Here is a 59,120-nt window from a genome sequence, read left to right as displayed (position 1 = left end):
AAAATCATTTATATCCTTGCAGATTACAAGTTGGGTTGTATTAAATGTAGAAAACAACCAAGATTCAAGTTAGTTACTTTCCATATTAATTACTGAACTTCCCCTCCCGCAGTAGTTTGGTCTTCTTGAAAGTGTGATCACCTGTTTATCTGCCTCAGAGGGGTTTACCACACATTAGAAGCAGATGTGGCAAAATGATCAATTATTTGGACTCATGGTAACCTTAAAACATACCCACACTCTTCTTGGGTGGGGGGGCGGGCGGGAGATGTTTCTATATTTTAAGGAAAAGAACAGCTGGGAAATGGTCTGACATGGCTGCCAGCTGTATTTCTGACTGGAACCGCCTATATGGAGTGCAAAAGGTCTTCATTTAATTTTGTTTTCTAGTTTTTGGTCACAATTAGGCCACATAATGTAGCCTAACATGGGGTCACACACACAAAACCTATTTGGTTTGTATCCAATGCTGCTGTTATGTTTGCAAAACAAGACTTCTTCTTGGACAATGGTACTGAGCCTTCTCTTTCCCGCAGCCCCCAACCCCTTCCAGGGTGTTGGAAGACCCTTTGGGCACACACAGGGAGAAAAGAGGAAGGGGAAGTATCCTGCTCCATGAGTTTAACTCTGCTCATGCAGTGTTAGATGCAACCCTTTCTGATGTTTTTATTTTTTTTTATTTCTTTCTTGCCCTTCCTTCCAAAGGAGCCAGGATTGCAGGAGGACTGTGCTAAACACTGCATTTGTCCCTGGTTTATTAAAGCTCTGTACATTTGCATAACATTTAGTTCACATTACTGTGAATCTACACCTTGCAGAACTGTGGTTTATAATTTGCGGCAAGCCAGTATTCTTCATAATGACTAAGGGTGATATTCAACTACATTTTTGCACAACTTGAGGGGGATTCTGATCTCTCCTTCCACACCCCCCCCCATGCCCAGTGCTATACCCAAAACTGCTCTGGAAGGTTGGGGGAGCCCAGGACAGATTTATAGAGTGCATTGGGGCAGGGAGGAAAGGGGGAAGTGATTGCATTGAAGCCACATGCCTAGCACTTCGCTGAATACCATCTATAAATGAGGTTTGCACATTGAAGTTAAAGCAACAATGTAATGGGATTATCACCTCCCAGTTTGACTCCACTTGTTAGGTAATTGCCTACTGTTAAGTAGTAGCCCAAGAAAACCAATCTGGAATAGCAGTTTAACACATTGAAATATCAAATGCTAATTAGAATGACCTATAACCAGCAAAACCCAAGAGGGAGGCAGCAGTAGCATAAGACTTTTATTAGAACCAGCTAGAAGTCACAAGGCAGTGAACTAGCTTTGAGTTTCACAAAATTCTTTCTCAGGCTGCATGTTGAACAAAAAATGGAAGTGGGGGAATGTTGTCTCAAAAGGGCAGAGCAAAGGCCCATCTGTAAAATGGGACCATCTTAAGATGGTGTCCCAGACATGCAACCTGATCCTTTGCAAGTTTACTCAGCAATAAACCCCACTAAGTTCAGTTACTCACAAAGTAGGTCAAAGAGCAGCGCCAGTCTCCAGACAAATAAACATGTCAGAAACCATCCTAAAAGCCCATTTCATTTTCAGCTTTCTAAAAGCTATTGGTGAATATATGTGGCTTCTTGGATGTGTGAAAAGGGCCCATACACAAACCAGACAAAAATATATACGAACAAATGCTGCAAATCTGGGTTCCACAAAGAAGGAAGAGACTACTTTGCAGTATGCATTAGTGTTGTGTGTTAAGCAACTGAGGCACAGGTTTAGGTCCCACAAGGTTTATTTAGAAAACCAGAACTTGTTTTAACACCCCCAACAATAACAACAACAAATCCTGGATAGATCTAGAACTCTATGGCCTGGGCAGTTCTCTTTCATAAGTTCTGCTCATCCACACTACATCTTCCACACTAAAAACAAGATGAATTTTAACAGGGAGAAGTGTAAAGTATTGCACTAGGGCAAAAAAAATGAGAGGCACAAATACAAGATGGGTGACACCTGGCTTGAGAGCAGTACATGTGAAAAGGATCTAGGAGTCTTGGTTGATCACTAACTTGACATGAGCCAACAGTGTGACGCGGCAGCTAAAAAAGCCAATGCAATTCTGGGCTGCATCCATAGGAGTATAGCATCTAGATCAAGGGAAGTAATAGTGCCACTGTATTCTGCTCTGGTCAGACCTCAGCTGGAGTACTGTGTCCCGTTCTGGGCACCACAGTTCAAGAAGGACACTGACAAACTGGAACGTGTCCAGAAGAGGGCAACCAAAATGGTCAAAGGCCTGGAAATGATGCCTTATGAGGAACGGCTAAGGGAGCTGGGCATGTTTAGCCTGGAGAAGAGGAGGTTAAGGGGTGATATGATAGCCATGTTCAAATATATAAAAGGATGTCACATAGAGGAGGGAGAAAGGTTGTTTTCTGCTGCTCCAGAGAAGCGGACACGGAGCAATGGTTCCAAACTACAAGAAAGAAGATTCCGCCTAAACATTAGGAAGAACTTCCTGACAGTAAGAGCTGTTCGACAGTGGAATTTGCTGCCAAGGAGTGTGGTGGAGTCTCCTTCTTTGGAGGTCTTAAAGCAGAGGCTTGACAACCATATGTCAGGAATGCTCTGATGGTGTTTCCTGCTTGGCAGGGAGTTGGACTAGATGGCCCTCGTGGTCTCTTCCAACTCTATGATTCTATGATTCCATTCTATGATTCTATTCCAGCAAGCAGTGCTCACAGTTGCATTGCTTTTCAGGCAAACCTGTATCTTAAGAACACCAGAAACAATTAATAGAGACTAAACTCAGGTGATGCTTTTGAATTGATACTTTTGAATTATGGTGCTGGAGGAGACTCTTGAGAGTCCCATGGACTGCAAGAAGATTAAACCTCTCCATTCTGAAGGAAATCAGCCCTGAGTGCTCACTGGAAGGACAGACTGTGAAGCTGAGGCTCCAATACTTTGGCCACCTCATGAGAAGAGAAGACTCCCTGGAAAAGACCCTGATGTTGGGAAAGATGGAGGGCACAAGGAGAAGGGGACGGCAGAGGACAAGTTGGTTGGACAGTGTTCTTGAAGCTACCAGCATGAGTTTGACCAAACTGCGGGAGGCAGTGGAAGACAGGAGTGCCTGGCGTGCTCTTGTCCATGGGGTCACAAAGAGTTGGACATGACTAAATGACTAAACAACAACAAAATCAGGTGAAATGGAGGCACTGTCGGTGGGTGGTTTCCCAAGTCTGGGAAGTATGGAGACTGTTCTAGATGGGGTTGCATTTCCATGAAACAGCAGGTTTTATGTGAGGCTGCCATTGAAGATGTTCCAGGAGTTGCAGTTGGTAATGTATAGCGCCTCCAGAATGCTGCACAACTCACCCAATTCAATTCATATTGAATCTGTTTTCTGTGATCTGCATAGGCTGCTTATATACTTCCAGTTCAAAATGTAAATGTTGACTTATAAATCGCTAAGTCATTTGGTGGCCAAATACTCTCGCTACAGCTGCTGTCCTAGGCCCTAAAGTTCTGCAGGGAAGGTCATTATCATGGTTCCAGTGGGCATGGTCTTTGTGGTGGTGCCCTATCTTTGAACTTATTCCTTGAGCTATGTCAAACTTCTTTGATATAGGGTTTTCAGTGTCTATTAGAAGCACATTTTTACTTCTACTTATGAGGTTGTGCTAATGGGTGCTATATTTTGATGTACCGTATTGGGGTTTTATTGGTGTCAAGTATATTATTCAGTTTTTAATATACTGCAAACCACTCTGGTTTTTCATGAAGGCATGTCTATAAATGGAACAACAACACCCAGTTTATCTGAGAAAGAGTGACTTGTGGTGCCTCACTCAATGTATATGGCCATCTCTGACCCTGAAGTTTCCATTAATAGTCTAAATCCTACAAAGGTAAGTTTGCTTAAGCCCCTTTAAATCAATTGGCTTAAACATGCCTACACTGTGTTGCATTTAAGCCAATGATCCCATATAACCTAAACCTCTCTCTTAGAAAGCTTTATACACCCAACCATGTATCATAAATTGGGCAACATGTGCCCCAGAGTGAATGATAGCTAAAAGGCCAGTGCACATGGATGTGAGAGCCACTTATCAAGCGAGACAGTCTGGTAGAAGTTCAACAGGTAGAGAGATACGTGCAAGCCTCAGTATTATGTATAGTTCAATAACTTATGGCTCACTTAGTGAGGTGTTTCGAAGCAATCTTGGAAATGATGCAGAGGTGAAAGGAAGCAGGAGAAGAAGAAGAGTGGGAAACATAGTGACAAACATTTTTTTTTTTAAAACAGAGTCAGATGGCGAGGCAAGCCTTAAAGTGAGGAAAGACTTCATAACACAACCAGTGTGTCATTATTATTCATATTATAAAGAAATAGAAAGCAGAAAAACACACGTTTGCCCAACCCAACCCAACTCCAATCACTGTTTTTCTTATTTTACAATTGAGAACTTGGGATAAGAAAATATTTGGATGTTTTTATAAAGGATGTCCCAAGTTTGTACATCACAAGGGATGCCTCCACACACGCTGCAGATGTTATTCTTGGCATTGCAACTGAGGGGGGCAGGAAGAGCAGCACAACTCCAGGGCAGGGCTAAATGCCGAGCTTTGCAGCCTATTTCACCACGCTTGCCATCTGTATGTGAGTAACATGTGAAGGTGGCATAAGGATTGGATTAGAATGATGTTAGTTGCTGCCAGACTTGTCATAACACAGCTGTGGAAATCACTGTTGTGGAGAAGCTTATGCATCAACTCTGTGCCGTCAAGGGACAAGCAAAACAGAATACTGTACTTTTTTGCTGAATGCAGTAGTTTGGGCCCCCCACCCCCAATACTAAGATTGACAGTTCAAGGATACTCCCAGCCCAATATGCAACAATTTGGAAAAAATAATTAATGATTCAAGTGTCCAGGGAATTATAATCAACTGATGTTGTTTATGGTGCCTTAAGTTTCTGCGACTTTCATAGAATCATAGAATCATAGAGTTGGAAGAGACCACAAGGGCCATCGAGTCCAACCACCTGCCAAGCAGGAAACACCATCAGAGCACTCCTGACATATGGTTGTCAAGCCTCTGCTTAAAGACCTCCAAACTTTAAATATGTGCGCTCCACTTAACATAGCCATGTGGACTGTGCTGAGGAGTAACAGTGGGATGTGAGGCACACAGGCATAATATACATGTAGATCTCAGTAAAATAAGAGAACATGGTGGTGTCTGTGTAAGAGACTGAGCAATGAGGCTGGGGAGGGGCAAACATTGGAGGTGCAATCCATTGATTGGGTCAGTGGGCTGTGTGGAGGGGGGGGGGAGAAAGCAGGAGCTGGAAAAGTTAACTTAAAAACAAGCAAATTACGTACAGCCTGTTTCTTTTTGCTGCTGCTCTGAGGCCAATTCATCTTCGGGAAGAGAAGGGCTGTGAACTAGCCCAGTTCTGCCAGGTAACAGAGGGTTAGAAATCAGCATAAAGCTTTTCTTGCCTAGCTTTCACACCTAGTAATAGGCACATATCAATTTGCTGCTGAAGTTTCAAGCCCTGGCATGGGAGGCAGAGACAAGCTGTGGACTGCTAGCTGCCTAGTTCAATCAACATACCAAGTTCAATCGTCATAATCAGCAACAGCCAGCAAACACTACTGGACAATAAGACGTACCTTCCTTTTCCAACTAACCATTGCCCTAGACTTCATGTAGGAGAGTCAATTTTCTGTGACTAACTTCTTGGGTGCCTAGGACAAAGTTTAAGTACTTTAACCATGCGGAGAGGAGCTGACTCTGGGAGGGGTGGCTAACACCCCAGAGGACAGGATCACACTTCAAAACGATCTTGACAGATTAGAGAACTGGGCCAAAACAAACAAGATGAATTTTAACAGGGAGAAATGTAAAGTATTGCACTTGGGCAAAAAAAATGAGATGCACAAATACAAGATGGGGGAGAGCAGTACATGTGAAAAGGATCTAGGAGTCTTGGTTGACCGCAAACTTGACATGAGCCAACAGTGTGACGCGGCAGCTAAAAAAGCCAATGCAATTCTGGGCTGGAGTATAGCATCTAGATCAAGGGAAGTAATAGTGCCACTGTATTCTGCTCTGGTCAGACCTCACCTGGAGTAGTGTGTCCAGTTCTGGGCACCACAGTTCAAGAAGGACACTGACAAACTGGAACGTGTCCAGAGGAGGGCAACCAAAATGGTCAAAGGCCTGGAAATGATGCCTTATGAGGAACGGCTAAGGGAGCTGGGCATGTTTAGCCTGGAGAAGAGGAGGTTAAGGGGTGATATGATAGCCATGTTCAAATATATAAAAGGATGTCACATAGAGGAGGGAGAAAGGTTGTTTTCTGCTGCTCCAGAGAAGCGGACACGGAGCAATGGTTCCAAACTACAAGAAAGAAGATTCCACCTAAACATTAGGAAGAACTTCCTGACAGTAAGAGCTGTTCGACAGTGGAATTTGCTGCCAAGGAGTGTGGTGGAGTCTCCTTCTTTGGAGGTCTTTAAGCAGAGGCTTGACAACCATATGTCAGGAGTGCTCTGATGGTGTTTCCTGCTTGGCAGGGGGGTTGGACTCGATGGCCCTTGTGGTCTCTTCCAACTCTATGATTCTATGATTCTATGACCACAGAACTGGAGAGCTCCACCAAGATCTACTTTAAGAAGCCCTGGCTTAGAGGTGCTTTGTACTTTTCAAAGCCCCTGAAAGAAATTGGAACACACTGAGGAATTCACACCAATTGTTTAGTATGTAAAGCTTAAGATGAACAGCTGTGGATTTAGATGCTTTCCCTTATGATGGCATGAAACAGAAGCATTGAGTGGCATTTGGGAAGCTGGCTAGCACTCCACTTTGCACTGGGAAAAGACATGGGAAACTGCTTAACACTGACAGTCCAATGTGAACAGTGACAGAGGCTTATCTGTTTCCAGGTGCTACAGAAACAAAGTTTCTCTTCTGCTTTTAACATAGCAAATAACTAAATATGATCTCTGTTTCACTCTGTCATCCCTGGCAGTGTGACTTGACAAACTTCACTTGTAATGGAAAGCAAAGGCAACAGCTGAGGATTCGGGTGTTCCATAGCAGCTGGCTTTTTATATGTTCTGCTCCTAGACAATAGACTCCTTCACTTCATCATAGGGCTTGCTGCTAAACTCTCTGAACTGGGGCAAAGGAACTTTGCTTATTAGAAGCATTGCATACTTGCTTTGGAGTTAAAATTGTTATAGTATTTCCACAGAAGGTAGAAAGCTGAAAATTGTCCAAAACACTATTACTGTACTAGAAGAGTCTGGAAACTGAACATCTGTACTTGTCCTCAAAAATGGAGAATATGAAGTGCTCCCAAGAACAGACAAGGCACTTCCACATCACCTAGAAGCCTGACTTGAACATCTTTCCTTCAAAACAGGGCATGTTCAGAACTGTTTAAGGACTTTTACACTGGCTAGAACGCTACTTTCAATACATATATTTATAAATAATAATTAGTTGCTTTGAATAAGGGTTTTAAGCTACAACAGTAAGAGCTGTTCGACAGTGGAATTTGCTGCCAAGGAGTGTGGTGGAGTCTCCTTCTTTGGAGGTCTTTAAGCAGAGGCTTGACAACCATATGTCAGGAGTGCTCTGATGGTGTTTCCTGCTTGGCAGGGGGTTGGACTCGATGGCCCTTGTGGTCTCTTCCAACTCTATGATTCTAACCCCATACACACTTATCTGGGAGAACCGGTAAGTCACACTGAGGTCACTTGAGCGTACTCTGAGTGGAAATGAAGAGGATTTTGCTATGAGTCATTGATGGAGAATTTTGAAAATATTTGCATCTGACATCCTCAAAAGCTGTTTATGTGAGGCTGCAATTCTGTACACATCCAACTGGGAATAAGCCCCATTGATGACAATGATGAAGCTTCCTTCTGAGAAAACATGACATAGGCTTAGATTATGAAGGTGCTTCCACACAAGCAGTTGATCATTGTTGGGGTTATGCTGTACTGTTACCAGAATGGAATTCTAATTTCCCCATGAGGAGAGACAGCCCTCCAGACAGAGAACTGTCCTCTGTAAAGTAGAACATTACATGGAAAAGTAATTATGAAACATTCTAATGAGCTCTTGCTCCTGCATCTTTTAATTGCAACCTGTTCTGCAAATAACTGCAGGTGCTAATGTTTACTTCCATGCTGCAGAAAGTTTTTTTCTGCTGGTTTCTGTTAAAAGCACATTATTTTGAAGATAGAACTTGGATTTTCAGAACTATGTTTTCCATTGCAGCAGTTGTGTTATTCCACGCGAGAACCTAGCTGAATTACAATTCCATCATGGGTTGGCTTTCTTATCATAAAATCATAGAACTGTAGAGTTGGAAAGCAACGTGAGGGTCATCTAGTCCAGTCCCCTGCAATGCAGGAATTTCTTGCCCTGAGACTGAGCTATCCTGCAGCATCACAGACAACGAGAAAAACACCCATTCATGATAAACTGGATGAATCTGAGACATGGAACAGAAGCGTGGCTATTGAAGTCTGACCGTGATTTACAGATATAAACTGAATTGTTAATTATTGGCACTGATGTATCGTTAAAAGAATAAGAGAAGTAGCCCCAAAGAAAGTGATTTTATACTTAAAAGCAGAGAGGGTGAGACAAAAAAGAAGGAAAAGATTTAGTTAGAAGTGTATAAAAAGCAAATAGAAAAGCAAACCGTGAGAAGAAAGCACCTCTTTTCTCTCTTATAGTTTGGGATATGTGTTTTTCCTTTGTGTGACGTGGGGCTGGTGCGGCTGTGTCCAATCGCTAAGAGGAGGAACGCCAACTGCTGTGCTGCATATAGCGGATGGCTGACTTTGCAGTTGTGCCTCATTGCCCTCTCACTCAAGGTTTTCTAATTCTGTCTCAAAGCAATATCAGTGTCTCTAAGCGATCAGCCCTGAGGAATGCAAATTATTCCTTCTAGAACTCTCCAGCACCTCAGCCTCTCTCAAGGGGACATAGCATGCCCAAAGAGAAATGCCTTCCTACCATCACAGTTGTTTACTAGACACCAGAGCACCACCCAGAAGCCCAGATTCAGATGCAAAGAAACTAGTATTTGACGTTCTTTTCTTTAATTAAGGTTTTCTACTCGGGGGTGGGGGGAATTACAGAAAATTTGAAAGAATTGATTAGTATGCATTGCGCTGAAGTTAATATCTGAGGTACTTTAAAGACTAGGGTTTGTGTTCTAGGATTACTTCCCAACAATACAAATTAGAAATTTGTTTTAAATTAAAAATGGGGAGTGCTGGGAATCTTAAGTGCTTTGCTCAGATACCAGCTTCCATGAAGAATTTCAAAAGAAGCATATCCATGTATACACAGCTTTTTCTCTGAAGAAATGTGCATGCTTGTGGATGGCCAGGGATATGTTTTTCCTTCATTTTCAACAATCCTGAAAACTTCCTCCCTTTCCTCTGTTTTCTTTAAAAAACTGACCTCCTCAAAACATCCTCGGTTTATTGGTAATCCTGGTACCACTGGGGCTATCAAATGTAAGCAAGCACTATAATGTAACAGGAAAATTTGCGGCAGCCACTTTGCCAGCACCTGTTCACAGCTTCTTTTGAGATATCCGCAGTCAACACAAAACACATATAATAATGATTCACATTATGCAGAACCCTTCACAGGGGAAAGAGTTTAGCTGACAGGCCCAGTGGGGTAGTTCTCACTGGATAGTTTAAAATGTGAAGATTAAGCTCTGCACAAGATGCTAATTCCAGCATTCATGCTTGCGCTGCGTGTGTTAAAAATAAAATCTCTCTGGTAATTCTTTGGACAATTTGAATTCTTGCAGCTTCAAGGCCCCTACAGTCCATGCATTTACTGTAAAAAGTTTCCACTTCAGACTATTCCCTGGAATGCTGAACAAACAATTCTACTGTATTAATTCTCATTTAAATGAATGTGTCTTCCTTGAGTCTCATTCAATATTTGCCTTCAGTGACTTCAGGGTTAGAATGAGCATTATAGGATGGAGAAGTAAATAGTGCATGGACCCTCAGAAGTTCTGTATTTCCATATAAATGTTCCATATTTTCTTTCTGATATGTCACGTCCAAGCTACACTCCCCATCTCTCTCTCCTGACATAGAGAACATACAGGGCATAGGGCAGGGGTAGGCAACCTAAGGCCCGTGGGCTGGATCTGGCCCAATCGCCTTCTCAATCTGGCCCGCGGACAGTCCGGGAATCAGCGTGTTTTTACATGTGCAGAATGTGTTCTTTTATTTAAAATGCATCTCTGGGTTATTTATGAGGCATAGGAATTTGTTCATTCCCCCCCCCCCCAATATAGTCTGCCCCCCCACATGGTCTGAGGGACAGTGGACCGGCCCATGGCTGAAAAAGGTTGCTGACCCCTGGCATAGGATGACCAAGACAGTCTCCATGCTTAAACTGGAGTGAAATCCTAATTAAAATTGTTCTATAAAATTATTTTGCTCCAGGAGTGCCTGAATTTGATCAGCCACCACCCACCTTGTTCAGGAAAATATTCTGTGTCGAAGGCAGGATTTCCTATCGCAACTGTAATTCTGCGGCCTCTGTTCTTTAAGAATTCAAGTCTTCAGTGGCCTCCTATCTCTGCAGCCTAGATAAGTAGGGATTTTAAATTTAAAATAAATCTAAAACTAATTTTAAAATATATATATTTTTAGAGTTTTCCCAGTACTTGTCCATTTATCACTCAGCAAGACCATGGTTTATCATCATGTTTATAGGTAGTGGTGATGTCTCCAACCGCATCACAAAGAGCTTGGGTGCCTGTTGGTTTAGTATTTTAACCTCTGCTGTTTTGAAATTTATATACATTATGCCACTGTTTTCTTCTCATTTTGTTTTCTTTCTGAGTAAAGGCAGGATGAAAGTGTATCATTATGCAAATTTATGTTCCACTTTTATTCCCTGATGGGACTCAAAGCAACTTACAGGTAAAAACAAGAATTGCTAAAATATAGAATAAGCAATCATTAAAAACCAATTAAACATGGATAGGATTAAATCTATCTCTCTATCAACCATCTGTTTAAACCAGGCATAGGCAAACTCCAGCCCTCCAGATGTTTTGAGACTACAGTTCCCATCATCCCTGACCACTGGTCCTGTTAGCTAGGGATGATGGGAATTGAAGTTCCAAAACATCTGGAGGGCTGGAGTTTGCCTATGCCTGGTTTAAACCATACATCTATCATCTGCTTATAGAGGTGGGCTGGCCATCCGTCATGGATGCTTTCATTGAGATTCCTGCATTACAGGGGGCTGGACTAGATGACCTCAGGATCCCTTCCAACTCTAGAATTCTTTGATTCTGTGAAATAATTACAATAAAAACAGCACAACACCAGCCCTTTAATTAAAAGCAGTCAGTTCCCAAAGGCCTGTTGGAACAAAAAGGAGGGAGCCAGTCTAACTCCTCCAGGGAGGGAATTCCTGAGTCTGGGAGCAGAAATCTTCACCAGATCATAGAGAAGCAGGTGTTTGGCTCCTGTCTTCTTTGAGAAAGAGCAGAATGGAAAGTAGTGGTGTTTCACCTCCTGCCCCAAAAGTGTTACAGAAGAATAGGAGCTTGCCTCTCCCACATTATTTTATCTGCTTGTTGATTATCTACAATTCTTTTAAAAATGCATTGATTACGTTGGAAAGATGTAGGATGAAATGCAGCTACTGTTTTTATCAAAAATAATCCGAGAAGCCCCCTTCATTTCTTAAGGCAGCCCTATTCCAAGGCAGATCTTTTAACCTTCCTTAAACACCCATTGCCACCCCCTCAATGCCCTATTTAGCAATAGAGGCAAGCGGCATGTAGCTAAAGAATGTTGTTCTACTTCTCATATATCTTACGTGATCAGAGATTGTTAAGAAGGAAACTAACAACAGCTTAGACTGAAATATAGATCTATAAATCTTAAAGAATAAGACAGCAATTCAGAACAGGGTGAAGTCAGACTCCAGAGACTGGATCCAAAGAACACACAGTGTGTGTGGGTGTGTGGGTGTGTGGGTGTGTGGGTGTGAGAGAGAGAGAGAGAGAGAAGCAAAGGCAAGAAGTTCAGATTATCCCAAAAAAGTTTTGTTGTTTAAAAGTATAAACTGATAAGAACAAATTAATTCAAGAGGATTTTTTTTGTTATCATAGCCAATAGAAGCTCGACTGGACTGTTTACTAAAGATCAGGAAGCGTACCATGAGAGCCAAGAGGATTCTGGTGTTCTTAAAGAGCAGAGTCAAAGAAGCTATTACAGGTGAGAAGGCTTAATTCAAAACATAGAAGTCTTGTCCAAATGCAGAAAACGAAAAGCGTAGTGGCCAGATACAAAACTGGACAGGGCTAGTTGTGCAGAAGAGGAAATTCCAACAGGTGCTGCTGCTACACTTGCAGAGATTCCCTCTTCTGTTAAAGGTACGGGAGTCCACTCCCCTCTAAACTAGGCTTAACTTTAATATATTGGTCTCTGGTTGGAAAGCAGACTGAAAGTATCTAATGGTCCATCAGGCTATTTTGGGACTATGCAGACTTTTGAATAGACGTAGCAGAAATAAATGAAATCTGTATAGGCTGAAGAATAAAGAGGTATCTAGACATCTAAACATCATAGCTTATTTTAGCAGGTGAACTTGATTCCTAAAGTCAGAAAGGAATTTTGCATTTTAAAATGGCTGTGAACATATGGTGCTGCCTTATACAGAGTCACATCATGGATCCATCTATCTGGAAACTGCCTACTCTGATTGCCACCAGCTACTAGTTTCTCAGGCGGAGGAGGGTCTTTCCCCAGGACCTACAACCTGGGATTCTTTTAGCCTGCCTAGGATTGAACATGAGACCCTCTGCATCAAAGCATGTACTTTGCCACTGGCCCTCTACACCGTTGTTAGCATAATACATGTAAAATATAATAAATAACTTATCTATGTACTTTTTTACATAAAGCTTTATTGGTATACATATAAATATGATCTATGGGTTTGTCAATGCATTTCTTATGCAACTAAATGCTCCAAGGAATGAGAGGTTGACTGCAGCTGTCACACAGAGCAACAAACATATGTTAATTGCTTCTTAATTTATTTCAGTCCAAACTACACCTTCTTGTGGAAACTAATCTATGTTCTGGCTTCAGCATCTCCCAGAAACTTAGTTTTTCTTCTATTGCTAGATAGATTTCTGTTGCTTGATCTGTGCTGGTTTTGTTGAAGGAAAAAAGCTTGTCTTAAAGTTAAACCCATTAGGATTTTAAAAACATAATTTATATTTAAAAATATTGATTACAGTGGTACACTTCAGGTTACAGACTCCACTCACCCAGAAATAGTACCTCAAGTTAAGAACTTTGCTTCAGGATGAGAACAGAAACCGCGCGGCAGCGGCGCGGTGGCAGCGGGAGGCCCCATTAGGTAAAGTGGTGCTTCAGATTAAGAACAGTTTCAGGTTAAGAATGGACCTCCGGAACGAACTAAGTTCTTAACCCGAGGTACCACTGTATTATTATTATTTTTTAAACTCCACTCTCAGCTTTTGTAAAGGGTGGAATTAAGATCAAAAAGAAATTCTACAGTGTACATATGACTAAAAAATAAATATTGTTGCATTCAATGGGGCATACTCGCAGGAACGTGTGTGCAGCCTTACTGACTAATTTTCTGATATAGACATTTGCTGCTAAGACTTGATCACTGAGAGTATAAAGATGTGTGTGGAAGATCATATAAAACTCAGCCACTTTATGTGTGTGGAAGCTTTTGAGAGCTGTGCAATTCAAAAGCTGTGTAATGTGTACCTGTACCATTTATTTTAGGGACGCGGGTGGCGCTGTGGTCTAAACCACAGAGCCTAGGACTTGCCGATCAGAAGGTCGGCGGTTCAAATCCCCGCGACGGGGTGAACTCCCGTTGTTCGGTCCCAGCTCCTGCCAACCTAGCAGTTCGAAAGCACTTCAAAAGTGCAAGTACTGCTCTGGCAGGAAGGTAAATGGCGTTTCTATGCGCTACTCTGGTTCGCCAGAAGCAGCTTAGTCCTGCTGGCCACATGACCCGGAAGCTGTACGCTGGCTCCCTCAGCCAGTAAAGCAAGAAGAGCTCCACAACCCCAGAGTCGGCCATGACTGGACCTAATGGTCAGGGGTCCCTTTACCTTTACCATTTGTTTATTTGCTTAATTTAGAGCATTTGTACCTTGTACAGTCAAAAAGGCTCCCAGAGCAGCTAACAGGCTAACATGAAATAAAAACAAGTCACTCCCTACACGCACGCCTATATTCAAACAAACAAACAACACACAAAGGAAAGGGGACATGGAGGGAAGAGGAAAATACAACTCAAAACTCAGGCATCAGTTTCTAGACCATTGTTCCTATACTGATCGGATGGCATAGTTCAGTGGCAGGAGGTGCCCAGTGGCTAAGTATATGTATATATTACTGGTAATTTCAAGTGGGAGCAACTGAGGTCATGTTGGCACTTCTCAACTCATAAAACATCTCTTCTTTCTAAGAGCATGGTAGTACTTAATTTCTAAAATGAGACGAATGTGCTCAAGCATGCCAGGAAGACCTACTTTTGATATGTGAGCGCTAGCATCCTAATCCTAGAAGTGGGGATTGGTGTGGTGATGGAAATGCACTCTGCACATGCTCATAGGAACCTGTTGTTGGTTCGGAAGGCTAAGCTTATACCGAGCGCTCAGAATACAAGAAGGCATATTAATGAAGGATACAGTGGATTGTGAGGAGGGTAAATAGGTTGCAGCCAATGCAGGAAGAGAAGCAAATAGTAAAGTAATCACACTGCCCTGTCTGGGATGAACCCTAATAAAATAAAAACACCTGAGGGGAATTGGTGCAGAAAGCCATGTGCAGATACGATTGTTCTCCTCCTCCCATGATTACTTGAGGGAAGGGGTTTGGCACTTATAATAGAATCATAGAATCATAGAATCATAGAATCATAGAGTTGGGAGAGACCACAAGGGCCATCGAGTCCAACCCCCTGCCAAGCAGGAAACACCATCAGAGCACTCCTGACATATGGTTGTCAAGCCTCTGCTTAAAGACCTCCAAAGAAGGAGACTCCACCACACTCCTTGGCAGCAAATTCCACTGTCGAACAACTCTTACTGTCAGGAAGTTCTTCCTAATGTTTAGGTGGAATCCTCTTTCTTGTAGTTTGGAACCATTGCTCTGTATCCGCTTCTCTGGAGCAGCAGAAAACAACCTTTCTCCCTCCTCTATGTGACATCCTTTTATCATATCACCCCTTAACCTCCTCTTCTCCAGGCTAAACATGCCCAGCTCCCTTAGCCGTTCCTCATAAGGCATCGTTTCCAGGCCTTTGACCATTTTGGTTGCCCTCCTCTGGACACGTTCCAGTTTGACAGTGTCCTTCTTGAACTGTGGTGCCCAGAACTGGACACACTACTCCAGGTGAGGTCTGACCAGAGCAGAATACAGTGGCACTATTACTTCCCTTGATCTAGATGCTATACTCCTATGGATGCAGCCCAGAATTGCATTGGCTTTTTTAGCTGCCGCGTCACACTGTTGGCTCATGTCAAATTTGTGGTCAACCAAGACTCCTAGATCCTTTTCACATGTACTGCTCTCAAGCCAGGTGTCACCCATCTTGTATTTGTGCCTCTCATTTTTTTTGCCCTTTTAAAATTCATCTTGTTTGTTTTGGCCCAGTTCTCTAATCTGTCAAGGTCATTTTGAAGTGTGATCTTATCCTCTGGGGTGTTAGCCACCCCTCCCAGTTTGGTGTCATCTGCAAATTTGATCAGGATGCCCTTGAGTGCATCATCCAAGTCGTTGATAAAGTAGTTGAATAAGACCGGCCCCAAGACAGAACCCTGTGGCACCCCACTAGTCACACTTCTCCAGGATGAAGAGGAACCATTGATGAGCACCCTTTGGGTTCGGTCAGTCAGCCAGTTACAAATCCACTGAGTGGTAGCATAGTCAAGTCCGCATTTTACCAGCTTCTTTACAAGAATACCATGGGGCACCTTGTCAAATGCCTTGCTGAAATCAAGGTAGGCTACATCCACTGCGTTCCCTTCATCTACCAGGCTTGTAATTCTGTCAAAAAACGAGATCAGGTTAGTCTGACATGACTTATTTTTCAGAAATCCATGCTGACTATTGGTGATCAGAGTATTCCTTTCTAGGTGCTCACAGACTGTTTGCTTAATGATCTGCTCCAGAATCTTCCCTGGTATTGATATCAGACTGACTGGGCGGTAATTATTTGGGTCCTCTCTTTCCCCCTTTTTGAAAATAGGGACAACATTTGCCCTCCTCCAGTCTGCCGGGACTTCGCCTGTTCTCCAGGAATTCTCAAAGATGACTGCCAGTGGTTCTGAGATCACATCTGCCAGTTCTTTTAATACTCTTGGATGCAGTTCATCTGGCCCTGGAGACTTGAATACCTCTAAACTAGCCAAGTATTCTTGTACTATCTCCTTAGTTATTCTGGGCTGTGTTTCCTCTGCTGAATCATTTGCTCCAAATTCTTCAGTTCGGGCATTGTTTTCTTTATCGGAGAAGACTGACGGCAGATACAGTGGATGCTCGGGTTGCAAACATGATCCATGCAGGAGGCACGTTCACAACCCACAGAGTTCACAACCCGCAGTGCCATGCCTGTGCATGCGCGGGTCACGATTTGGCGCTTCTGCACATGCGTGAGCGCCGAAACACGGAAGTAACCCGTCCTGGTACTTCCAGGTTCGGCGCGGTGCGCAACCCGAAAACACACATTCTGAAGCGTCTGTAACCCGAGATATGACTTTACTGGAAATTTGATCAACTCAAATAATCCTATTAGAGCAACAGTCGTGAAACATTTGTTCCAGTTCTGTACACTGTTGCATGCTGAAGGGTAACTATTTATGCGTCTGTCTCCAAATGGATTTACAGATGATGAGGAATCGCCCGTGGTTTCAGTTACAGTCACCGCAAAAATTGCAACAAATTGTGGCTGCTGTGAACACCTCTAGCACAAACACTTGTACCTGTTTCCGGAAATTTCTGAGCCATGTGGAAATGCTTTGGGAGAAGAGCTAGTTCATATTTCTTTGCCAGCCTCAAATACCACCCTTGTTTTCTCTAGCAGCAGTCTCCTAGACACCATGTCACCATTTTTACAGACTCTTTACAGACTCTTAAGATGAATCAAGGTCTGAGCAGCCACCTCTTGCTGTGGAGCTACTTCATAATTCGTTTCCTCCCAACTCAGTGGTTGTCTTCTATGTAAGCAGCTGGAGCAGGAGACTGTAAATCAGCCTAGCAACAGTTGGGTAAATGAATGCACAGTGCACAATCTTTTCCAGCTAACCTAAATATTTAAAAAGCTCCCAGTTCATGTGCATATAAAGAAGAACCTTAGCACTGAATTTGATGTACACTTACTTTAGAGGAAAACACAATAAAGCCAGTAGAACATGCATAGAAATGGACTGGATTCCGCTGCACAAATTGAAGAGAGTGTTGCTGCTTGCTTGAGATTAGATGTGTGGGTCTTCTGAGAGAGAGGATCCCACCCCCCACAACAGCATTTCATGTATCCTATAATAGTTGACACACATATAATGGTCAGCGGTTCAAATCCACACAACGGAGTGAGCTCCCGTTGCTCAGTCCCTGCTCCTGCCAACCGAGCAGTTCGAAAGCAAACCCAAAAGTGCAAGTAGATAGATAGGTACCGCTCTGGCGGGAAAGTAAATGTCGTTTCTGTGCACTGCTCTGGTTTCACCAGAAGCAGCTCAGTCATGCTGGCCACATAGAATCATAGAATCCTAGAGTTGGAAGAGACCACAAGGGCCATCGAGTCCAACCCCCTGCCAAGCAGGAAACGCCATCAGAACACTCCTGACATATGGTTGTCAAGCCTCTGCTTAAAGACCTCCAAAGAAGGAGACTCCACCACACTCCTTGGCAGCAAATTCCACTGTCGAACAGCTCTTACTGTCAGGAAGTTCCTCCTAATGTTTAGGTGGAATCTTTTTTCTTGTAGTTTGGAACCATTGCTCCGTGTCCGCTTCTCGGGAGCAGCAGAAAACAACCTTTCTCCCTCTTCTATGTGACATCCTTTTATATATTTGAACATGGCTATCATATCACCCCTTAACCTCCTCTTCTCCAGGCTAAACATGCCCAGCTCCCTTAGCCGTTCCTCATAAGGCATCATTTCCAGGCCTTTGACCATTTTGGTTGCCCTCCTCTGGACACGTTCCAGTTTGTCAGTGTCCTTCTTGAACTGTGGTGCCCAGAACTGGACACAGTACTCCAGGTGAGGTCTGACCAGAGCAGAATACAGTGGCACTATTACTTCCCTTGATCTAGATGCAATACTCCTATGGATGCAGCCCAGAATTGCATTGGCTTTTTTAGCTGCCGCGTCACACTGTTGGCTCATGTCAAATTTGTGGTCAACCAAGACTCCTAGATCCTTTTCACATGTACTGCTCTCAAGCCAGGTGTCCCGGAAAGATTTGTTTTACACAGGGCTTTTTTTCAGCCAGAACTGGGTGCCACTGCCATTATAAGAGGCAAGGGAGACATTCATAGTGAGCTCCAGCACCTATTTTTCCTAGAAAATTAGCTCTGGTTTCACATATCTGGACATGCAGAAAGGAGGACTAGTTAAGCAATCTCCAAAATTTCTCACACTGGAGATGGATACATGTTTAAATTTTTATCTTTAAACAATTTGCAGAACTGCAAACTATCCCAACAAAGAATGGTAAAGTTCCCCAAATAATTTAGATTATCTTTCTCACCTCAGTGCATATAAACCTACAGATAACAAACTTGTCTCTGTCAGCCAGCTACCGTCTAATTTTGAAATAATCCATTGTACCTTTAAGGAAATTCTGAAATAGGTATATCTATCTCCAGGTGAATAGCATAAATGGCAGTACAAGCACACCATGTCTTTGATCTAGCCTGATCGGCATACTGAAATGCAGTAATTTGTTGGCCCTATAAAAAAAACCCAGCTAGATATTCTGTGGACATAGTTTGAAACCTAAGTTACGTAAACATTAACAGGGGGGCGGCATCCACAGATAAACGTTGTTGTCTGACTTACCGGTAGCTTTAACGTATCAAGCCAAAGACTTTGAATTATGCATGTATTTGGTTTATTTTGGCATTTTCAGCAAAAATTACACCACAGATCTCTTAACCCCAAAAAGCCCTATTCAGGCATCCATTGTGTGAGCGGGGGCCTGTTCCCTGGCCTTGCTGCACCCCTCCACATATTGGGGGGCTTTATGTACGCTTTAGAACCCCTTAAGGGGAGGATGAGGGCCTACAATGAGTAGAAAAAGTTTCCCACTGTAGACATTCAGCCTGCAATATATAGGGGCTTGTTTGAAAATGCCACCATGTAGGGTCAGGGAGCGCAGCCCCCCATTCTGCCCATCATGTGATGATGGCAAATGTGTGAGGGGAAATGTCCGAAAAGCCCTAAAGAAGAAAGGGGTACCCAAAGATACCAGTGTTATCGGAGGTGCCTTGAGATGCAGGTGATACCAAGTCTCTGTGCTCGAAGCTGTGGTCTGCTAGCCTCCTACTAGTCTGATATAAATCCATTTTGCCTAAAAAAAGATGCCAGTGATCTCTTAGGTGTTTGCCATATAAGGAAAAGTGCTGCCATTTTTTCCTGGTGTTTGCAGCTGTTGCTAATAAGCACTTATAGCATGCATGGAATGTGGAACGCGGCTCAGCCATTCAGTCTGTCTCAAGGGGGGTGGGACGTAGAAGAATTTTCAAGAAGTCGTCTGAGCAGAATGCTACAGCTGCTATGAAGCAAAGGGTTAACGTTGGCCATCTGACATATCTGAAGATTTATCAGTCTTGCTTATCTCTGCATGCCTCTTGCAAAGAGTATTCCTTTCTGGTATGCATTCATGGAATTGTTGGAAGTGTCCCCAGGGATCATCTAGTCCAACCCCTGCAATGCAGGAATCTCAACAGTTCCCCATTCAATCTGAAACTATACTGGACCCTGCTTAGCTTTGCAGCAAAGGCATTGTGGCCACACCCTACCCCAAATGTTTCATTTTGGTAACGTTTCTGCTTGACTGCTGTAACATATGGGGGGGGGGGGAGTTGCCACATCTCAAAGCTATGACGACACTTTTTCATTTTGTGTAAGCTTTTCAGACGCTAAGCTTGAGGGCAGGGTCTGTCATTTTTTATTTATTCCTAAGCTGTGGGTTAAACCACAGAGCCTAGGGCTTGCTGATCAGAAGGTCGGCGGTTCGAATCCCTGTGATAGGGTGAGCTCCCGTTGCTTGGTCCCTGCTCCTGCCAACCTAGCAGTTCGAAAGCACGTCAAAGTGCAAGTAGATAAATAGGTACCACTCCAACGGGAAGGTAAACGTCGTTTCCGTGCGCTGCTCTGGTTCGCCAGAAGCGGCTCAGTCATGCTGGCCACATGACCTGGAAGCTGTATGCCGGCTCCCTCAGCCAATAAAGCGAGAAGAGCACCTCAACCCCAGAGTCGGTCACAACTGGACCTAATGGTCAGGGGTCCCTTTACCTTTACCTAAGCTTTATTCCTAGGAGCTTTTCTGGCTAAAGGATGGGGTGTAAATAACTGGAATAAATGACCCACACAACTATGGAAATATGTGATGCAACCACTGTTTGCCTTCTCCTTTATGTAGGATTCCATGATAGAGGTTGAGGGGACGCTTAGTAGGGATGATAGTTCCTCAGAACAGGCTCTCACACTCCCCACCCCCAATGATTCTGTTTCAATACCTTTAAAAGGACCCTGTTATTTTTTAAAAAAAGTTTTTTAATTATACAACAAGGAAAAAAAAAGGACCCTGTTACACATAAATTTAGCAGGGGTTTTCCTAGCACAGAGAGAAAAGGCTCACACGCTAAACTTCTGCAACCATGCTGCTGTTAAAATCAGATGACTGGGCCCATTTAAAATCAGCAGCAGTAAATCCTAAGAGCCAAGGAACACTGACACTCTGAAAGGGGGCAGAATCATGCAGCACTTGAAAGCCTAAGCATTTAATTGTTGCATGGCTGAATTCACAAGACGCTCTCAGGGTGTGTGTGTGGGGGGGGGGGAGGCACAGGGCTCCACAGTTTTGACTTCAACAGACTAACAGACTTTTGAATCTGGTGACTTTAATGGTTTACATTATCCTTAAGACAGCATCCCAGTGTTTGCTCATGAGAGGCAAGAACCCACCAGACGGCAGCACCACCTGCTGGAGAAGCAGCAGCCCCTTAAGCGCCTCTAAACAATTTTATCAAATGTGTAACAAAAATTTATAGGCAGGTTGTAATCATGTTGTAAGTCTATAAAAATAACAAATAACACAGGGTGATAAGCAACATTTGTCATACTCTGAGTAGGCCCGTTATAATTTGTGGCTTAAGCAGTCTCTAAGTATGACAAACATTACACATCACCCTTGTTCACTGTAAACCCAATATGCATGCTAATTTTTCCACACTTTAAGAACTAAAATCTGTTTTATTTGTGGATTTTTTGATTTTAGCATATGAGTATTGAACATAAGCATGCACACACATATACATGGGCACGTGAAAGATGAAAAATAAGAGTCTATTCTTCAGGGTTGAACTTTATTAAATGTTTCACAGCTTCCAGCCAATGAGCCATTTCCCCCTGCAGTTTCAAAAACATTCAAATATAAGCTGGTACAAATGTTTCTAAATTAAAAGCTGTAGCCATGGTGACTCTCTGGCACACAGGTTCCCCAAAGCTGTCGTGGTGAACCTCCTTGGTTAAATAAAGTTGTAGCTGAGGACATAGGCAAGCACTAGGCACTGCCTGCTCTCATCTTGGCTCTGGCGTCAAATAGGGGAAGCAGTTCTCAAAGCAGGAACCCATAAAAGGGCTTAACAACAAACTTCGTGAGTGCACGTGGGTGCAGCTACTGATTTTGAGAGGGGTATGTGTACCTCTGTGCTCTATCAATGCATGTTGGGCTGGAAGAGAGAAACTGTGCCACTCTTGACGATTGCTTGTGTCCTTTTGGGGAGACTCACTGCATACTCTGAGGGCCAGGGAATCTATAGTTAAAGGGAAGATGCAAGTTCAGCGCAGGCTGTAATCTCTATCCTTGGAAGTGCAATTTTAATTTATTCACAACATAGCTGATGTTCAGAAAGAATATGACAAGATACTGGTCCAAAGCGGTTTTAATTGTGACAACTGTGACATCTGGCAACAGGCAAATTAGCTTCATTGTGTTTAAAAGGCTTCAATTTAATTGTCCACACCAGTGTGGAAATGCTTTGCCTGAAAGTCAAGGAGATGGCAACGTCTTCAGAACAACTGGTCTAAAACAGGACAGGGTAAACTTCAGGTTTTTCAGATCTACTTTGTATTTCTGCTAGAACCCGAAAAATCTACAACCCAGAGGCAGACACAAAAGATCTGTCCTTAGAGTTAGCTCATAGTCTTTTAATGCTCCTGGTTAGCTTTCTTCATTTCAGCATATTAAGTTAGATGGGAAAAGTTGTTTTGTTTTGTTGCTACTATTATTAAAGAACTATTATTAAAACTTATCTACTTACTTATCTACACCAAATCTACTAGCAGATCCCAATCAACCTTTGGCTGCTGCTCCTCTGAAGGTATTTTTAAGCTGCTCCATTATAATATACACTGGAAAACCTAGTAATTTATGCTGACATGGGATGGGGAAGACTACAGAGTTGTCAGTCACTTCCAACAATCAACTGGAAGGAGTCAAGCAGTCAGCTATCAGTGACACTTACCAGGCCGACTCCGGGATTTTGGGGCTCTCAGGCAAGGCCCCCTCAGTGGGTCCCCCTAACCTCGGAGAATCGGGACGTGCAAACCTAGAAATGCTTTAGGCTAAATCTGATCATATATTGGATACGCTGGACAAAGGGAACATAGTAGCAGCAATAGAGCAGCAGGCACTCTGGGCATTTTCCAGGACCCCGAGACCAACTATCTCGTCATCCTCTGAAGCAGAACCTGAAATTGAGCTTTCCATATCACTTACACAGCCCCAGATCAGTTGAGGTTTGCTGCCTACCTGACTTCATACGGGTACTTTCCACTTTTAAGAATACTTTGAGAATCTACTATTAAGTCAAGCTTATGCCACGTTGCAGTCTGACACCAAATTACGGTTTAGATAGCCCTTTTCACAAAGATCTGGTAGCACACTGATGCGCTATAGAGGATGCAAATTAGTTGCAATCTGTTGCAGATTGAAAAATACATGAGGTAACACGTGCAAATGCACAATGTCTCTGTTAGACTAGGTTGCCACAGATCTCAAAGCATTCACTGAAGAAACTGCATTATCACTTCAAGGGGTTATAAGCTTATGCACTGGGTGCTGACGCAGCAAGCAACAGTAAACAGAACCTTTGCTTAAAAGTAGAACGACAAGACTTTGGTACATTCCTGTCATAGCTACAAGCCTTTGCAGAGATACTGAAGAACGTCATAAGCAAGCACTGCTGCTATTCAAGAACAACCTGTCCTGTAGCTGTAGCTACTTAAAAACCGCCACCAAGGTTCCAGCTTGAAAATGAGAGTATCACAAGGACCCTGAGGACAATACCTCTTAACACAAGGGGGAGCAGGAAATAAATGTTATTACCCTCCAATATTAATAATTATTCTTGAAGATTATGAATGCAATAACCCCAATTTACACCTCCTTTGTTCTCTGTATGTTTAATTCCAACTGTATTTTCCCCTCCTTATTTCTTACATGTTATGTAATTTGAAAGATAGAAGGGATAACACACACACACACAACAAACAACTGGGCTCCATATATTTTATCCCTTCTATATTTCTAAAACATTAACCAAGTTGCACCCTTATCATTAAAACTGAGAAAGATATATTCATAATGGGAAAAGCCTCCCTTCCTCAAAATAAGATACATAAAATAGCAAGGTTTTTTTTTAAAAAAATACTCCAACAAAATATAGTGCATTTGCCAGCTTTAAAACCCTGTTCCTTACTTGTAAACCTAAACAATGCACATAATAAAACGGCTAGTAACTTTTAAAAGCAGATTGGACACTGAAAAGAATGTAAAATACTGATAAACCCCAAAGATTTTCCCATGTTAGCCAAGATATGAGATGAAATCTATTTAATCTGCCTTTTCCAAAGATATGAAGTGCAACAAGCTTCATCCTGGGATGGAATTTACAGTTCAAAAGCTGGGAACCTGGCCTTGGCTGGTACCAGCAGGTCAGCAAGAAAATATATTGTTCCAGCCATTCCTGAGGAGACAAAAGACATAGAATAGCAATTACTTACAGCATAAGGAATGTGGTGTTTCCTTAGCTCTAGAGCAGCATACGCAACGGACCCTGCAGAATTGGTTTCTGTGGTTCTTTACTGAGCCTGGTGGCAGCCAAACAATCCCTGCAAAGTCTTTAGAAGTTTGTTTGGATCCTGGAGAGTTAGCCGATCAATGGTTCTGAAAGCCAACGCGAGTGACAATCCAAGTGGAGCAGGATCCCAGATCCCTGGATGTTAAGGACAACCTGCAGATCCAGCTGAGCTATGGGGGGCTTCAGCCTAAAGTACTGGAACAAGGGAAGCCAGGCCTACCACAGCTAGACGTGACAAACTTAACTTCCTCTACAGCAGGCACGCCCAACCTGTGGCCCTCCAGATGTTTTGGCCTACAACTCCCATGATCCCTAGCTAACAGGACCAGTGGTCAGGGATGATGGGAATTGTAGTCCAAAACATCTGGAGGGCCGAAGGTTGGGGGTGCCTGCTCTACAGTGTTTTCCTTTTCAGCATAAGCTTCGAATGACAGTGCTTCAGCTGATTTGACCAGGCCCCACATGTGCTTACTTTCAACCACATGCTCTAGTGAGCTGATGCCGAATTCTGGGCTGGGAGAACTGTGGAGTAGATACATTTACACCTGAAAATAATAATAATAATAATAATAATAATAATAATAATAATAATAATAATAATTTATTTATACCCCGCTCATCTGGCTGGGCCTCCCCAGCCACTCTGGGCGGCTTCCATAGAAAGCAAAAATACAATAAAATATCACACGTTAAAAACTTTAAGGAAAATCGTTAAGGAGGAACAAGCTTAACAATGATTACCTTCAAAGAGAGAAAATGGAGTGTCTGGTGTCCGACAACCATGCTGCCCATAACTCAAGCACCATTCTGCAAACTAAGAAAAGAAAGAAGTTAAGAAGACTAAGGCACAATCCTGTATTAAAGATCCCCTGTATAATCAGGGGTTATATAATCAGCAGAATGCCTCTGATACGCCAGTGGGCCCTGGGACAAATTAAATACTGGGACTGAAAGATGTGAGGCAGAGTAGCATTAGACATAGATCACCACAGATCTGCCAAAGGTGGCAGGAAGAGAAACATGGAACAGGGACATCGTATTTTTCACACAGCTACCGCTACACTTTAAGTATCATCATATCAAGCATTTTAGAAAAACAGGTCATGCACTTTTAATTACTGTGACCTCTATATGAGTGACTCATTAATAGAAGCACCTTGCACACAGAAGTTTTGCAACATGTGAAGGCCAGCTTTCCAATTATTATCACATTTCATGATTTCCTAAGTCTGGGGAAAACCCCGAAGCAGAGCTCATGATCCAGAGGCAACAAATAATCTTCATTTGGGGCAGCCTGTGAGCTCCTTTCAAAATGCAGACAAGCCTTTAAAAAAAGAAAAGTATTCCACATCCCAGGAGTGATATCAAACATCTGTCATACTCAGAATAGATTCACTGAAATCAAGGGACTTAAGTAAATTGGTTTTAATGGATCTATTCCAAGTATGACTAAAGTTGAGGATCTCCCCGAGTCCTTAGCAGGCTGGCATTTGAAGGCTTATCACAAACGATTTTGTCATGTGATAGGATCAACCTTCAGTTAGTGGATACAGCTTAGTTTCTTCTCAGGATGTTAGCATGCCCTTTTCTTTATCCAAAAATTGCTTTTGACGACTACCTCAAAAGAAAACATGCTCATCCCAAACAAAGTTCGTGTGTGTGTGTGTGTGTGTGTGTGTGTCACACCTTGCAGGCTCTGTAGAGATATTTCATGTCTTGAGTGAGGTTGTAAAGAGTCAGGAACGCATATGCATTGCCAGCTGTACCGTGACACAGCCCGTAACCTTTCTTCAGCAACCCCCACTGCCAAATCACTTCAGCACACTGCAAGGCATCGCTGAGATACTTCTGTTCGCCAAACACCTGCGGAGACAAGAAGTGTTTTGCCCTGCGGCGTCATCATCCGAGACTGGAACAGGGAGGACTCGGGCATACTTTTGCCAATTAGCTCTTTTATCAAGGAGTGGTCTCTCTCTCACACACACACAAACTTGGACAAGAACACAGTGACTTTGCCTTACCTTCAAAGACTTTTGGAGTGATAAATGGAAGGAGCATGACCATTATTTAAGTCACAACTGGCTGTCACCATTAGTCAATCGCCACAGAACAGGACACATGGCCAACTCTGAGCAATAAGAATGTCCTGCATTCAGGATGCATGACAAGGACGTCTTCAGGAATCATTTGTAAAAGTCTAATTTCCATTTCAGAAGGGGGCAGAGGAGTTATTGCATTTAAATATTATAATCTCCTTGTAAGCAGGGGTGAAAACGTGTTAGGTTTCCTTACTGTTATTGCCCATCTCTCTTTGGCAAAGCCTCCTGCTTACCTTATAGGCCTGAAGGAGCATGTAGATAACACCAGGAGCACCGTGGCACCAATGGACCAGCAGGTCTCTCTTATCTTCAATGCATGGCGGGTAATTGCCCGATGGGAACTTCAGCTGGCAGACGTAATCCACACTGGGCTTGACCACATTGTGCAGCTTTGCCTGACTCACTCCAAGGCCAGGCTGAGAGATAAAAGACAAGCACCATGTTAAATCACAGATGAAGCACTGCTTCAGCCAGCTTTCAATGCATCAAATATGCTAACTTTGTGTCTTTTCTCATTTTCTGTCTCTGGGGCAAAACAAGAATTCTGGAGGGTAGCAACATGAAAATGCTCCCCACCCCCACAGTGGCTCCCTATTTGGGGAATGCTCTCCCCAGGGAGGCTCACCTGGCACCTTCAAGGCACCAGGAGAAAATGTTCCTCTTCAACTAGGCCTTTAGCTGATAAACATCCTATGTCCATTTAAATGTGGGGTTTGGGGGGGGTTATGGTTTTCTTTTGTTTTTATTATGTCTTTCGTGTTTCTATTTTGTATTTTTATGTAGTGAACTGCCCTGTGATCTTCAGATGAAGGGTGGTATGCAAATCAATCAATCAATCAATCAATCAATCAGAAGTTTCATACAGTACAGACAAGTGGACCTCCTCCACTCTGAAGGATGCCTCTCACCTGCATGAGATAGTAATAGATCCCTGCTAGGCCATGAGCAGCTCCTACATAATATTCCTGGTACCATTCATACATCAGGGGGCTCTTAGCTGTGAAGTTCCGTCTCTTGGCTAGGTTCTCGCCAGATGCCATGACTGCCTCACAGACCTGCAGGAAAATCAGAAATAAATGGTGGATGACAAAAACAAACAAACAAACAAACTGAAGTGGCCAATGGCAACATTCATAAAAGGATGTCACATAGAGGAGGGAGAAAGGTTGTTTTCTGCTGCTCCAGAGAAGCGGACACGGAGCAATGGTTCCAAACTACAAGAAAAAAGATTCCACCTAAACATTAGGAAGAACTTCCTGACAGTAAGAGCTGTTCGACAGTGGAATTTGCTGCCAAGGAGTGTGGTGGAGTCTCCTTCTTTGGAGGTCTTTAAGCAGAGGCTTGACAACCATATGTCAGGAGTGCTCTGATGGTGTTTCCTGCTTGGCAGGGGGTTGGACTCGATGGCCCTTGTGGTCTCTTCCAACTCTATGATTCTATGATTCTGAAGCTTTCAGTTTAGAAAAGCAGTCAATTATTTCTGCTTTTCTCAAGTGACTACTGTTCTGAAATGGATGCTTTGAAATTTTGTTTGTCACGGTCAAACTTAGGGCTTATCCACACTCCCTCAGGCCCCAGCACTTTCTCGGGGTGGGAACAGTCTTTAGCACTCAGCTGGAGCAAACAGCAATCATGTCTTCCACACACTGGTGTTTGTTCTGATTTAGAGCTAAGGAGTGGGTTTTCTCTGCGAAAGGAGTGGTGCAAGGGGGAAACCGCTTGGACCTGTGTTTTCCAGGCACGGGGAACCCCAAAGTGCGGACAAGCCCTATAAAATAATAATCATGGACTTAGTGTGCATAGCATTCAACTACCGCATCCCATCAGATGCACAAGGATTTCTGCTTGTACAGGAGGCAGAGAAGATGAATAGTTTAAATAGTTTAAGGTGGAAGAGCACAGTACCTGTTGAATATGGTTTTGAGGAATCTTTTCCTCTCCAAATTGCTTGTTCACAAACAGCAAAGCATACAAGTACCCCATACGTCCATAGAGCATCTCGTCAGGGACCCGAGGGTCAAGTTTGGGCAGATGAAGCAAGCTTGAAAGATAAAACATGAGACTTATACATCTTAACACACACACACACACACAGCATGTACAAATTCAGTGATATACACATTTTTCAATTTGTGGGTACAATTCTAAACAACAAAGTTTGTTACTCCTCTTTGTTTGTAAATCTGGCATTCTACCCACTAAACACTGATACTGTTTGCATGATAATTTCTCCCCCAATTACAAGTGAATAAAGTATAAAATCAAAACTTCAGGGCTATTTTTGACTTTAGTTTCTGGAGGATAGCTGTGCTCCCAATGACAAAGCCAGCAGATATTTTTTTTGGTGTGGGGGATAGCTTTGCTGCCTGCCATTTGGCATTATGAAATAGAATAAGGCTAGGAGATCACTCTCCTAGCTGCACAGTAAGGGAGCAGGGCCTGAAAACAGACACCCCCCCAAAAAAAAACCTTCTTAAAAGTTGAGCCAAGACTGAGGATACCTCTGCAGCCTTAAGTTTAACTTTCCAGCTCTGTAGCCCAATCATTCAAGATGCAAATTAATTCTCAAAGTATTGCTTCTTCCTGTTGTCCTTGACAGCGAGATATAAAGAAAAGTGATCCTCCCTCCTTACTCAAAGACAACAGCCGTTGTTCCAAAAAAGTGGTTGCAGCAGTTCGTATTTTCCCTTCTTGGTGCTGCTTCAGCAGATTTAAGAGAAAGCTGGAAAGGAACCTTAGTGAAAATGGTTCAGCAAAGCAGGGCAAAGGGCACATGGAGAACATCTGTCCTTTGACAATCAGCATGATTCTGTTTTTACCAGCTCTGATTTCTACTGCACTCCTTGATGGTGGTGGTTTTAACCTACCACCTGCTGGCTCAGACCAACAGTCCACCTAGTCCAGTCTTTTCTTTCCAAAATGCTTCTAGGGAGGCATGAAGGAAACAAATCTTTCTCTACCCCTATTTATTCCCTTAGCATATAGTAGTCAGAGGAACATTTTGCGTAGTTGTAGCAACAGAAGGAGTGGGGGGAAACAAGCATCCCTTCATTAGCTTGGCTGGGACCAATGGTTACTAAAAACTGAAAATGGTGATGATAATCTGCTTAGGTTAAGGATAAGAACCATTACGGGCTCTCTGGCCAAAGACGAGTAAACCCATGTCTGGGCTGTATCACTTCAGACTAAATGACTTCCTTTAAAAAAAAAAAAGGCACACCACAAAGTTTATCACCCTTTTTCTGACACAGTTGTTTTCTATGCACACTGATATTTTTGTCTAGAGGAGCATTCAGTCATGTGAACCCCCCCCCCCAATGCAACCTGAAGTGGTACATACAGTGTGCACACAAATTTACTACCTCAGTGAGAACAAGGCCTGTGTTATGACTAGTTTGTACAAAGGGGGGGAGGGAGGGGAATGTAATGCTCCTCAGTGTCTCTGAAAATTCCTGGTTGGGGAAGGCGGGTGTAAATGTTAGTGCTAGTCCCAGTAACTTGAAAAGGAAACAGAACTGCAATATACATGAAATTATCAGGAGGATAAAAGCGATTCCCCACGGAGAGAGCTTTCAAAAACAAACAGAACTCTTCAACTGACAAAATAAGCAATGAGAAAAAAGTCTTCTAAGTTAACAGCTGTTTTTGATCATAAGGCCTAAATCTTAATCACCATGCTAATCTTGACCAAGTAAATGTGCATTACTTGTATGCCAATTACATGCGAAACATCACTCTGACATGTATGGCTATAGTAACTAAAAGTCAAATCTGAAGTGGCCTTTAGTGTAGATATAAGGGGAAAGGGCAAATGCACACAAACAAACAAGGGACTCCTTCAGGTAGACCTTCTGGAACTGTTTTTGACCAAAAGACAGGCTTCCCCATTGACTGCTCAATATGGCCCAGTGGCAAGAGAAACCACCAGTGAAAGCACATGAATTTATCAGAGTTTCCAACATACTTCCTTTTATAGCATCTCAATACATTTCAGGAAAAAATGAAATTCCAGCAAGATTAATGTAAACTAGACCTTAAAATGAAGAGACAAAAATCCCACCGTCTATTTTTAAAAGAGGCAAATGTGCACATGGATTCCATCTAACAAAATAATTATGTGCTAGGTGTAAGAAGTATTTCCTAACAATATACTTGGCACTAGCTGGTGGCTCAACTGGAGCACATGCTAGATGTTATGGTCACATCCACACCAGTAAGGATTCAGAGAAGAAATGAGTCAAAATCATGTACGAGGATGGCATAAAGTGGATTGTAATGGGCCATGGTAGCAGTTTTCTGACACAAAATAGAACAACCACTAACAGGAGCAAAACTCCAGAGGGTTGGGAGAAGATGGAGACAGGACAAGCTGCAAAAAGATCCATGATTAATAAATATGCTTAGGATCAAAAGCAAGAAAGCAAGTCAAAGCATAACACATCAAGATGTTCCGTGGTTGCTCCTTCCTTTGAGGTTTTAATCTCCTGCTATAGAGCAGCTATATAAAAGCATTAAAAGTAAATAAAGAGAGTGCATATTTGACAACTGCCAGTTCAGGATGCTTTAGACATCCTTTCCCCAAAGGGACTCTTATGCTCCCTTCCCAACACTATGATATAAGGCTGCTTACCCTCACGGTACCATGAGATGGCAGTGTGGGATTATACTAAATTCCCACTCTGTAGCACAGCTGAGGTTAAGTGTGGAAGGAACAAAGGAGTACCGGTAATTTCCAAAATGAAACAAAGAGTGGGATTGCGTTGGAGTGAATATTCTTATTATGGAGAATGTGTTTCTATCTCTAGTGATAACAGGCCCATGCCTTTTGTAAACGCCAGAGCCACATCAGGAAAACAACATGAAATATGCAGAATCACAACATGACAAATGGGAAACAGCAGGGAATATTGAAATCCATGTGGATAAGAATAAAACAGGAAACACAAACATGGGGAATATATAAAGATGACATGCAATGCACATCATATGTTGCCCAAATGGAAAAAAGTTCAAAGTAGCTTTAATTACAAAATGAACTATAATACCGGTCAAAGTCAGTAGCATAACTGATGAAGAATAGCAAGGGTGTATTTTCTTTTCATATCAATGGCTTTTATGCAAGTCCTAATAGTATGACGGAGCGTTGTGCCCTATTAGGTGGGCTGTGGCCAAGATGTGTAGCCAACGCCAAGGCTCTTCTTCTCATACTCCTGGTTCACCTGAAGTGATACGTATATTTATACCAGTAAAACACGTAATAAACTATCTAAGATGCAGAGATGAGTCCACCTGGGAGCAGCTGCCTAAACTGTCTCTAAGTGCTCATTCCAGCCAGTCATAAACATTTATGTAACATGATTTAAGAACCAGTGGGTGAATTTGCTTATTGTCTCTCCAGCCTTTTTTCTTCTCATGTTGTGTCTGTTAGATTGCATGCCACTATTAAAACTGTACACTTCGCTGAATGCATTAGCAGAAACACAGCATACAAGTATGGCAAGTAAATAAAAATATACCTGATGGAACACACCTAGGACAGAGATGCTTTGGGCTGCAATACTATACACTTACTTGGGAGTAAAATCCCAGTAAACTGCAAAGTTAGACATGGATATGATTTGTGACTTTTGCAACACTTCCCTGACAAACCATTTGGTCAAAATAAATAATGCAAAATGTTTCGCAGTGTACTAACAGCCCTTTCCAAATTTACGTCAATATCAGTTACAGTGGCAACAGAAAACACTGGCTTTTACTGAGGCTGAAGTAATGGGTATTGCATACTGAATGGAGAACTCCCTAAACGTTATTGTGTTTTCATGGAAACGGTATTTGAGTGACCTCTTTGACTGCCTTCTCCTTTCTAGATATTACAGTTTACCCTGGCTGAGATGATAAATCCTAGTGTGGTGAGGAATATCAGCTGAAATACCCTTCAGGCATTACCGGGCAATGCAATCTTCTGCTTGCTTGTCGTTCTGCAGCTTGTGGAATACCACAGCAGCCACGGCCAGAGGTCCAGCATCCCCACACAAGAAGGTGATGAATCGCTTTGTCAGGCAGCTCAGGCTCTTCTTGACATATTCCTGGGCCATCTGGAGGAAGGATGGGTCTCCATAGACATTATACAGATGTAAGTATAGCAAAGCAATGCCTGCAAAGAGATTAAAGAAGTTAACCCAAGTTAACTCTGATGTTGTGTAACATTTTAATATCTATTTCAGCAATTATGCGCTGGTACAGATCAGAAATGCAGCAATTGTTGACACCCATATGGGCATGCTGACAATTGCAGTTTTATTCAGAGAGTGTCTGGAAATACAGAAATGCATTTAGGTGAATGCGAGCATTGTCCAGTGAGACTGTAAACATTTGCTGCCGTGTCTTTCAAAAAATAAATAAATAAATAAAAATGGAGCAATAGATGTGCATTTTGTGGTAATTCCCTAGTGTAATGCCTACAGCTGTTTCATTTCTGACATTCCTTGTGCATGTAGTTTTTGTGGAAACTGACAATTGCTGAGGTTCTCAGAACATTACTTTAGACACAACCACTTTTCTACTTTGAACTGGAACCTCAGTCTCCTGCACCATCACCACACACACTTTTGAAGCTTCCCATCAGTTTCAAACTTCAGCTTCATCAAGTCACATTTCTAGCTCCAGTTCTGCACTGTAGGACAAGAAACCACCATCAAAAGACTAGCTCATAAGACTGTGGCAAGGATAAGGAGACACAGGACTGTAAAAAGAGCTGGTTTGGTAAAGTGGACAAAGACTGAGCTGAATCAGGAAGCCTACAGTTCTTCCAGGAACTCACCATGGCCTGGTTCACACATAATGCTATACTATAGTTCATTATACCATGGCTCAGCGTTATGTATGAACTCTGCCTAGTTGCTTAATTGTGGTTTGCCTATTGCAAGCAAATCTCGATCTGAAGCTGAGGTTTGTTGTTGGCTTACTAAACTGCGCTTGTTTTAACGATGTCAGCATCACACATGAACACATCCAATGTACAGGACTGTTGTAAGGATTACAGTAAGATTAACATACTGGAAGGCCTTTGAATACCTTTAGAATGCTTCATAAGCACTTAGTTTTCTTATTAGGCACAAAGCAATTATGAAAGTGCTATATACGTTATAAATGGAAATAGTTAACAAGGCAGTATTTCTGAGGGTGTCCAGGCCCCAAATAATTTCCCCAAAAAATGTCTGAGGGTGTCCAGGCCCCAAATAAGCTAAGCTCCTTTAGTTATTTAAATAGTAATGTAGAAATCTAAAAACAAATTCAAGCAGTGCTTGGACCAGTGTGGTTTAATCATGAGCTGAACATACAGTGAACCACCCTCAATGAATCCAGTAAGAGCCAGCGGCTTGCATCAACTTCAGAATTCTCATTTTATCCCTAGCAGCGTGCTTTCCATCTCATTAACCATTTTTAAGATGACAGAGGTCTCTGTATTTAAGCCTAAATTAATAGAGCCAATGTCTTCAGATTTCAGTGCAGAAAAGAAAAAGGAAAAAGAAGAACAGCCTTCAAAATTACCTTTCAATATACAGGGGATCGTTTTAAATTTAGATCATTTTCTTATTTTGCATGGGTAATCTCCAAAGCTTCACACCACAGACAATTCAATTCAGCATGTATATTAAGGGCAAATTTCCATTTCTTGCTAAAGTTAATAACCTTGTCCGCTCTGTAGGCAGTTTCAGTGTTAGTATTTCCAATGAGGGCAGCTCAGATGTATGCTACTATCAGTCATGTCTGCAAAGGTGTGCACCTGAAGCTGTTTTTAAGAAGGGAAAACCTTATGCTGGCAGGCAGCCAGCCACTTTTCTAGAGTTTGGTAAAGCAAAACACTGCAGCACCGAGTCCTTGACAGACAGAAGGTCCACCTACAGCTGAGTAGTTGCTTGCCCTGGCAGCACAAAATTGCCACTGAGGAAAGTATCTCAAAAGTCAGTATTTTTTTCTTGCGCCTAAAGGAAGACCTGGCGATAATGTCATTGCAATTCCTCATCATTTAAAGACTGGGAGAACTGGCGACAATAACTTCCTTCCCTAGAATCGTTGGAGCTGCCCCTCTGGACTCTTAAAAATTTTCTTTGCTAATAATGCTCTGCTGATCTTTATATCAGTTAGTGAGGCTTGAGGATGTGGACAAGGTGCTTGGATCAGTCAGGTCAACCACTTGTGTTTTGGATGCTTGCTCTTCTTGGCTGACAAAAGCTAACAGGGAGGGAACAGCTGGCTGAGCCAGGGAGGCAATTAATGCCTGTCTATGAGAGGGGATGGTCTCTGGCTGCTTGAAGGAGGCAGTGATAAAACCACTCCTCAAGAAACCCTCCCTGGATTCAAAAAATCCAAGTAACTACCAGCCAGTTGCTAATCTTCCCTTCTTGGGCAAGCTTCTTGAGCAGGTGGTTATGGACCAGATCCAGGTACCCTTGGAGGAAACTGATTTTCAAGATCCATTTCAATTGGGGTTTAGGACCAGTTTTAGCATAGAAACTGCTTTGGTTGTCCTGCATAATGACCTCTATCAGGAGAGAGACAGGGGAAATGTGTCCCTTTAATTCTCCATGGCCTCTCAGCTGCTTTCGATACCTTCAACCATGGTATCCTTCTGGAGCAGCTGTCCAAGTGGGAGGTGGATGGCTCTGTTCTGTGGTGGTTCCAGTCCTACTTGTGTGGGCGTTCCCAGAGGGTGATGCTTGGGGAGTGCTCTTTGGCCCCAAGGAACCTGCAAGGTGGGTTTTTCAGGGTTCAATTTTATCCCCTGTGCTGTTTAACACCTACATGAAACTGCTGAGTGGGGTCATCTGGAGTTTTGGAGTACGGTGTCAGTAATATGCTGATAACACACAGCTCTCTGTCTCATCTGCAGGTGAGGCAGTTGATGTGGTGGGCCTTTGTCTTGCCCCGGTAATGGACTGAACGAGAGCCAACAAACTGAAACTCAGTCCAGATAGGACTGAGGCACTGTTAGTGGGCCGTTCACTAAACCAGATGGATGGGAGTTCGCCTGCTCTTGATGGGGTTACACTTCCTCTGAACGTGCCCCTCTCTTGTATTTAAACAGGCCAGACTCCCTGTCAAACACTGGCATGGAACATAACATGCAGAAGGAACTCCACTAGATGTTTCCACACAGTAAGAGCTTCACAAAAGGATTTGCCCAGCTGTGACATCCTTTTTTGTGTATAGTTGTTTTAATAAAAAGCTTTTAAACCAAAACATAACAAATACAAAAGGAATGTACAAAATAACTCAATACCAAAACAATACAACCATAATTTAATATTATACCAAAAGAAGTTGTGCTGCGGATAAAGATATCCACTTAAATAAGACACCAAACAGATTTTCATTTAAGATGCAAATAGGATTTACCACCTGCAATCTTATTTAGGCAGCAGACACTGCATAAGAAACAACTTGGCATGTAAATATTTAGATTGCTTTAAGTAGCTGTTCAGTTTGTTGCTTTACAGATAAAAAGTGATCCAGTCCAATATTGGATTCAAGAACTAATTCCTGATCTTCACAGAAAGTATGCTGCTGCCAACGAAATGCAAGGATCAGACACAATCCTTTTTAAAACAACAATTTTGTACCATAGTCATAGAATCATAGAATCACAGAATCATAGAGTCGGAAGAGACCACAAGGGCCATCGAGTCCAACCCCCTGCCAAGCAGGAAACACCATCAGAGCACTCCTGACATATGGTTGTCAAGCCTCTGCTTAAAGACCTCCAAAGAAGGAGACTCCACCACACTCCTTGGCAGCAAATTCCACTGTCGAACAGCTCTTACTGTCAGGAAGTTCTTCCTAATGTTTAGGTGGAATCTTTTTTCTTGTAGTTTGGAACCATTGCTCCGTGTCCGCTTCTCTGGAGCAGCAGAAAACAACCTTTCTCCCTCCTCTATGTGACATCCTTTTATATATTTGAACATGGCTATCATATCACCCCTTAACCTCCTCTTCTCCAGGCTAAACATGCCCGGCTCCCTTAGCCGTTCCTCATAAGGCATCGTTTCCAGGCCTTTGACCATTTTGGTTGCCCTCCTCTGGACACGTTCCAGTTTGTCAGTGTCCTTCTTGAACTGTGGTGCCCAGAACTGGACACAGTACTCCAGGTGAGGTCTGACCAGAGCAGAATACAGTGGCACTATTACTTCCCTTGATCTAGATGCAATACTCCTATTGATGCAGTCCAGAATTGCATTGGCTTTTTTAGCTGCCGCATCACACTGTTGGCTCATGTCAAGTTTGTGGTCAACCAAGACTCCTAGATCCTTTTCACATGTACTGCTCTCAAGCCAGGTGTCACCCATTTTGTATTTGTGCCTCTCATTTTTTTTGCCCAAGTGCAATACTTTACATTTCTCCCTATTAAAATTCATCTTGTTTGTTTTGGCCCAGTTCTCTAATCTGTCAAGGTCGTTTTGAAGTGTGATCCTGTCCTCTGGGGTGTTAGCCACCCCTCCCAGTTTGGTGTCATCTGCAAATTTGATCAGGATGCCCTTGAGTCCATCATCCATGCTTTTAAATTTCAGGTATTTCAAGCATCTGTATCAAGGCAAGATATGAGATGAAGGGGAAGAGCATGGGAAATTAGCATCAAAGGACAAAGGCACGAAACAATAAATGAATTCACTGGTCCAGTTTTCCCTACCTGTTGGGGGAGGAAGCTTTCTAGCCAATATTCTAAACAAGCAGCGTCTCATGTAGCAAGATGGGCCTACTTTCGTGTGGCAAATATAGTGTGCAAGCCAGGCACTTTAACAGGTGAAAACCATTCCCACAACAGTCTATAACAGCACCACCTTCTGCTGTGCCAGTTAAGGGGCTGAAGGCAGAAAGCCAAGGCCCTCAGTACAGACCAGGTGATGCAAGTTGCTCCCATCCACCTTTGGTCTGTCAACTGCTCTTTTCCAACACATGCAGTGCATGCTGGGACTTGGGAGCAGGGAGGAATACCTGATCGGTGCCTCTACCATCCATCAGAGGATGGGAGAGCACTAGCGTGTGATCAGTGGACTAAATGTTCCTGGTAAATTAGAGTATTAAAAGCCTGGTGCCTCCTTCCCAAAGCCCAGGAAGCTTCTGCCCAGCTTAGGGAAGGAGGCGTGATGCTCACATGTGCAACACATCGCCCTCACATGCCAGTGCCTCTGGCCCTAACTGTTCCCTACAAAAAAATTCGCGCCACGCCACTGTGGGATAGGATCCCAGAAGAGGCTAAGGAACATCCATCCACTGAAAGGATGGTAACAGAAACCGTATCTGTGAAGGAAAGGGGGAAATAGATGCCTGGTGGCACCGGGTAGCAGCCTAATGACAAGACTCAATCAGAGGAAAACATGCTTCCGAAGCCCAGCGCCAGCATATGCCAAATCACTGCCACCATGTCTCAGCCAGTTCCCTTTTATAGAGGAGGAATTGTGAGGAAAAGAGCCATGACCATTCCTTCCCAACATCTCTTATTAGCTGCCACACAAGCGCCAATTGATTTCGGGTTGCCAGGAGATTATCTACATGAGGAGATGCTCAACAAGCCTTTCCCACAGAAGCAATTAAGATGGAATGCTGTTGCCTTGGCCCGATTAATTTCTTATAACCTGAAACCACACTGAATAAATTAACAAAAATAGGATTGGGTGGGGTGTGTGGAGAGCAGGCAAGCCCTGGAACAGCAACACATTCCAGTTCCCTGACTGTGACCCAGAGGAAATCCTTCAGAGACTCACTCTCAATTCCAAACATGTTAGGCAAACCTGTGAGTTTAGAATTCACAAGCAGAGAATCCAGCAGCAGCAGCAGCAGCAGCAGCAGCGTTGAGGCACTTCTCTGCCCCATTCAAGTTCAATTCTGCCTCTCTGGTGGCAAAGCCACTTCTCCCACTACAATTGATGCCTGCAGAAAGTTTAACAATTCCACAGTAAATAAATGCCTCCTCAATCACGCATTTGCTTCTCCTGATAAGACATGGATTAATAATCCAGGAAACTGCAATTAAGCTCAAGGCAGGATCGTGGTTTTTGTTTCTGCGTAACAAGTCAAGATTCCTACCCAGCCCTAAACCAAGGTTTGCAGTTGACTTTTGGACCTTGGCTTATTAGCTATCAACAAATCACAATCCTGAATTCATACATCACAGGAAGCCAAACTTAACTGCTCACAGGAGGAGCAAAGTCGGAGTGATTGGGCACCATGTCCCAACACTAGACCAGATTCACACTAAACCACAATAAACCAGAAGGCTGCACATTTTTGTCTACTGATCAGTTTAATTGATTAAAAAAACAACCAGATTTTTAAAAATGCCTGGCAGATGACTGTTTTTAAAAGAAAAAAAATAGTACATATATTTACAAATCTCCCCCAACTACGGTTTTATTTATAACTAGCAGCCTTGTAGTCAGCATTGCTCAGGAATCCTAAGACACATCCCCCACCCCCAAAAAACTATATAGTTTTGAAACCAGTGAGTAAAATCAGGGCAGTTTGAAAAGGTTCAGTCCACCATCTTGATTCAAAATGGCATCCAACTGTATTCATAGGCAAAAAAAAAAAAAAAAAAAAGGCTCATGAATCTCGAGAACCATCTAGGCAAAATGTGGTCATGATATCATAAGAGATGTCCAAATGCTCTGTGAACAAACAACTCTTCCCAAATACATAGTCAATTAACCAATTATAGCTGCATAAATTTGCATGTACTGAGTTATCTTTAACTGAGCAATAGCTCCAATTCCTAGGCTTTATTAGCACCTTGATATGAATGCCAATCTGAGACTTTTTGTTACAAGGCCAAACCAAGACACCTGATTCACACAAAGCTAAGCCAGGTTTTATAAAGTTTGCTTTATTAAGCTATGGGCTGTTGGTGTGTGTGAACCCTGCCCTGCAGATTAAATGTGATTTGTTTCCTAACAGTTATTGGCTTAAAAACCTTCGCAACAAAAGGTGCATGCTTGAGCTGCAATCCTAGGCACAGTTTCCTGAGGGTAAGAAAGCCACTCTGCTCACAGAAGTACAGTGAGGGGGAAAGTATTTGTTCCCCTCACTATATAGAAATGAAACAGAAATAAATCTTGGGGGGAGGGGGGATGGCACCTAGACATTCTGTTGTGGCGACCGTAACATAGTTTTATAGTGCCATTTGGCAATTACCTTATAAATCTGAGTTTCTTACCCTGCAGGATGTGTCCCTCAGCTGCTCTTTAGCCTAATAGTGGCAAATGTATTTCATTCACACGTTTTCAGGTGCCACCATCCTACCTGCCCAGCCGGTGTAGCCAGTGCAGTCCCTGGGGTCCGCAGACTTCAGGCCCCTTTCCATCTGCTGCAGAAGCTCCCTGATCTTATTGTTCAGGTGCTGAGTGAACTCAGGAGTCAGCTGTGAGTGTTAAGAAAAATACTGTTGTTATGTCTCAGCAGACACACTGCGGCTTATCAAGTTGCAGCAAAACAGCATAGCGGGATAAGTGCTTTAAAGCGCTCAGCACTTTTTAAAGAAAACTGGATCTCTTTCAGCAACCTCGAGAAAATAAAGAGCTTATTACTCAGGCAGCAATAATTAGAGAGAGACCGAGAAAAGCCCTACTCACGATCACTCCATACCTAAACTCATTCACTTGGGAGTAAAGCCCCACTGATTTCAATGAAGCTTTTGTCCAAATAACTATGATTAAGAACCCAGACATAAATATTGAAAGCCATATTCTCTCCCCTAACGGTAACCTGGTTATCCATGCCTTTATTACCTTTAGGCTATAGCACTGCTGTGTTATACCCTCAGGGGACCCTCTAGCCTACTCAAATTCTAAACAGTAGATTCTGCTAGTTGACTGCAGTTTGACAAAAAAGTATGGGAATGGTACATTACAATGCTGTTTGACAGTCTGCGCTGACTCGCCACATATCTACTGCAAGTTAAGTTGCTGCGCGGGACATTGTGGGATACACCAGTGTTTGCTGTCGTAAGCATAGTCAAGGGTACCAGGGGGCGTCAGCTAAGCCCTATGCCAAGTCCACTGCATTTCCCTAACTGTATCAGGATATGTGCCTCCCCTGCACACTTTAAATGTTCACTGTAGCAAAAAATGACGTCTCTGTGCTGCTGTGTCTAATGGTTCTGATACTCAGGGCCCTGGAAAGTGATTGCTACACTGCAAAACTTTGAAAGACGAGAACCGCATGTATGGTGGCGTTTACATGCCAAGTAAGCAATGGCCAAGGTTCTGTGGCTCCTTCCTTCACTGCTTAGGATCACTGGAATCTCCAACTTCCAGGAAACAGCAATGATGGAGTTTCCACTCTGCTGAACTTAACACAGAAAGGAACTCCTGAAAGATTAGTCGCTACGGCCAAACTAGATATGATGGGGCAGTTTGTTCCTTTTTCTTTTTCCACATATAAAACTGGGAGTGGGAGGGCTCTACTTTATACTTGTGGAAGAGGATGGCTGATCTTTCTCCCACATGGCTCCCAGTTTGGTTCAGTTCTGGGACTGGAGGCAGGTTGAGGGGGCAGGGAGTGCTTGAAGTGATGGAAGTTGGAGGAGGCATGGCAGGGGAGAATTCATCTCCACTCACCCACATGTAGTTTTTGAGACAAAGATTCCCCTGTTTTATAAGAGCAGATATGTGGTGAAACACAGCCGACCCATCACATTCATATCACAATTTTTTGAACATCTGTACTCAGTTATTCTGCTTTTAATCATACTTTCTGAAAATGTGCTAAGTAATGATTTCACTTTTGAATAAGCCAAGCATTAATCAAGATATTATTATTATTCTTTTGCTGTAGTTTGTCGAGCTGCAGAAGTTTACTACTCGAACCATAACATTTTGTTTATTCCTTTTCGCTTTAACAAAATATAAATAAATTCTGACTTTGCAGAATTTTACAGAATGACTTTGCAGGCCATGGTAAAACTCCTTAAGAACAATCTGTCCCAGTGGAGTGATCCTCTCAGCCCTTCCCCACTGAAGCATCTATGTATCTGTTGCCAAAAGCGAAAGTGAAGCGGTGTCAATTAAATAATACTGATGAGAAATTTGAAGATTGGATGGGTCACTGCTGTACCTCCTGCCTGCTAGAGACCCGAGCTAACAGTTCCAAAAATCTTTGGCGAGTCCATTCAGTTTAACAGTCCCCGCCCCCCACCCCAAGCACCTGAGCAGTCTCAGCAAGTCCTGCATAATGCCATCAGTTGGAAGGCGTTACTGACACAGGAGAAAGTATGCACTATGTTTGTGTGTGCGTGTTTGAACAGGACTTTTATTAGGGATCATATGCAGGCAACCTGTAAGGAGCCTCAAATTCAGTTAGTATGGATTTCAAATTAATGGCTGGTCCATGCACAAAAGGCCTAAAAATAAATGCTTGCATTACATTGCATTTTTTTCAATAATCCTGATAATATCATAATATAGAGTAGACTACCTCACTGTTGTGACAACAGAATGTCCTAAAAGTTATTATCTTGAGAGATATGATATTAAAAAGGAAGAAGTGCCATTCTGAACAGCAGAGCAATGCTATAAAAACAAATATATTATTCTCTTTACATTCGGATTCATGAGAATCACAGGCACTCAGCACAGCACATTTTTTCCCCAAGTGATGTTATAAACATTCACTACCCTGGCCAAAAATCCTATAGCAAATTTTTTCCCTCTATGGGAAATTTGAAGCGGTGATGCAGAGTGTCATGCCCAGGGGCAGTGACGGAACAATTACAATTTCTAGCTTATTGGACAAGTTCTCATGCCACACCCTTCTCTGAAGGTGATTCATTCTTTTCATCTTAGCTTTTCAGCAGTTGTAGTAAAATGGAAACCATGTTCCTAATCTCAAATTCATTAAGGAATAAGCAATATATGTAGGCAGGCCTCTTTATTCTCAAGATTAATGCTTAGTGTGAAGCTAAATGATTAGATGACCTTTCCACTGAACTTGTATGGTGGCTTGTTCTAAAACGAGAATAAAACCGGCTTGGCTTAGATCAGGCTTCCTCAACCTCAGCCAGATGTTTTGAGACTACAGTTCCCAGCATCCCTGACCACTGGTGCTGCTAGCTAGGGGTCATGGGAGTTGTAGGCCAAAAACATTTGGAGGTTGAGGAAGCCTGGCTTAGATAAAGGGGCTTTGAACACTTCACTAGGAAACCAGAACTTTCCCTTTGACTCCTCCTTTTCGTTGTAAGCGAACACGTGCACACATACAGGTTGGCACATGCCGACATACTTACGGGGCAGGAGGAATAGTTGAAACCCACCACTCCTAGTCTTTAAAGAGCAATCAAGTCAGTGGCTCCAATCCTCAATGTTGAGACTCAGCAGGTAAGCTAGTTTCTTTTCCCCCGATGCCTTTGTGTCTTTATTAATTTCACCCCTTTAGAACTATTAAAGCACACCATTTCTCTGACCCAGGAGCCAAGGCTAAGATTTAGCTTCATTAGCCAAAGAGGTCTTTTGAGCTTAACTCATGCATCTGACAGAGCCTTTCATCTTTTGAGAGAGGAACTGAATGGTGGTGGTGGACAGGCAGGGCCAGCTCAAGACATGATGGCACCTGAGGAAAACCAGAAAATGGCACCCCTTCCCAACGACAAGGAAGAAGAGGGGAGTGAAAATCGACCCTGGGAACGAGGGTTGGGGGAGACAGGCAGCTCCTCCTATTTGCCAGGAGGCCAGCATGGCGGATGCTCAGGGGGCAGAAGAGCCAGCCTCCAAGGCGCCAGGGCGGCAGCCGCAGCAGCACCAGCAGGCATTCCCGGGAGGCTGGATCTGCTGCCCTTGTGGGTCCTGCCGCCTGAGGCAGTCACCTCACCTTGCCTCCCGCGTGGGTCGGCCCTGAGGACAGGGCAGATGGTTCTGGAAGGTAAAATAACAGGTTTCCATTTCTAGTTAGAAACCAAGCACCTTGTGACTCTGTTGATGAAACAAAAAGTGAGGTGGTTAGCAATTACTATCTGAGGGGGCAGTATTCAAAATAAGACAACAAAAGAGGCTTCAGGATTAGATCAGGTCGATTATTTCTAATCCTGAATGGAAGTGTTGCAAATAGCTCAGTGGGCTCAGCGTTGGGCAAGATCCTCCTGCAGTGCAGGGGCTGGACTAGAAGAGCCTTGGGGCCCCTTTACAATTCTGTGACCCTCTCAGGCATCACACTAACCACTTCCTCCACCCACCTTGTTTCCCCGCCACAGATTACTGTAAAAAGCCAAGCTTGAAAGCACCACCCAACTCACCCTCCCCGCAGCGTCAAAGTATCCCGCGGCCAAGGATTTGTCATGGTCTGCGAAAGGATTCGGGAAGGCCCTCTGGGCCATGGCGGCAACCAGCACACCTGCCCGGAGAGACAGACAGACACAAAGCCACACACGCGGCGGCAGAGCTCTCTGCGCAGGGAGGCCCCAGCGGCGGGGGCGGCGCCCCAGCGGGCGGACGAGCTGCCGTGGGAGGGGGGCCGGAGGCAGCGCTGCCCCTCCCGCCGCGAGCCCGCTCTCCCCCCGCGCCGCCCGGAGACGCCCGCCCGCCCGCCCGCCCGCCAGCGCCCCAGCCAGCGCCTCCCCGGCCCCTTCCTGCCGCGCCGACCAATCGCCGCCGCGCCACAGCTCGGCCTCTTAAAAGGACAGGCGCCGCGCGCGGGGAAAGCTGGCAGGAGGGCCGAGGGAACCGCCTTGGCTGCGGGGGTTGGTCGCAGGCCCGCCTCCCCGCCCGGCTTCACCCGAGCAGCAGAGGCTCAGCCCGCTGCCCCGGGTCAAACGCTGGGTCCTGGTCTAGCCCTCCTCGCGGGAAGGGACCTGGTCTTTCCCCTCAGCAAGTGCGCCAGCGCGGGCTTGGCCGCTATATCAGCTGACGCCCACAGTGAGATTTTGCCTTGAGATATTTAAGAGACTTAAATTCTAAGATGGCACTTCACAAGATTATTAAAAATGGGTTGTGTGCTAAAAGGCTTTCTTTTGTAGACAATCCAAGATTTTGTGGATAATCAAATATTGTTGTATTCTTGCCATTTAAATAAACTAAATTTAGCAGTTTCAGTGTTTTGTGCTTTTCGTTTTTTCTACAAGGTCCCCCCCCCCCCAAGAGTGCAGTCTATCTTCTTTCTGTTACCATTCTACTTATAAGCCTGGATCCGGCTGGGGAAAGAGCCTGGTGGACGCCCTCAGGAGCAGACCTTGTAGCAAACCCTTTCTGTTGACTGGCTGTGGCTGGAGCTGGCACATAGAGTGGGCTCTATGTGCCAGTATGGAATGAAGAACCTGTGCATGGAAGCAGGTGAATGAAGAAACTTCACCCATCCTGCCACACTTGGCTCAGTATAATTTGTGCGTGTCTGTATGAAAAGAGAGAAAGATGCAAAAGGAAGGGAGATAGTAGTAATGGGGGACTTCAATTACCCGGATATTTGCTGGATGTCAAACTCAGCCAAGAGCATAAGGTCAAACAGATTCCTCACTGGCCTTGCAGACAACTTTGTTGTCCAGAAAGTGGAAGAAGCAACAAGAGGAACAGCCATTTTAGATCTGGTCCTAACCAATGTTGATGACCTGGTTAGTGGGGTAGAAGTGGAAGGATCATTAGGCGCGAGTGATCATGCTCTTCTGAAGTTTACTATACAGCGGAAAGGAGCAGCCAAGCATACTAGGACTCAATTTCTTGACTTTAAGAAAGCCGACTTCATAAAACGTAGGGAAGTGCTGGGTGAGATCCCATGGACAGTAATACTAAAAGGAAAGGGAGTTCATGATGGCTGGGAGTTTGTTAAGAGGGAGATAGTAAAAGCACAACTTCAGGCAATACCAATGAGATGGAAAGATGGAAGGTGCCTAAAGAAGCCAAGGTGGCTATCTAAAGAACTTTTAACTGAGTTAAGATTAAAAAAGGATGTGTACAAAAAATGGAAAAGGGGGGAAACCACCAAAAAGGAATTCAAACAAATAGCCAGCACGTGTAGACACAAAGTCAGAAAAGCTAAAGCACAGAATGAACTCAGGCTGAACTCCTCAAAGCCTTCTTTGCCTCAGTCTTCTCCAATAAAGAAAACAATGCCCGACCTGAAGAATTTGGAGCAAATGATTCAGCAGAGGAAACACAGCCCAGAATAACTAAGGAGATAGTACAAGAATACTTGGCTAGTTTAGATGTATTCAAGTCTCCAGGGCCAGATGAACTGCATCCAAGAGTATTAAAAGAACTGGCAGATGTGATCTCAGAACCACTGGCAGTCATCTTCGAGAATTCCTGGAGAACAGGCGAAGTCCCGGCAGACTGGAGGAGGGCAAATGTTGTCCCTATTTTCAAAAAGGGGGAAAGAGAGGACCCAAATAATTACTGCCCAGTCAGTCTGACATCAATACCAGGGAAGATTCTGTAGCAGATCATTAAGCAAACAGTCTGTGAGCACCTAGAAAGGAATGCTGTGATCACCAATAGTCAGCATGGATTTCTGAAAAATAAGTCATGTTAGACTAACCTGATCTCGTTTTTTGACAGAATTACAAGCCTGGTAGATGAAGGGAACGCAGTGGATGTAGCCTACCTTGATTTCAGCAAGGCATTTGACAAGGTGCCCCATGATATTCTTGTAAAGAAGCTGGTAAAATGCGGTCTTGACTATGCTACCGCTCAGTGGATTTGTAACTGGCTGACTGACCGAACCCAAAGGGTGCTCATCAATGGTTCCTCTTCATCCTGGAGAAGAGTGACTAGTGGGGTGCCACAGGGTTCTGTCTTGGGCCCGGTCTTATTCAACATCTTTATCAACGACTTGGATGATGGACTCAAGGGCATCCTGATCAAATTTGCAGATGACACCAAACTGGGAGGGGTGGCTAACAACCCAGAGGACAGGATCACACTTCAAAATGACCTTGACAGATTAGAGAACTGGGCCAAAACAAACAAGATGAATTTTAACAGGGAGAATTGTAAAGTATTGCACTTGGGCAAAAAAAATGAGAGGCACAAATACAAGATGGGTGACACCTGGCTTGAGAGCAGTACATGTGAAAAGGATCTAGGAGTCTTGGTTGACCACAAACTTGACATGAGCCAACAGTGTGACGCGGCAGCTAAAAAAGCCAATGCAATTCTGGGCTCCATCAATAGGAGTATTGCATCTAGATCAGTGTTTCCCAACCTTTTTTGGGCAAAGGCACACTTGTTTCATGAAAAAAATCTCGAGGCAAACCACCATTAGAAAATGTTTAAAAAATTAACTCTGTGCCTATATTGACTATATATAAAGTAACTCTCTTTAATAGGAATCAAATAAACACAAAGAAAGTATTTTATAATTACTTTATTATGAAATAGTAAGTAAACAGAAATATGAAAAATTATAAAATACTTTATTCAGTGCGCAACCTGGGCCACAACCCCCCCTTCCTCCCGACCCAAATATTGTCTCTGTCGGGAAGCACTTTAAAATGACTGGCTGATTCCAAAAAGCCCCCCCCCCCTTCCCACCAACAGCAAGCAGATGGGAAATTCCTGGGCCCCCGAAAGCAAGATCGTCCTTCAAACTACACCCCGCCCCGCAATCACCTTGGGTGCAACTTCCGTAATGCTTGTGCAAACCTCCTTTTCCTGGCCGTTTTGCCCGTCTAAACGGCGCGCCTCTCCCCCTCCCGCGTCAGTGACACCAGTGACAAAAAGGCAGCCCCTGGAAGCTGGCAGTCATGTTCGGCTCGCTCGCACGCACGCACGGAGGCAGGCGGGCGGGCGGCTGCCCCCTTTGGCTCCGAGGCGGCTAAGCGCCACCGTCCACCCCCCCACCCCGTCCGTTCCCATGATCGGAGCCCAAGCGTGCGCACGGGGGGGAAGGAGGGCGCGGGGTGGGTGGAGGCGCTTCCCTACTTCTCTCTCTCTCTCGCTCGCTCTGCTGCTCCCGCCGCCCGGGAAGGAATTATGCACCGCGCGCAGAGATTCCTGTGGGCGGGCGCCGCGATCCACAGACACTCCCCCACCCAGCTTAAGAACGAGCATGTCCCCCCCCCATATTTTTTTGTTTTGTTTTCTAGGCGTCCGTGCAGATTGCGTTCTCCTCCTCCTCCTCCTTGCACGGAGCCAGAGGGCTCCTCCGCTTCCCAGCCCAGCCTCTTCTCTCCTTTGCAGTTCGACGGGGGGGGGGGAGATGGCGCCGTGTCCTACTTCGGAGTGAGTGTGTGTGGCCAGCGCCAGCGAGGAGACCCAAGTTAGTCAGAGGCTTTCCGCGGGGCGGAGGCAGAGAGAGAGAGAGAGACACCGAGGAGTGCGCTCTTCCGACGGAGCTCCCGACCCACAAGCAAGGCGGCTCCGGCGTCCCCACGAGCGCACACACAAAACACGCCCGCGGCCAGAGACGCGTCTGCCCGCACAAGCCTTAGTGACTCCCACGGCACACCAGGCAACGTCTCGCGGCACACTAGTGTGCCGCGGAACACCGGTTGGGAAACACTGATCTAGATCAAGGGAAGTAATAGTGCCACTGTATTCTGCTCTGGTCAGACCTCACCTGGAGTACTGTGTCCAGTTCTGGGCACCACAGTTCAAGAAGGACACTGACAAACTGGAAAGTGTCCAGAGGAGGGCAACCAAAATGGTCAAAGGCCTGGAAACGATGCCTTATGAGGAACGGCTAAGGGAGCCGGGCATGTTTAGCCTGGAGAAGAGGAGGTTAAGGGGTGATATGATAGCCATGTTCAAATATATAAAAGGATGTCACATAGAGGAGGGAGAAAGGTTGTTTTCTGCTGCTCCAGAGAAGCGGACACGGAGCAATGGATCCAAACTACAAGACAGAAGATTCCACCTAAACATTAGGAAGAACTTCCTGACAGTAAGAGTTGGGCTGTTTACTGTATTTGAATGGATTTATGCAGCAAGTAAAATTCCTGCTGGTGATTTTTTTCTCAAACCATGGCAGTTTTACAGAAAACTAAAATAAAACCTGGCAACCAATCCAAAATTATGGCTTTTACACACAGTTTTCTGACAAGGGACCAGGAGGTAAAAAAACCAAACCCCTTAAAGTGGCCCACCCCTGGTTGACTGGCAGGCCCTGTGGGCTACCTGGGGATTGCTCAGAAAATAATTCAACTGGAATTTTTTCCATCTCAGGCCCGAAGGTTGAAGTAGTATTTAGCTTATATTGTTTCCTCAGCACACATCAGAGATCTATCAGATCTGAGGAATAGCATACTAAGTGGAAGGAGAGCTCTTCCTTTGGCCTGGTCTGAAGCTGTATATAAAACTGAAGAAAACAGGCTGTAGGATTGTTGTTTTCTAAGAACCACTCCTTCAGTACACACAAGGAACTCAGGTAAATAAAGGCTGCCCTGTTCTTTTCTCCTTCAGGGAATATTCTACTTGCAATGGATAATTCCCATTGCCTGTATGTGTTCAGCAGTGTTTTCTCTCAGAGAAACGGGAAGGAGGGAATGGTTTCATGTGTAGATTGGTGTGACTCTGTGTACATTGGAGCCTCATGCAGTCTGACGTGTTGGCTACTGGTGTTTCATGAGCTGTAGAATTGGAGAGAATGTCTGAAAATTGCTTTGGTGGTGAGGATCATTGTTTCTGTGCCCTGTGCAGCTATGTGCCACATTTTCATGATCTCTGCTCAGATAAACCACCCCATATACACTTACCTCGTGCATATATTCACAGTTTCTTACTATATTACACAGTTTCTTCCTTCGCCACTTCTCTGGAGCAAATTTCACAAAAGCTCAATTATTCTGGCAGAAATAAAAGAAGATGACTGAAACAGTTTAGGAGCACATAACTGTAGACTCTCCTTCACTGGAGGTTAGAGGTTGGCTGGCCATCTGCCATTGATGCTTTAGTTGAGATTCCTGCATTGCAGGGGGGGTGGACTAGATGACCCTCAGGGGATCTTGTTGCTCTTCAGTTCTATTATTCTATATTATTAACTAGCATCACTTTATTTTGAGCGCTGCTATTTGGATCACCCTGGTTTAGAACCTCAACTGCTCTGGCTGAGGTTAAAAATGTCCTGGGCATTTGCTCTTCTGCAGTTGTTGAGCTCAGATCACTATACTTCAGCTCTGCTGCTGATTTATACAAATAACTTTCCATGTCATGTACTTGGATTAAAGCTGGATGTGCATTATTGGTATTTTCAAAGAGATTGCGTACGTACTTCCTGGAGCGGATCCAGTGTAGCTGCCTGAAATTGGGACAGCTGCCAGAACCTCGGTGCCAAGATAAGACTGCTGTGCTAGCTGTTAAGGGGCACTCAGAATGATGTCTGTCAGAGGGTTCTCAGTCATGTGTGAGGTGGTAGAATCATAGAACCATAGAACTGTAGAGTTGGAAGGAACTCCAAAGGTCATCTAGTCCAACCCCCTGCAATGCGGGAATCTGAACTAGATCATACATGACAGATGGCCATCCAACCTCCATTAAAGGAGAACACATTTATGGCACCAAGAACTGGACACAGTATTCCAGATGTGATCAGATGAAAGCAGAATAAATCAACTGATTCTGGATTGTATCCAACTAAGTTCTACTCAGAGTAAACCCATTGAAATAAATGCACCTAAGTTAGTCCAATACAGTAGTACCTCTGGTTACGAACTTAATTCATTCCAGAGGTCCGTTCCGAACTCGAAACCGTTCTTAACCTGAGGCTCGCTTTCGTAATGGGGCCTCCCGCTGCGCGTGTACCTCCGACACATGACTTCTGCTCGCATCCCGAGGCAAAGTTTGCAAACAGGAGCATCTACTTCCGCGTTAGCGGAGCTCATAACCCGAAATGTGCGTAAGGAGTACGGTTCGTAACCAGAGGTATTACTGTAGTTAAATTAGGGGAAAGACTGTAGCATCTGCTTTGCACGTTGGAAGGTATCGAGTTTGATCCCTAGTGTTTCCAGGTGGGGCTGGGAAAAGACTCCTGCCTGAAACCCTAGACAGCCACTACCAGTTTGAGTAGAATCATAGAATCAAAGAATGGTAGAGTTGGAAGGGACCCTGAGGGTCATCTAGTCCAACCCCCTCTAATGCAGGAATCTCAACACACGGTCCCCCCATCCAATCTGAAACCATACCAAACCCTGCTTAGCTTTGCAAATGTGCTAGCAGTGGATAACAGTGGGCTAGATGGACCGTTGCTCTGGCTTGGTATAAGGCAGGTGCCAATTTTCCTAATTTCAATGACTCAGCTCCAAGTACGAGTAACTTGGAATGCAACCCTCTGTTTCAAGTGGTGGTGTATTCAGCACTGAAGCTCTTCTGAATTGTCTTGGTTTTGAAGCATTAGATATGGGGAAAATTGTGCCGCCTCAAGCCATTTATGCCCTACATGTCTCTTTTTTCACTCATTCCCTTTTTTATCTAATATTTCAACTCAGCTGAGTGTGATATCCAGGTATTAAGAGACAGCTGGCTCCTAGCAGTACCCAGACATTGTTGTTCTGTAAGCTGCAACCAGAATTACAAGTGACTTTCCACACGTATTTTTCAAGTATAGTACTTGCTCACAATGCTTTGTTCTGTTGCACTTGTGGGTATAACATGGCTATATGGATGGGAAAGTTAAAATTCTCTGAGCGCACTATTTCCCATCCCATTTTTAAAAATCAATCATTTTAAGAAAAGAAGAACCAATGATGTCATTATTTAACAACAATGAGTAAATACTTGCCTTTAGAGTGCCAAACACTTTAAAATGTTAGAAAGACTTTTAGGGGCAAACAAACAATGTTGCAACAATGGTCGTGACCAGAAGGTCAGGGTTTTGTTTCTTGAAAACAATATATTTTAAAAATTAATTATTACTTCTACACAGTATTTCACAAACGTGTTTGTTTAAAAATCCCATCTAGCATTAATTGCTAGAAAACAAGAATACAGAGATAAAATGACACTCACTGGAAAGGTTAAAGTGCAGGTGTGGCAAAATGATGATAGTGGCAGGGAGTGGAGATGGCACAAAAACAGTGGAAGGAGGTGGGAGAAGAAAACAAACAGGCATTTGGGATAGAACCCAGGGAGGTGCATAATTCAGGAAACACATATAAAAAGCTAAAAGGACACGAGAGAGCTAAAAGGACTAAAGAGTGCAAAGAAGGAGGTTTGGGCAGTTCTGGGTGAAAAAGCCCAATGGCACACCAGCAAAAGAGAATAAGATTATTAACAGAGCTAAAGCCTGTAGTGAGAGGGATCCCTAAATCTTTCGGAGATTAGGAATCTTCTAGGCAGACTTGGAAGTAAGAAAGTGCTCTGGGGCTTTGAGGGATCCCCTAAAAAGAACATTTGACACTTGACAATACATCACAGCACACTTCAAAAACACACCTGGTTTAAAAGACCAAAGAGTAGAGCTAGGGCATTTTATATCTGCCGGTTTTGTGCCACAATGCTGTTCTTTCACAACAGATGACAAGAACATAAGGAAAGCACAGGTGGTCAACAATTTGATATAGCTGCCCAGTAAATGGCGAGTGAACAAAGTGCAACAATTCCACACTAAATGTGTAATGTGGAAGCACCCCCCACCCCTCACACACAAAGGGAGGGAGGGAGCTGTAATATATTTATCTTTTGTGAGTAACAGTACTGACTGCACCTGTGCAGTTCCAAAATTCAGTACTTTTGCATGCATTTCCGCCTTATGCTATTACCGGACTGATCTCTGGTGGAAACTTCTCTTTATTGGTTACAAATGTCTATTTCCCTCCGGGAGGGTTAGCAGCTGATCTTACTTCTAGATGGAAATCCCTAGAGGATTTTTTACTTTCTTGTTATCTTAAATATCCCAATGTCCCCTCCATTACTGGAGGCGATTTTAACGCTCGGATAGCCTCAAATCGGGAGGCTCTTAAAAAGTCTAAGTGGTGGATTAACCCTGGCGCTCAAACTTACGATCTAGCATACACCCCCACTAGAATATCAAAGGATGTAAAAGTCAACAAGGCGGGAGTGATGCTTTATCAGATGACTCTACGCCTTAATTTAATTATATTAAATGGCAGGTGTCCTCCAGACATACCAGGTGAGTTCACCCACCTGGGGCTAAAATCAAACAGTGTTCTCGACTATGTTTTGGTTTCCAGGGATCTATTTTTGAATGTCATCTCTTTTAAAATTGATAATGCCCAATTTAGTGACCATCTTCCCCTGACAACCAAGTTATGTGTTGACTGGCAGTTGCTCGACCGCTCCCACCCAATCCCGGTGACTGTGGAGTCGTCTACTAAAATAAAGGGGACTAGATGGTCCCCTGCCCTCGCTCATAGATATATGGATTTTATCAGAGAAAAGTTTCCTGGTGACCAGCCGGATGCAGGAATAGTCCCACGTGATCCTATTACCTGTATGAATTTTTTTTCTTGCCTGATAGAAGTTTTAACTTGCTTTTTTACTTCTCCAACCCATGGAGTTAAAAACGATTATTTTAAATTTGGCGCCCCTTGGTTCAACTCTGCTTGCAAGCTAGCCAGACTCCATCTACATACAATATATAATGACTATAAACTTTCTGGCGCTCTGGCCTTACCTCCATCTTATTCCCTGGCTAAAAAAGCATACAAACAGGCCCAGAAATCGGCCAAACGGGAATGGCATTTAAATCGTTGGCAGACTATAATTTCTGCCTCAAAATCTCATAACTCCCAGAAATTTTTGGTCCTTAATAAAGGGAAGAAACACGAAATATCCCTTAACGGTGATCCTGGCCCCTACATGGGAGCAGTTCCTGAGAAAATATTTCTCAGTGGTAGATGCTCCGGCCACTCATTGGAGACCTTCTAATCCCCTTCCCGTCTGCCCCAATACCGACCCTGCTGAAATCCTAGAACTGATAGCCGAGCTGAAAACTGGTAAGGCCCCCGGGCCAGATTTGGTCCCTGTTGAGGCTATAAAGCTTCATTCTGCATGGTGGGCAGGGATTTTAGCTAAAACGTTCGACGCAATAAATGCCACGGGCTTAATTCCAGGAATGTGGAAGGAGGCCATTATAATTCCTATCTACAAAAAAGGCCCTCCCGGTGACCCAGGGAATTATCGGAATATCAGTCTGCTATCGTCCATTGGGAAAATATATGCCCGTTTTTTGCTGGCAAGGTTGACGAAGTGGTCAGTTGAGGCTGACCTGATTGGACATGAGCAAGCTGGATTTAGATTAAACCGATCCACAACAGACCAGGCAATTATTCTTTATCACTTAGCCCGGAAATATTCCACACCTAGACGGGGCCAACTTTGCGCAGCTTTCATAGATTTGAAAGCTGCGTTTGATAGTATCCCAAGGAAATTACTATGGGATAAACTTGCCAGTTGGGGAATAGATAGAAGGCTCCTGTGGCTTATTTCCCAACTTCACGCCGGGTCCGTGGCCAGGGTGAGATTATCCTCTGCTGGAGACCTGACTAACCCAGTGCCAGTAAATAAGGGTGTACGCCAGGGTTGTATTTTAGCCCCACTTCTTTTTAACTTATTTATCAGTGATATGAGGAACCCATTAGCCGTCTCACATAAATTTATCCACACCCCTCGTATAGCAGATTACCATTGTCCTTTACTTCTCTACGCAGATGATGCTGTACTACTCTCTTACGCCAGAGTGGGTTTAAGGAGGGCACTAAAGATTTTTGCGACATATTGCCATTCTAATCATCTGTCTATCAACCACACCAAGTCCAAAGTACTGATATTTTCAAGGAGTTGAAAACTTTATTCATGGAAGCTGGAGGGCACGAAAATCGAACAAGTACACAAATTTAAATATTTAGGAATTTATTTTCAATATAATTTAGGGTGGAAAGTGCATGTTGAATATCTTCAAAACAAGACAAAAGCCCTATCACACTCCCTCCTTCGTTTTTTCTACTCTGAGGGGGCCTTATTCATCCCTGCGGCCCTGAAAGTGTATAGCATCAAAGTGATGGCCACAATGGCCTATGCTGCACCTTTATGGGCTGCCTTTGCAAACCTCTCACCATTAGAGTCTCTTCAAAGCCAATTCTTACGCCGACTTTTAAAATTACCAACATGCGTAAGTAATGCGGCTATTCGCTTAGAAATGAAGATCCCCTCAGTGGAGTTAGCTATATGGAGGAGAGTTTTGATTTATTGGATATCCCTATGGCATAAACTCCCGAACCACTATCTCATTCAATGCATGTGGCGTGATGACTTCACAAATTTGTGGTCAGGAAAAATCCATGCCAAATTGCTGTCCTATGAGATCTCGCCCACTGAATTGCTCAAACTGGATCTAAATGTGGCAAAAAGGTGTATAAATCAAAGCCTGGATGATGCGGAGCTATACCAAAATTTCGTAGCTGGTGGTGGAGCCTGCTCGCCGTTAAATTTCGGCATAACCCCTATCTACCGCACTCCGTCCTACTTAACATCGCTTATGGCCGCGTCTCACCGATATGCCTTCATTAGAGCTAGGTTTAATGTCTTTCCAACAAACGTGCTGAGACACAGATTCACTAAGGGCCAAGTCCCTTCAATGTGTGCTTGTGAAATGAAAACATCTGAATCTTTACATCATGTTATGTTTATCTGCCCTTTGTACAGTTCAGCCCGTGCTAGCATACTAAACTCCATAATCCAGCCTATGGCTGACAAACCAGTAGACCTACAGCTTGCCTGGGTTCTTCAAGATGTGGATCCTTATATTACCCTACAGGTTGCTAAATTCCTAACAGCCGTCCTCTCGTACAAGAGACGGAATGGAATGTTAGCTGATTATTGATAGTTATAAGAATTTTCTATAACGACATCAGATATTGATTTTAGTGTAGTGCAATTTTTTTTTAATTTTAATCTTAATCTTAATCTTTTCTTATGAATGGCTAATATTTGTCCTTGTGAGTTGTGAACTGTGTTACACTACTTGTGGCTTGTACGAGTCCGCTGTTTTATTTGATTTGATTTGTTGTGTTGTGTTTCATGATGGGCGTAAAGCCGAATAAACATTTGAATTGAAATTCAGTACTTTCTCCAACTGTTTGGGCCCATTGTGGCTAAGGCAGAATTTCTTTTCCTATCCATTGTAAAATATGTGCATGCAAGTGATGTGGCACGTGTTGCATTTAGTTGCCGTGGATTGTCCTTTTATCAATAAATGAAGATCTCATTTAAAATCAGGTGAACTGATATCACATCATGACATGACTAACTAAAATCCATTGATTTAAGTAGAAATCAATGCCAAGTATGACATAGTTGGATATAACCCTTAATCTTCATCTTTACCAGATCTTAAACGGATCAGCTGTCTTCACATGGTACAAGGGCTTTATCCTCACATACCCCAATGTAAATCCACACCCCTCCCCTTTTTTCCAAGTCTTTCTTATTTGCTTCTCAGGTATACCAAACTGGTGAAAATGCTACTTCAAATCTTCTTCTTTCTCTCCAACCCACTCACCATATGTATGGTGATCTCATAATTTTTCCCTGGACTAATTCATCCACAATCAAAATGAACCCATCTTGGTTCTCACCCTTAACCAGTAGGGATTAGCACTCCACACCTTAAAATAGATGCTGAAAGAGCAAGAGAAAAATCCAGCCTTATGTTGTGGGTGCAAGGGTGGTTAAACTGCATTGAGGGGCAGCCACTTTAATTCACAGTATGTTGTCACTTACCTATTTCTTGGTGTTGATGCAGCAGTAGCCAGTTGAAAAAGATCTTGGCAAAGGAGCCATTGACCACACCTAGCCAGCATGACCCAACTGCCATGGAATGCTGGCCAATTTGCTCTTCGCTTGTCAGCCTTTTCATGGAGATAGTTTCTGTTCTGTTACACCTACCCAATGGAGCCTACAAATCATAATTCTCCTTTAAAACCTCAGTTGCTATATTTTTCCAATATTTATATTTTTCAAATAGGCACGAGAGAAGATAAGAACATAAGAAGAGCCTGATTAGTCAAGTATTATGTGGCCAACCAGTTGCCTATGGGAAGCCTGAAAGCTGATGAAGATACATATTTTTTATTTTGTTTGTTATTAAACTCATTATTTTTTAATTTTGGGGAAAGTTTATTATATCTATATAATATCTAAACACTGCAAACAATAGACCAAAGTGAAAAAACACAACACAACAAAAATACAAGCAGAAGAACCCCAGTGAACCATTTAAAATAGAAAGTTCAGAACAGATAAAGTCAAATATTGTGCGGATATGATAGCAAAATACTAATAAACAAAAGTGGATTACTATTTTACAGTCTGAAAAATAGCTCCAGAAGAGTTATTGACAAACTAAAAATGAGTCATAAGTATTATTTTTGGTGTCCAGCTACTTTACAATGATGTGTAATTTCCTAAGCAATCAAGAACATCTATTATTTCCTATACAAAGATATCTCTATAGATGCCGTCAGTAAAAAGACCAACACAGCTTTCAAACTGTTTTATCTTAAAAAGACAACAATCACAATTTAAAATGATGCCAATGTTTGTAACTAATGCTATTAGCAAACAGAGAGTTGTCCCAATCGCCTCTGGATAAAATATATGGTGCAGGTGAGAAAGAACAATGCCTTCCTGCTTACCTTTGCTACAAACAAGTAAACTCACAAGGAAGTTTCAAAATCGAGAGCTAAGTCTAGTGCATGACCTACCCTCCTACATTCCTCAGATGAAAATAGATACATTATATTCTACATCAGTATCACTGTTAGTTGACTGCTATTTATTGATTTGGGGTTTCCTTTTCCCCTCAGGCTTCCCTAAAAGCAATACATAAGCTCAATGATTTCTGTGCTTAAAATACAGCAGTTTCACATGTTTCCTCTAATATTTTTGTACTTGACCAGCAGGAAATGCTGCAGCTGTGGTATCGTATGATTGTCTCCGCAAGGTGGTGTTTGGTGAATGTTGTTCAGGCCTAAGGTGCCTCAGGATCGGCTCCTCAGCCTTATGCTGCCCAGTAGCTCAGCAAAATGTGCATTTCCTTTCAGTCAGTACAGTTTCCCAGGGCTGGCCCACCCATGAGGTGACTGCCCCAGGCAGCAGAGTCCACAGGGCTGGCAGATCCGGCCTTCAAGGAACGTTCCACCTGCTGCTGCCTCCGCTGCCGTGGTGTCGGTAACAGCTGCCGCATGCGCCTTGGATCTGCCGCCACCTCAGCGGCCCCCACCATGCTGCCTCTGCGGCAGCATCTTGATGAATAGGAGGCGCTGCTGGTCTCTTTCCACTCTTGCTCCCTTATTCCTGATATAGATATTCTCTCGCCCCTTCTTTCCTGGCCAAGGGTGGTAGTGCCATTGTATGGTTCTCCTCAGGTGCCGAAATGCATTGGGCCAGCCCTAAAATTAATACATGTGTACCCCCCCCCATGGTACCAGGGCAAGTCCTTGCTTGCTACCCTCTGCTGTGAGGGGTATTTCTCAAAGATGGGTAGGTTTTAAACTCCTTGAGAAGCCATTTAAACTCTATGCTATTTTCCTGCAAAGGCAAGGGAGTCTCAAATATATATATATATGCACTTCTTCATGCCAGGATCCAAGTCAGACCATTAATCTATTTCCATATATGCAGATTTTTGAAGTCCTGACAATGGAGGGCGCTGTAGCTCCATGTCTTTAAAAGACCTAGTAAATGTTTTGAAGAAGGATATGATAATCACATGAATACATCCTCACACACAAGGTTGCTTCACGTACTGTGTTAAAGCTCCTCAGAGAGAGGACAAAGATAAATTTCTCAGGCTAAAAATCGGAGCAGCCATTTGGCTGAGTTAGTAGATTTGTTACATTTCCCCCCTGAGAATGTTTTACTGGCCGATGAAAATTCACCTCCTTTCTGGGTAAACAGCAGTGTAATGGAATGTATGCAGCAGGAATTTGCTGTCCAATTTAAACAATTGTCCATGCCCCGAGGCACATCTTTGCCTACTGTGTATTTATGTGTAAGTTAAACCAACAAGCTGGATGTATGCACACTGAACCTCAGCTGCAGCTTGTTATCAGCTTTTTCTGGGGCAACCAAAGAAAGCAAACAAAATGTTGTAATTTTTGCCTCTTCTGGGGCACAAGGAATGAAGCTTTGGGTGAGGTGATAATTGAACAGTCTTGATGCATAGACAGTGGGGAGGGGAGATATTCAACCCACAAAATGCTCCTTCCCTCAGACATGTGGGAAATTACCCTGTGGTGGGCTGTTCTAAGCCTTAACACTTGGAGAGCAACCATCTGCAGCCCATCATTTTGTGAGGAGAGAAGCATTAGTAAATGGCACAGTGGTGGGCAACCAACTCTATGGTGAGAAAGTTATTGGTGTCTGAGTTGGAACTGCCATTTTTACTATGTCACCATTCAGGAAATTTCCCATTGAGCACTGCAGGCTGGTCCATTGAGGCAACCAGGGCTTAGCCTTAAGCTGTGCTAATTGGAGTGGTGGAAAACATATCCGTTTATAGAACATAGATGTTACTCTGATTGAAGGAAATAAAATTTGACGCTTACAATACAAGCACTAAGTCTGCCTTTTCAGTCATGTTAAGGACTCCTACTTCTTCACATCAGCCATGTGAGGTAGGCCAA

The 59,120-nt window shown here is 43.5% G+C and overlaps 1 protein-coding gene and 1 long non-coding RNA gene across 2 annotated transcripts; one reads left to right on the top strand and one right to left on the bottom strand.

The window, feature by feature from the left end:
- The first annotated feature begins 18,561 nt into the window (after positions 1–18,561).
- LOC309335497 lies at positions 18,562–24,025 on the top strand. Its single transcript, XR_014153544.1, has 2 exons — positions 18,562–20,800; positions 20,948–24,025. It is a non-coding gene; the product is annotated as an uncharacterized lncRNA (long non-coding RNA).
- A 180-nt stretch (positions 24,026–24,205) lies between these two features.
- LANCL1 (LanC like glutathione S-transferase 1) lies at positions 24,206–56,340 on the bottom strand. Its single transcript, XM_081841729.1, has 10 exons — positions 56,215–56,340; positions 43,845–43,942; positions 39,863–39,980; positions 32,513–32,720; positions 28,472–28,607; positions 27,475–27,621; positions 26,800–26,982; positions 26,154–26,330; positions 25,209–25,281; positions 24,206–24,353 (listed from the first exon to the last, which is right to left on the bottom strand). The coding sequence occupies exons 1-10, from the start codon at positions 56,306–56,308 to the stop codon at positions 24,277–24,279; spliced, it is 1,311 nt and encodes a 436-aa protein (XP_081697855.1). The 5' UTR covers positions 56,309–56,340; the 3' UTR covers positions 24,206–24,276.
- Positions 56,341–59,120: the final 2,780 nt, after the last annotated feature.

Source organism: Podarcis erhardii (genome assembly GCF_964252035.2).
Source record: "Podarcis erhardii genome assembly, chromosome: 1".
NCBI classification, from domain to species: domain Eukaryota; kingdom Metazoa; phylum Chordata; class Lepidosauria; order Squamata; family Lacertidae; genus Podarcis; species Podarcis erhardii.
The sequence above is the reverse complement of the archived record's forward strand: the minus strand, read 5'-3'. Positions and strand labels throughout refer to the sequence as shown.

Coding starts and splice junctions, on each gene's coding strand:
- LANCL1 (XM_081841729.1), bottom strand. CDS start 56,308: ATGGCAGTTGGGTCATGCTGGCTAGGTGTGGTCAATGGCTCCTTTGCC. Junction 32,721..39,862: donor TGGCTACACCGGCTGGGCAG/GTAGGATGGTGG, acceptor ATCTCTTTGCAG/GCATTGCTTTGCTATACTTA. Junction 25,282..26,153: donor ATCTCTACAGAGCCTGCAAG/GTGTGACACACA, acceptor TTCTTTTCTTAG/TTTGCAGAATGGTGCTTGAG.